Below are 72,089 nucleotides of genomic sequence, written 5' to 3' on the forward strand. Positions count from 1 at the left end.
AGGGACAGAGACAGAGACAGAGAGACAGAGACAGAGAGAGACACCTGGGCTAGTCATCTTCCCTAGCGCACATAAACTGCTAAGTCAGTGGATCTCTTCAAAATTAGCATTTTAAAGAAACTCAGTGTAGGTGATGGGGCTCTCTTTGGGTTTGGATTTATTTACTATGTATTTAATTTGAGATTTTTATGGTTCCCTACCACATCCTGCTCCCGATGCTTCATTCTAGTAAGAAGGAGACCTTGGGCTCTCCCCGAAGAGCCAGAAAGGTTTAAACACCAGCCCCCAAACCAAGTACAAATAAGTTCACATGAAGTTGGCCAAGAGGTCATGAATGTTCTTTGAGCAGAAATTGCAAGTCATGAACTTCACTGGAAAGGGAAAGGTGAAAAGAATACCATCTGTAGCAAGGTTTGGGGGCAGAAAAAGGGGAGGGAGCTGCTTCCTCCCTCCCCTTCCATGCCTTTGGGTCCTAGGAAGGCACTGGGTCCATCTGCCTTGAAAACTCTCTAGGTAACCCCTCCTCATCTCCTTCAGATCATCCTCTGAGTCCTGCCCTAAACATCCCCTAAAGGATTTTGGTTTTTTACCCCAGGGGTAAACTGCCCGGGTTCTGCATTCTGCTTCTGCCTCCAGAGCTACAGCAAGGAGATGGCTTTTTAAGTCGTCATTTGACATGTGCTCTGCTTTGCCTTCTGTCTCCCAGCCTTTGGGGGGAGGGGGAGGGATAGCGTCCCTTTCACTGACACCCACAGTACATTAGAGTACAGAATCCTGGATGTTTCTACTTCTGGGCTGTGTGATTCTGGGCAGGAAGCTTCATCTTTTGGTGCCTCAGTTTCCTCAACCATAAAATGGGCATACTACCGGCACCTGCCCCCCGGGGTCCCTTGGGAGACCCAAGGAGAGAATGCCTGTGAAAGGTGCTTACCACGGTGGCCGCCCCTGGCACACAGTACCAGTGCCTGCCACGGTAAACTCTGCAGAAATGCTTGGGAACTGAAGGAGTGCTTCAGGGAGCGATCAGCTTCCCAGGCCACCCCCCCCCCCAACACACACACACACACACACACACACACACACACACACACACACACACGGCGCTCCCATCCCCCCACGGGTCCGTTGGGTTTTTACCTCCACGGGCATGCCCCCACCCCAAACGCAGGAATCCCTGCCTTCTAGGGATCCCTCTCTTTGTCCCCAACTAACTGCACTTGAGCTTCACTGAAAGGCAAGGGGGGGGTGTTTTGAATTTTCTGTCCCTCAAGGCCCCCGGAACGTGCTTAATTCCCGGCCGACGCCCGAGAAATACTCGCCGAAAGAGCCTAACGACAATCGGGTCAAAATGGCCTTTTCGGCAAGCGGGGGTCCGAGTGGCCTTGAACGCTGCCACCAGGTGGAACTGAGGCAGTCCCGGCAAAATGTCATCCCTCCCTTGGCAGCGCTCGGCTCCGAGCCGCGGCTCGTGCTCCCTCCTCCCCGCGCTGTCTGTTGGCTGCCCTTTGGTCTCCTCGCCGAGGGAGGGGATGGGGAAAGGCCACCCGGATGCCCCCAGCACACTGGGAAGGCTGCCCGAGCCCAGAGGGGCCCGGGCAGCAGAGAAGAGGAGCCGCAGCCCGCGGCGCCGGGAAGGAGAACGGGGAACGGGAAAAAGTTCGAGTGGCCGCGCAACAGGTCACATCGTCAGCAACCTTCCCGGGCTGCATCCCTCCCTCCTGCCAGGTAGACGTTAATGAGGGCCCTGGCTCCGCATCCCGCCCAGCGCTTGACGCACACACAGTAGGCACCTCAGTGTCGCCAGGACAGCCAGCCTGCGGGGGGCGCGGCCTCCCTCCCCAGCGGGGAGGGCGGGAGCAGAGGCCAGGGCGCCCCCACCCGGACGCTCCTGGGGGAGGGGGCGCGGACGGGGAGGACTTAAAGCGGGGAGGGGGAAGGCGGAGGAGGAGAGCGCTCGAGGACCGCGAGTTGGAGTTGGAACAATCCGTAGCGGCCCAAGCATGAAGCGCAAGCGAGAGGAAGGTCCCGAGGTTCAGTGGCTGCCCGAGGGCTTCTGCGAGGGCGAAGACAACCGCCCCCGGGCCGCGGCCCCGACCCGGAGCAGGAGCCGGAGCCGAAGCCGCAGCCGCAGCCGCAGCTCCAGCCCCAACCCGGGCGCCGGCCCCAGCCCCTCGGGGCAATCCGAGCGGCCCCAGCTGCCCCCGAGCTCGCTCTTCAACCTGTCTCTCCTCAAGCTCCACTATGGCCTCCGGCAGGTCGAGCCCAACCTCCGACACATCGTGCTGGTAGTGAACACCCTGCGGCGTGTCCAGTCGTCCATGGATCTGCAAGCGGGCCCCCCGGAGCCCCCCGGCCCGGCCCCTCCTCAGCCAGCCGCCCCGGCCGCGCAGGCCACCCCGCCGGGCAGCCCGCGCTCCCGCCGCCGGGCCACCGGGAGTCGGTCCCCGGGCACCAGCGACCCCCGCAGGGCAGCTACGGAAAAGCGCCCCAATGCCTGAGGCTCCGGCCGGCCGGCCGGCCCTCCCACCGAGGCCTCCGAGAGCCGGCCTGTTTTCCGGACCTGGACGTCGCTCCCCAGCCAAGCGCCGCGTCCCGTCCGATTCCCGTACGGTCCTGTCTGATTCCCGTACGAGCCTGTCCGATTCCGGCCCGACCCGTCCGATCCCGGCCCGCCCGATTCCGGCTCAGCCCGTCAGATCCCGTCCGACCCCGGCCCGTTCCGTCCAGTCCCGGGCCGGGTCGGGCCGGTCCGTGCCGTCTCATCCCGGCCCGCCCCGCCCCACCCCGCCCCACCCCACCCCGGCTCGACCCGTCCAGCCCGGTCCCGCCAGCTCCGCATCCACACCGGTCCATCCACGAGCGGGACCGCGGACGAGGTCGAGCCCAGCTCCGAGGTCCCGGGGGGGAGGGGGGTCCCAGGGGCCAGACCAGATCAGACCCGGCTGACGTTTGGCTCCCGGGACCCGTCGGGGAGATCCGCTCCAGCCCGCCGCCCGAGAGCGGCGAGAAGGAGAGAAGGCCCATCGAGATGTCCCGCCTGCGGCGGCGGGCCCACACGCTGTTCCACGACACGGGACAGGCCCCGACGGGCACCTCGCGGGAAGGAGCCGGAGCGGAGGACACCCCAACCCAGAAGCAGCGAGAGAAGACGACGCGGCGAGATGTGTGAGCTGATCCGCGCCACCCCACCCGACCCCTCCCCCCCACCGCCTCGCCTGCACCCCACTGACCGGGACTCGGATGGTCCCCCCCACCCCCCACCCCTCACCCCCGGACGGCCTCCAGGCTTGGAGGCCACGGTCCTGACGGAGGAATCGAGGTTTGGGTGGCGACTTGCCACCTTCGTGCCCGCAGAGGGCTGGTCGCCCCATCCCCCCCACCCCAGTTTCAGTGTTCTGACAGACCCCAGCAACTGAGGTCCCCCAATGTTCTAGCCCGGGGGACCCGATTGCGATCTGCGTCGGTTAAAGGCTGTATTCGAGCCGACGATATCACAGATCTGGTTGTTTGTTTGTTTTCTGGTTGACTTAGACGTAGAAAAAAAAAAACAAAAAAAACCACAAATAGTTAGAAGTACCTTTAAGTGTATAAAGCTTGCAAAAATGTTTCAGGGATATAAATGGTTAAATGCTGCTGTAGATTTTTCGTCCAAATTTGCTATTTATTTTATAGGAACCGATAAGATTTTAAATTGTGTCTCTTTGCTACTCTTCTTTTAATAGATGTAATGATAAAAATATTGGTTTAAATGTGGTTTTTTTTTTGTTTTGTTTTGTTAAAGGCTTTATAATAGAAAAAGATATTTAGATGCTTTCACATTAAGAAAAAAAAATCTTGGGTTCAGGAAAAATTGAAACTTGTTTAAAAAAAAAAAAAAAAAGATTGTGTCCAAAAGGCTGAATTTGATATCTCCCTGGGTGTCTCTACTTAGTATCTACCTGGTTGCAGCCTAATGAGATAGCAACCGATTAGACATTGCTCACCCAAACTCTAATAATCGAGTATTCTTCTGCTCCCCCTTTTTCTTTTAAGAACAGCTGTAATAATTAGCATCCATGAGAAATGTGGCTCTCCAGATTATTTCTCCCCTATGCCAGCAGTGGGACCATACTTTGCGACGCCCACAATCCCTAAAGTCTGAGTAATTTTTGAAACCAGCAACAGATTAAAATCTGTTCACCATGTGCACCACCAATGTGGAATTCCCATACTCAAAATTATTCTCAGAATTGCAGCAGAAAGAAAATTTGTGCTTCTGGTTAAGATAGCTTGGAGATCAGCAACTGGGTTTGGGAAGGATAGTAGTAGCTCTCTGTATTTTTGTATTAGCAGCAGTAGGAAGTGTACACCTGTGAAAATGTGTCCCCCCCCACCCCCCATTATTTTTAAGAAAGGAGAAGTACCGATAGTTGTGCTAGTTCCAGTTGAAGAATTCTGACCATAAGCTCTAGATCTTTTCTTTTATTGTATAAATATCAAAGTGTTCACAGCATCTAAGCTAACTCCAAATTATATATTTTATAAATCCAATAAATAAATAAGTATTGTATTTGATTTTCTGCATCCCAGTTCAAAAGAAATACATTGTTATATGGCTTTGATTTTCCATTTGAGAGAATGTGCTTCTAAGTATTAAAGTTTAAAAAAAAATTTCAGCCTATTTGCATCTGTTCACCAGCTGAGCTCACATACATGCCCCATTGGCCTAACATCTCCAATTTGTCAAAATGTGGCTTAGTGGAAGGAGATCTGGGTTCCTGCCCCAGCTCTGCCCTGTACTCCGTGTGTGACCATGGGAAGGGGCTCTTCACCTCTCCAGCTCAATTTCTTTATCTGTCAAATCGTGGGGTTCAGACTAGATATTTTCTCTAAAGGCTCTTTGCTCTGCCATTCCGGGGGTGGAGGGGTGAGGGGGGTGAAGGGGGGTGGAGATGGAGAAAGAACACAAGCTTTGTCTGTCTTCTGCTGTCACTCTGTATGTGCTATAATCTGCTTGAGGAAATAAATAAGAATCAATTCGTCAAGCAACCAACACAGTCTCTGGAGGTAGAGTTGGAGAAGATTTCAAATAATGAAAAATATTATATAGCAGGATTACATCTCAGGAAGGGACCTCAGAGACTATTGAATCCTGCCCATCTCTGACTCAGAATTCCTTCTAAAGAAAGGGTCCGTTGCCCCTTTTTTGCATCCTAGACCCCTCAGCAGTCTGGCCAAAATTAGGGCCCCCCTTTCTCAGAATTATGTTTGTAAGTAACTGAAGGAGCTGTTTGGTCAGTTGGAAGTCAGGGAAATAAAGATATCATTTTTCCCTGTCCAATTTCACAGATACCCCAAAATCTATCCCAAGGACCCTTGAGGTTCAGTGGAGCCAAGATTAATAGCAAAGCCTCTTAAATCGTGGGGTGCAATCCTATATGGGATCACCCAACTGACTGTGGGGGGGGTCACAAAATTATGATTTATGATCAGTTAATGTTGGATTTGTAGACCTAGTTTATATACCTACATGCCAGGGGCTAAGTGTAAAAGTTTCTCAGGTGAAAAGGGGTTGTGGGTGAAAAAAAATTTTTAAGAAGCCCTGTTCCAGAGAGCACTACACCAGGGGACAACTTTGCCATTCCCACAGCGAGGGCAAACCCTAACCTCCCAAACTGATAGGCCATTCCACTTGGGGATAGTTTTGATCATTTGATTGTCTTTAAAAGGAGCCCAGATCTGCAGCTGAAACTCCCCCCTCCCCCCTCTCCCACAATTGCTCCTAGGTCTTCTCTTTAGGGACAACAATAAATCTAATCTCTGTTCCACATGAGATACTGCTAGCTCTACCAGCACCCCATCCCACTCCCTCCCCCCCCCATCAAGTGACCTCCACCAAGTTATACCTCTCCAGTTCCTTCAAGCCACCCTAATATGGCGTGGTCTCAAAGGTGAACACCAAGGACATTTGCCAAGACAGAATGTTGTAGGGATTTGGAAGTTTCTTTGCTATACAATTTCCCATTTTTCCACTTACCTACTGGTATAGCAAGCCCAATCTGACTATTTCAATCAAGTCATTCTTTGGCCTATGCTTTAAAACCCAATAAGCAGTTGTTATTTTTTTTTTCAGAAAATAATCTGTACCCACTTGTCTAAGTGTATGATTCATTGACAGACTCCAACATTATTGTTAGAAAATGCATCTAGTTACTCAGAATTTCCACAATCGTCGGCAATTCCTGTGACCAGAAAATGGCCCTCTTCCATCTCAAGCCACATAAGAGTTCTACATCCATTAGATTCTAAATGTATAGTCCAGATATATAGATATAGATATATAGAAAAATATCCACGCTGTCCCAAGGATGGAAAGACTCTCAATCAAGAAGGAAAAATGTCAACAAAGCAATCAGAGCTTTTTATAGAGAGAAGATAATAGATCATTACTGGGCTCTCCCTGCACAGATCTATGATAAATTAATACAAATTACATGAAATTTCACTTTAACTACTGTCATCATATAATCCAAGGAATTGTGACCAGATTCATTTAAATGTAAACTCTGCTCTGAAAATGAAATCTCTCTGAGAGGAAAAAAAAAAAGATACATAGGAACAAATCGAAAAAAAATATACCATCACAGGCTATATTCAGGTTTTATACAAGCCAGATTTTTTGGCTGGGGAGGGGGAGGGAGAAGGGGAGGCTGAAGGGGAGGCTCTAGCTTTTTTTAGGACAAAATTGAGCCCTGAAAACAGCACACTGCATTGGAAAGAATGTGACATTTTCAATCAGAGGATGGGATGTGGGTTTCAATATTGGCTCTGCTATTTATTATTACCTGTATGACTTTCGGCAAATCACCTCTGAAAAGGTTCTTTCAAGCTTTAAATCCATGATCTTTTTTATTCTTTGTAGCACGCAGGATGTACGTGCTCTCATTTCTATCTTTAAAATCTCTGAAAACTGTTTAAAACTTCTGTATCAAGCTGTTCTGCTTGCAAAATGATATTACAAATAAAAACATGCAGTTCTAACTTTGCTAGATGACAAAGTTTGTTGCCGACGGTCCAAGGAAAGCAATAAGTAGATATTATGAGCCTATTTTCCAAAACAAAAATCAGGAGATACGATCTGACAAAGGATATTACATTTCTAAAACCTTATTAAGAGTATACTTTACTTTCCTGAAATGGGGACCATCTCAGAAAATTCAGGACTGATGGTAGCTGAATATATATGCTGTTTCTGCATAAAGCTTTCTCACTAAACATTTGCTTTAGCAAATAAACATTTGATTTCTTTCACTGGTAGTGTTTGCCAAATGTAACAGGTTTGGGTTTTTTTTTTTTTTTAGCTGTTGCAGCCAAAACAAACGTTTATTTTTTATAGCACCAAAAATATCTATAAAAATTTCCCAAACATTACTTCCAATGAAAAAGTTCTGTTTGGCGGAAATGTTTGCAAAAAATATTTTGGTTATTAGGATGTTGCAAACACTTTCATTATGCAAAAATGACACATTCTCACTAAACCTTTGGGAAAACATTAGGTCTTTCCAAACAACACTTATTTATCTACTATAGACATGGTCCAAATATGCTATATAGCAATAGCTCCATTAAGAAATATATTGGGAACAGAGCTCCTTCTAAAAATCAAGACCTGGGCAGTTGGAGATGAGGAGTGCAAAAAGATATGTACATGTTTTATAAATAGAAAGGACCAAATACACAGACATGAAGCACATAGATAGGTTTGTAGGTATGTGTGTGTGTATATATATTTCTACATAATGTGTATATGTATATATAACAAATACATACATATGCAAATGGCTTGTAGCGTCAAAGAATCCATCACCTAGCAACCAAACTCAGGGTTATGAGCCTTTCTGCTCTCAGCTAGGGTGGTCCTTGGGCAGCAGATAAAATCTGTTCCTGTGACCACACTCAAAGCCGATCTCAATCAGGCAACCTTTCCAGAGTTTGCATTTGGGGGGGGGGGGCACAGCCTTATAGAAGCCTAAGATAAACCATATAACACGATGGGGCATCAGAGTGTCTGCTTCTGACACAAACCCCAGCTTTTCCACACCAGGAAGCACCTGAGGAGCTGGAATCCAGGCTGTTTGTAACACACAATGTGTGTACATGAGCTCCAGCAGCATATTAAGGCAATCGCATGGCCGGGTGGGATTGTACTCTGCTCTGCAGGGGAGGAGGAACAGCCTCAGCACTGATCTCAGAAAAGCAGCCGAGTATTGAAGAAGTCCCATTCCACTGGCTTTTTGGTACAATACCTAGTTAAACGGTCACTTTACCTCCCTGCATTGTTTATTGTTTTTTTTATTGTTTATTACTTGTTTATTACTCATTTGTTGGCCATCTGAGGCTCTGAGTTATCATTGCCTCTCTTATAGCCCTCTAAATCTTTAAGGCAGCTGGATGGTCAGATCAAACCTCAGATACTGAGTGGTCCCTGGGAGCCCGAACCATTCCTGCCTCAATTTCCCCATTTATCAAATGGGGACGAGAACACCTACCTCCCAGAGCTGTTGTTGTTCTTAAAATGGAGACAGGGTACTTGGGGGGATCAAAGGAGATATTTGGGAAACACTTTGCAAACCTCAAATCCCTATATAAATGCTATCTGATATTATTACTCATTGGTCCTCTCCACTGATAGGTTTTTTCAAATAATGTGCCTGGGATATCTAGCTTAGAGGCTAGAGATGTGGGAATTTTGCCTCTGGATTCCCCTCCTCCGGTTTCAATTTAAATCCTCCCTGATTGTATTCATGCAAGCTTTTGTTAAAAACAGCCACCACACCAAGGGTAGGATGGGATAGTGGCTAGAGATCTCCTCTCCAAGCCAGGGAACCCCAAGTTCCCATCTTGCCTGCTTGTACTACTGCTTGTGTGAATCTGGATAAGTGTTCCCAGGGAACTAAGACAACCTAGTTCAGAGAAGGTGCCATCATTTGCTGGGAAGGGAACTTTGCTTATCTGAAGTTCCTTCAGATAAATGAAATAGGAGGCACATTCATCAACCCAGGCAAATATATGTTAAATGGACTCCATCCCTTTTCCTATCATTCCTATATTCCAACCTCTGGTTCTCAAATCAGAATTGAGTTCTCAGACACCATCATCTTAAGCAGATTTGAGAAGAATTCTCCCTTGAATACAGCAGGAACAAGAGGTTTGTTTTTTTTTTTAATTTGGTCATTCATTTACAGCCATTTACTTTGCTGCTAGCTTGGGTAGCTTATATTGTCGAATAACATATTCTTTTGTGTTCCCGGGGTTTTTTTTAGTATATAACTCAGCATAGTCAATTCTGAGCATTCTTTTCATTTCTTGATTTTTTTGGTTGTGATTTTACTTGGTTCATAGGCAATTTTGCCAATTAGATTTTCTGCCCCCTCCCCTCCTTTTTTTACTCAGGTTGCCTATAACTTTGTCTATTTTTTTCAATGAACCAGCTTTTTTATATTTGTTTTATTTTTCATAGTATCATTTTTCTATTTTTTCCAGTTTATCAATTTCAACTTTCATTTTCACTATCTCCACTTCTGGGCTTTTTTAGGGTTATTTTTGATTTTCCAACTATTCATGGTCAATTCATCAATTCTCTCTTTTTCTAGTTTGTTCATAGCTTTAGGGATATAATTTTCCTGTGAGGATTTCTTTAGCTATATCCCAGAAATTTTGGTATGTTTTTAAATTATGTCTATGATTTATTCTTTGACCCACTGATTATTTAGCATTTCATTCTATTTTGTTATGTCTGTTGGGTTTCTGATACCTAAAGCAATTCATATTTTATTGTATTATGATCATTCAAAAGTCTTTTTTTTTTTTTACAATTTCTGTTTTCTAAAATTTATTTTCAATATCTCAGTGCTCTACTGTATGGTCAATTTTTTGAAAAGATTCCATGGATTGCTGAGAAATATGACAGTCTTTAGTGGTCCTATTCTGATGAGATCATAAATCTTATCCCCTGTCACAATTTCCTTTTTTAGATTTTTTTTTGCCTCCTAGAGAGACGCATTAAAATCTCCTACTATTACCTTTTTTATTCATTATATATATCTTTTGCAATTTAATTCATCTTTCCTTTAGGAATTTAGGTATTATGCCACTGGATCATATATGTTTAATGTCTATTTGCTTTCTGTGGTTCCTTTCAACATAATGTAATTCTCTTCTTTATCTTTGCTTATGTTATGATTTTTTTTTTGCTCTCTCTGATAACATGACTGCAACCACTTCCTAATTGGATTTACCTGATGCATCGTGAACTTTGCCCCACCATTTCATTTTTGTTGAATGGATGGCTTTGGTTTGTAGATGTATTTCTTGTGAACAGCCAACTGTGGGATTTGGGTTTTTTATTCAATTGATCACTGCTGTTTTGTTTTATTAGACTATTCCATTCCCATTTGAAATTCTGAGATTAGGCCTATATGTAGTTTAAATGGCAAGAAGACAGAGATAATCCTACTTTTCTGACTTGTTTTTTTCCCTTCCTCTTCTTCTTTTAAAAGAGTGAGGTGTTTTTTTTCCTTCACTTAATTTATTTTAAAGTAATCCTATTTGCCCAGGATCCCCTTCCCCATTTATGAACTTTTCCCCTAGTGTTAAGTTTTACTTAACTTATTATCTTTTCTTTAGATAACTAATTCTCTCCCTCTTTTTTCTTTTAGTTAAGTGATTAATTCCAAAATACCTGCTCCTCTTCCATATCTTTTATTTGTTAGTTTTTTTTAAATTTGATTGTTTCCTGTGCCTTTTTCTGAAAATATCTTTGCCTTATTCTTGTCATCAATTCCCTTTCCTATCGATTATCAATTTTATTCTTTCATTTGTGATCTTTACACTTATTTATTCCCCCTTTCCTGAGCAATTGCTATGTTATTATCTTAGAAATCATGTGGTCTTTCCTTTTTTTTTTTTTTTTTCTCTTGTGCCTCACTCTTAGAAGTCTCAGTTCCTAAAGGGAGATAAAATAGAGGAATTGCTTCACGGTTGAAATTTCCCTGTGTCCCAAATGATTCGGTCGAATTCAACTCCTTTCCCTACCCATGATCATTCCCCTCCCAGTTAACATGTCCTTTCCTCTCGAGTAGAATACAGCTAACTTCGGGAGCATCTCCTCTTCTGAGGACAGCTGTTACAATACTCTCACAGTATCAGAAGGGGTCTCCCTGTGTACCAGAGCTGCAGATTCAATCCATTGGAAGGTCTCCATCTCTTTCCCCAGGGGCTGTTCAGTAGAACCCTGGCCCCCTTTCAGCTCTCCCTTTCCCCCCTGTTAAAATGTCTCCTTTTGCCATCTCAGTCATTGTGCTGTAGCCCTTCTAGCTAGGAGCCTACGAGAGTTAGTTTTCCTTCACAATTGGCCCTGTACTTAATTAGAATACATCACCTCCCCCTCCTTATCCTCCCCCTCTCCGTCCATTCTCATTTTATGCACCCTGCTATTGTTCAATCTGGTCTCACAGATGCTACAGTGACACACCTGCAGGGGGCGCTGCAGGGTTTAGTCTATGATATTTCAGGCCTGCCTGCTCTTCCATCATCACTTCTATTTTTAAAATTCTGCTTTCATCTTTATCCTTGTACCTACTTTAGGGGAATAAAACCTTTTAATAAGCCCTTTTAAAAATACTTATTATGTTTTTTTAAATGCCCATAAGTGGCTTTCTCCTTTGATTTCTCCTTTAGTAGTCTCTAGAGAAGGGCCACTAAGTGGCGCTGCAGGAGCCAGAATGCCAGACCCGGAGTCCGGAAGACCTGAGTTCAAATTTGAATTCATCCCTGAACTAATCACTTCGCCCTGTTTGCCTCAGTTTCCACATCTATAAAATGAGCCGGAGAAAGAAATGGCAAACCACTTCAGTATCTCTGCCAAGAAAACCCCAAACGGGGGCACCGGTAGTCAGAAAGGGCTGAACAAAAAATCATCCAATCCTGTCATTTTGGGGGACTGCTAGGTGTCTTCCTGAATACAACTTTTGCCTCAGGCACTTACCAGCTGTGTGACCCTGGGCAAGTCACTTCACTCTGCCTCAGTTTCCTCATCTGTGAAATGAGCCGCAGAAAGAAATAGAAAAACACTCTAATTTCTCTGCCAAGAAAACCCCACAGTGGGTCACAAAGAATCAGACACAACTGTTTTCCTTGGTAGCATATTTATTTCCCTTTCTTGAATTTCTATTGTTCACATCTGCCCGTTTGTGGTTGTTTTCTGGATCGTTTTCAGTCCCTCTCTTATATTGAATGTTCATCTTTTGGGGCTTACGGGGAATGTCATTTTGAGTTGCAGCTTAAACTCCTTTGCTTTTTGAAAACGAATCACTCCATTCTCTTCTGTGATTTCTAGCCAACAGCACTAGATGGCACAGTGTAAAGAGGGCTGAACCTGGAGTTAGGACAGTTCAGACCCAGCCTTTGGACAATTAACTGTGTGACCATGGACAAAGCACTTGACTGCTATCTGCCTCAGTTTCCTCATCTGTAAAATAAAGATAAAACATCACCTACCTATCAGCATTGTTGTGAAGATAATATCAGATAATATTTGTCAAGGACTCTGCGACCCTTAAAGTACTATATAAACACTAGCTATAGCTAGCTATTTCTTGTTGTTATTCAGTGACCTCATTTGGGGTTCGCTCGGCTAAGACACTGGAGGGGTTCGCCATTTCCCTCTCCAGATCATTTTGTAGATAAGGAAACTGAGACAAACAGGGTGAAGTGAATTGTCCAGTGTCTGAGGCCAGATTTGAACCCGGCCTTTTCTGACTCTGGGTCCAGAGCGTCAGCCACTGTGCCACTGGTGTTTACCCAATCTTGTTCGCACCTGCCAGTTTATCGTTGTTGTTTTCTGGAATGTTTTCGGTCCCTCTGTTATATGGAATGTTCGGCTTGTTTTCTCTTCTTCTTTTACATTTGAATGTCTTTCTCCTGGTCCCTCGTAGTCTTGGAGTTGGAAGATTTCAGAATTCTTCTGGAAGCCACCTTTCCATCGGTGCTTTGTTTTCTGCATTTAGAAGTTTTGGACGATCTTCTTGTACTATCTCTTGTTGTTTGGCATTGGACTCGTGAAGTTTAACTATTCTGTTCCTTGGAGTTTGAAAAACTGGTGGGGGGGGGGAGTTTCTGGAACAATCTGTATTCTTCCCATTAGTGCTTTGTTTTCTGAGTTCAGAAGATCTGAGAAGTTTCCCTGTGTTATTTCTTGCATTACGAGGCTTAGACTTTTTGACTTGTAATGTTCTTCTGGGCGGTGTACGGTTTGGAAGTTGTCTCTATGCATCCTTTTTTGGAGCTCAATCAACGTGCTTTGATGACAAAGAGATCACATACTCTTTAATATCATTGCTTTTTGCTTCTCTTCCACATTGTCCTCTGCTTCAGTATATCCGGATTCACAATCTGTTCTCCCAGTTTTTTGGAAAAACGTGCTATTATGGATCTTTTCTTTCCCATCCTAATCATTATTTCTCTGTGCAAGCCATAAGTGCTGCTGTTTCTTCTTACTCACAGCCTGACTTCCTCCCTCCACCCCCTCCCACCTTCCCCTTCTGTTTATCCCTGGGACTAGCCTTCAAAGCTGTCTCGGCCTTCTCTCGTGTTGGGGGATTCACTTTTCACTGACCTCAGTGTCAGTCCCCAGGAAATTCTGGGGGGACAGGAGTGGCCTTTGCTGGATGCCAGTCTCCTTTCCTTCAGGCCCGTTGCAGCCCCACATGCCAACTCCCTGCCCCACTTGCCTCCATTCTTTCGTTCCTTAGCCGGGCTGAGTCAGTACCTGTCACTATTTGTAGGTTTGGAGGGGAGGAGAGGGGACGGTCTGGACAGTCACCACTACCTTGGGGTTCCTAGTGGCTATTCTAGGCAGAGTGGGGCCTCACCCTCTGCAGAGAGCGATCCACTTCTCCTATACCTTTTCCCTCCTTCCAGTATGCCTGGAAAGAGTTGAGATCAACTACTTGTTGCAACAGAAGCTGGGTAAGAGCAGGGGTGGCAAGTGCCAACAGAGACTGAAGCTGAGTGATTCCCAGAGCACAAGCTTGTGGGGAGGCTCCCGTGCCATCCCGAGTGACCGGGTGAATGGAGCAGGGATTAGCCTTCTCTGTTGTTAATTCATAAAGCTGTGAGAGGTCTAATTGCTGTACCTCAGGCACATAACTCTTCTTCTGGGGGCTTCTTGAGAGTTAGCGGGACCTGGAGAAAATATCTCATCCTCCATCTTGTTCCAGATTTGGGAAGAGAACATCTGGTTTTCACTTCTGAAGCCTCTACCTTTAATTAACAGCAGTAATGAAAACACCAGCTGTGCCCCTAAGGTTTCTGGTTTCTTGCCCTGGACTGACTTACAATACAGTATATTAAAGATTATCCAGGAATGAAGAGTGGGAGGGGGAGGGAAGGAACTTTTTCCATAACTCAAAAATTTGTCATCAGTGATAGAAATAGAAATGATTTGTGGTGAAAGCCCAGACTATGTTGTTACTATGGAACCCTGGCCTAAAGAAAGATGACTATATTTTCAAGTAGCGAGACTTTGATGACCATACATCCCCCCCTATCTTAGAGGTCAGGCAGACTGGTCTTGATCCCAGCCACACTGCAACTGGTCAATATTAGATTTAGAAAATATATCAAGAAGAGTTCATTTATATACATATACATAAGCACACACACACACACACACACACACACACACACACACACACAATGGAAGTGAAGTGAAGCCTTTGAAAGTTCCAGAGAGATGTAGCGGTCCAGAAGAACAGAAGCATCGACACACAGTCAGGTCTGTGTTGCATCCAACCCTGGATTTTGTCAGAAAGTACTGTCAGGGGTGGGACGGGATCGGATTTGTTATTCAGACATTCCTGAGTGCCTCGCCAGATTGAGCAGTCATCCCCAACTTTAACTAAATCTTTCTTTACCATTCAGACTTAAAAAAAAAAAATCTGTAAGCCTCCTCCTCACTACAGAAAGCTGCCATTTCCCCTGGTTTGTCCAGCATCCTCCAAGGTGAACGCCCCCTGCCCTAGAAGGCTGGGATTTGTTGAATATGTACGTGTCCACCCTCTCTTCACCCTTCATATATAATCAGGCCAGTAGGTATTCCTATTAGGTAAATGCACTATGGTATAGATGCTGAAAGCTATATCACAGCCGGTAGATTATAATTTGCATGGGAAGAAAAAGGATGCACAGATCAAAAGTGGAAATGAAAAATCTTTACTTCAATTTTCGAGTCAGATGGAAGAGGAAGATACAAAATACATTTTTGGTCTCAAGCAGGCAGCCCAATTAACAGCATCGTAGCCACAGCAGTAGGTTCAAGGCCGAGACTTCCCTTTTCTTCATAAAGTAATCTCTGCTGAAAAGGCTTCAATTATGTGGGTGGGATCACACATGTGGCTGAAGATGATTTACTGCTGTTTGCACTACTCAACCAACTTTAAATCACCACATTGTCAGCCAACTAGGATCTCGGAACATACAGACTGATCAGGACCAGACACGATCCCGACATTAAAAAAAAATTCCCAGAATGTAAAGAGTTGTCTTAAGAGTTGCCCCCTGCTCGATAGGGGGACCGACTTGGGCTCTTATTCACGAGGAGATATCCAACTAAGGGAATTGCCTCCTCTGACCCTGAACCCTCCTCTTCTCCATCAACTAACACTAGATGTGTAAAGTGCTTGGCACAATGCCCGGGACACAGTAGATGCTTGACATCTTTTCTTTTTTCCTTCCCTCTTTCTTTCTTTCCTCCTTCCCTCTTTTCCTTCTTTTCCTTGTTTCCTTTCCTTCCTTCCTTTCTTCTTTTGTCCTTCTCTTCTCTTCCTTCCTTCCTCCCTCCCTTCCCTATCTCTCTTCCTTCCTTCTTTTCCTTCCTTCTTCCTTATTTTACTTCATTTCATTTCCTTCCCTTTCCCTTGCTTCCTTCCTTCTTTTCCTTGCTTTCTTCCACCCTTCCTCCTTTCTCTTTTCCTTTCTTTCCTTTTTTCTTCCCTCCCTCCCTCCCTCCCTTCCTTCCCTTCTTCCTGTGCAAGAACACTTCAAAGATGGTCTCTTTGCCCCCGTCGACAGGGGAGCAAGTTCTTGTGTCAGTAAACTCACACAGAACAAAGATGAAGACAAATAGGACTTCTGAATAGCTGGACTTATAAATGATGTAATAATATCAAAGTCATTACATGATCTCATAGCACTTTCTACTTCTCATCATCAAGTTTCTATTACATTCAGCTGTGTGAAATCTTATTACTACCCCCAAACCTATAGGTTCCTTGAGGGCAGGAAGCATTTTTTTTTAATTTTCACAGAGAAGAGAGCCTTCCATACAATCGGAACTCAATTATACATTTATCAGATGACTAAATTATATGTCTCTGTTTACACAGATAAACCTATAAGCAATATAGAATCATCCCCAAGTTTCCCCATATCAAATCCATAATCTCAGTCTGGTTTTCCCTTTGCTGCCCCAGTGTAACTCTCAGAGCTCAGAGCCCAGAAATAAGCTTAATATCTAAGCACTGAAGACATAGGAAGGTATATCTGCTGGTGCAAAAAATGGAAGTGGGATGTTAGAATGCACTCTGAAGCCGAAATAGAAACCTGCTGTATTGGGTGAGCTACTTTTTCCATATTGTTAACGTGGAGAATCCAGAAGTGATAATCTGTGTGGTTAAAAGAGTTCTTTACTAGGATTAGCATATTGAGAAGATGTAAAATAACACAACCTTGAAACTCTGATTGAAAAAGGCATCCTGAACTACAAATGGGTATATGCATAGACCAAATCTGTATCTGCCATAAAGTCCTCTGAGTGTGAAACTTACCTTTATTTTGCTAGAAGCCCCAAATGGAATTCTTTACGAACAACAGGGGGGAGGGAATCGATTACCTTTCAAAATTTCCCAATTAACAATATTTCATGATACCGAACATCATTTCTAAAAATAGTCTAAGATTATACTAATTTATATCGAGTTCTGGCACGAATTTGAATCTGGAGAAACAATTCTTTCAGGATGAATTCCAACTATATCCCTGCATTCCAGACCCCTTTTCACATGAGTGGAATCGGAATTTATCCAGTTATTCGGTTTCTTCATCCCAGTAGCCTGATGAATACAAAGAAGACCCCCTCGTCTTTTGTTTTAAACAGAACAAACCAATTTTTTACATCCTACAAATGGATGTTTTCTATTGATTCCTTGGAATCCAAAAGATGTCTTCAATTAAACCGCCAGCTGATGTCCCATTACAATTGGAAGGGACGTACTTCAGGGAAAAAATCTGTTCTGATGTCAGACGTTCAACAAGATAAGCAGGGAGTCATCTGGGCCTTCCTAGCAATGGGCAGTATGTGGATCCAAATGAGCTACTTTGCAACCTTTTGCTTTACCTCTCTGAGAAATAGCCCTGTTGCCACAGCAAACCTATTTTAAATGATTTCAGTAAGTGCTCATTCTTACTCTGATGAGACTTTCAAGTCCACAAAGAGTTTTCCTAACAACAACTTGGTGAGTCAGGGAAATGCTGATTAACCCCCTTTCCCCAACAGGAATGACAGTAAGAGGAGTTGTTGTTTACAAAGCACTTGAAGATTTACAAAGCACTTCAGTTTGGGCTTCATAATTGCCCTGGGAAATTGGCAGGTATATACCCGCTCTTACGTCCATTTGGCAGAGGATGAATCTGTAACTCAAAAGTTCATATAGCTGACTGGTTTCAGAGGTGGGATTCGAACCCAGGGCCCCTGATTCCCAATCCAAAGTTCTCTCCAAAGTTGCAAGGGAGATGGGTTGATGGCTCAGATCTGTTGTTCCATAGGAAGAGATGTGAAAGCAAAATACAATGATCTGCCTTCCAATGAAGTCAGACTAGACACCTGTAAGGACAGATTTGCATTAAATCCGGGTGAGAAGAAACCCCATGGGGGCCTTCAGCTTTTGCGCCAGGGTTCATATCTTCTTTGGGGGCCCTGGACACCTGAGGCTGTCATCCCGGGGAAGCTTAGGGACCCTTCTCAGAATCGGGCTTTTAGATGCCTAAAATACATGGGATTATAAAGTAAACCAATTATATGGAAATAGTTGTCAAATGTTTAAAAAAAAAAAGTTCACGAAACCCGGGTTAAGAATCTGTTATATACCTCTGCATGATAGTTGCTTTGCTATTTTATGCCAACAGATGCCCCAGATCAACAACCCTGCTTTCCAGAGTGCTTCCTGTGAGAAGGTACCAATATATCAGCAGCCTCCAAAGAAATCTGCTGAACCTTCCCATCTGTAGCACAGTCATGTTCCCCACAGATTCCAAAGGAGAAATTGGCCCAAATCTCTGTTTCGGACGCGTCCGTCGCCTCCGCACCCCGCCTGTAATCTAATCTAGAACCCTCCTCGCTGATGCTGGTAGGAAATTTCATCAGTAAGCAACTTTGGCATATTATTCAGGCAAACACACGGCCTTTGGAGGAACAAGCTGAACATAGCGACCCCAAAGCCAAATCTCCATGTTCTAGGTCAAAGGTTTGGGGGAAGTTCCCATGTCTGAGGTTACCACGTCTGTTCTCTAGCTATTCACTTTTGGCAACCAGGCCCAACACAGCAACAGAGAAGCCTGCCATTATGGTCCCCTTGATGTCCCTTCTTTAAGTAACATGTCATCTCATTTGGCTATTGGTGAAGAAATGGAACGATCCCAACACAGAATTCCATTTCTAATGTTTACAAAGATCCAGTTCAACTCGACAAATGTTTATTAAGTATCTACTATTTATAAGGCAGAAAGGGGGCAGAGGGTACAGAGAATGAGAGTTTTAGGACAATCTATAAATGCTAACCACATACTGCTGGAGAACCAAATTGTGGCAATTCTTTTTTTTTCCTGAGGCAATTGGGGTTAAGTGACTTGCCCAGGGTCACACAGCTAGGACGTGTTAAGTATCTGAGGCCAGATTTGAACTCAGGTCCGCCTGACTTCAGTGCTGGTGCTCTATCCACTGTGCCACCCAGCTGCCCCTTGGCATTCCTATAAATGAAACCAGAAAATGAGAGCAAGTTGTAGGTAAAAGGAAGACTGGTTCATAGGTTTTTTTGGAGAGACAAATATTAGAGGTACAGAACTTGTGTTATTGTATGTCCAAAGGCAAAAATAACCATCCTTTTTTATTTTGAGTCTAGAGGTCACATTCTTTTATTATTAGTATTATTATAGTTTTTTTATTTACAAAACCTATGCATGGGTAATTTGTCAACATTGACCCTTGCAAAAACTTCTGTCCCAACTTTTCCCCTCCTTTCTCTCACCCCCTCCCCAGCTGACAGGTAGTCCCATCCATATTAAGTGGGTTAAAGTATATGAAAATAATGATCCTTTCACGGGACCCTTAGTCATCTCTTCTTACAGGACTCATAACAAGGCCCTTGCAGAAGATAAGCAGGAAGAAAAAGTATATCAAGAGCTCACTCAGAATATCCAAATTAAGTCAATGTATACTTGGTGATGTCAGTGCAAAGGGGAACATTAATGAAGGATGGTAAAAATAGGGTAGAAAGTATGACCCAGACCTAAAATACAGGAGGACAAAGCATTGTAGGCTCTGCAGGTGCCTCCCATCTCTATTTCATATGGACATTCTTTAAGGCAGTTGGGAGCTGCTTGGGGATAGTGAATACCAAACGATGTCACCAAAGATGAAGCTGTATCTTAGACTAAAAAGGACAGATGAGCGACATGTGGTGGTGTTGTCCAGTTATCTTTCACTTGTATCAAACTTCACAACCCCCTATGGGGTTTTCTTGGCAAAGACACAGCACTAGATTGCTGTTTTCTTCTCCGGCTCATTTGACAGAGGAGGAAACGGAGGCAAACAGGGTGAAGTGACTTGTCCAGGGTCACACAATTAGTAAATGTCTGAGGCTGGATCTGAACTAAGGAAAATGAGCCTTTCTGACTCCAGGCCCAGTGCTCTATCCACGTCATCACCTAGCTGAGAGTCATTTCCAAATCACCTGACTGCAGTCATATTGCCAAGCAAAGATCCAAATCAATAGCAAATCAGAAGAAAAACTAGAGGAAAAGAAATGGTGTGATTTGTCTCAATTGTGGGGAGGGGAGACAGTTTTTATCAGTCAAATAAATGGAAATTATTAGAGATGAGACTGATGAGTTTGAGCACAGAAAGATCTAAGGATGTGCAGAACAAAAAGGTAATATCTTTCAAATGCTGCCTTAAAATCTGTCCTGCCATAGGGTGTCTCTCACACAAGTCCGCATTAGAAATTCTTTGAAAGCTGAAAGGGGAAGGATGACTGTTTAATGACATGCAGTGGCAAAGGTGATACTAAAGAGGAAGGTGACAGCTCATCAGAGTTGCCCGCCGCCATCATGGATGATGTCCAGTTAATGATCCACAAAGAATAGGGAATCCCTACAGGTGAGCTCTCATACAGATCCTTGTGTTTTGCAGATGAGATCATGCTGATTTCAACAAGTCCCGAGACTTTGTAGGACCTACTAAATGAGCTCCAACAATGTTCAGCATAGTTTAGTCTAAGAGTACTCAAAGGAACCCCCACAGTCACGAAAGATACCTTATTTCCAAACTGATATAAGATGGGATGTATAGTCTCTAGAGCTGCTCCATCCATCCATCTTTTCTGGATGGGTACCAGAGTTAGAAAATGACTGAATAGGAGCAAGATAAAAGTCTGGATTGTGTCTGAAAGGTTATATGATGCTTTGAAATACCCCAAGCTCAGAAGTGAAGCAAAGGCCCAGTTTTGAACCCTGATAATCAGTTGCTTATGTAATATAGTTGCCAATCATGGAAAATCAGAGTCTCTGAAGAATCAAAGGGGCAGATCACCCTAAGGTTACTGGAGAGACACGTGGTGGATGTGGAGAGGCTGAAATAAATGATCCCTGAGGAACCGCACACAAGAGTAGCCCCCAAAAACCCACCAAAAACAGTAAGTAGCCCAACGGAGGAGGTCAGCCAGTCATGTAGTGAGAGTGAAAAAGAACTCACGAGAGCAAGGTTCTCCTGAGACTCCTCTGACACACATGCAATGACCAGAGGTTTAAAGAAAGACCTCCCACATATTGGGTGGAAGCCAGGTGGGAGACTGGATGACACGGTTAAGAGTCATACAGGATGGGAAGGCATAAATGTGCTGCCACCTGTGCCCTTTCAGGGAATATTCACGTGGAAGAGATCACGGTCTCTTGGAAGTAGCAGGACAATCAAATAACCAACTTTTATTAAGCGCCTCTTGCCTATCACATACTGTGCTAGGCTCTGAAGATAGAAAGACAACAGCAGTGAGGCAACAAATGCAGTTAAGCACTTACAGTGCCTGTGCCAGGCACTCAAGTATACTGTGCTGTGGATAAAATGAAGGCAAAAATAGCTCTTGCCCTCAAGAAGCTGAGTTTGATGAGAGGATCTAATATTTAGCCCCCAAAGGGACTAGGACAAAGATGTGTCTCATTTACATGTTCAGCGTTTCAAATGTGATTTCATTCTATAACTATATCAACTGAGGTTGGGGAGAACCTCTTATCTCAAAATATACGAACAGATAAAAGAGAAACCCCAAGCAGCCTTAGTGAGGAAGCCCCAGGAGCCGGCGGATGGGAAAGGGAGGACCATTCAAGGCTGGGTTTCATAACTCTTTAGTGTCATGGACCCCCACTCCTTTGGCAGTCTGCTAGTGCCATTTTTAGAATCACATTTAAAAATTCATAAAAATAAAATACATAGGATTACAAAGGAAATCAATGATATTGAAACCTTTTTAAAACAAATTCACAGCTTCCAGGTTTAAGGGCCCCTGAGTTGAGTCCTCCTTTAGAAGATGACAAATGAGCTCTAACCTCAGGGAAGAAAACAAAGCTCCTCTGAGGCAGAGAAAAGTGAGTAGTGAAAGCCTATCAAGCATGAGGGACAGCCAGGGCAAAGGCGTGGAGGTACAGAATGAAGTGTCTTATGAGGAAAAATAACAACAAAAAAACCTACCCCAGTTTGGCTGGGGGTAAGAGGAGGGGAGTAAGTGTTGTTGGAGGGCAGTAAGTGATGTTGCTATCTGTTGGTTCTTGAAAAAGACAGGGGAGAGCAAGGCTTGTTGGAGGGCAGTAAGTGATGTTGCTATTTGTTTGTTGTTGGTTCTTGAAAAAGAGAGGAGAGCAAGGCTTGTTGGAGGGCAGTAAGTGGTGTTGCTATTTGTTTGTTTGTTGGCTCTTGAAAAAGACAGAGGAGAGCAAGGCTTGTTGGAGGGCAGTAAGTGATGTTGCTATTTGTTTGTTGTTGGTTCTTGAAAAAGAGAGGAGAGCAAGGCTTGTTGGAGGGCAGTAAGTGATGTTGCTATTTGTTTGTTGTTGGTTCTTGAAAAAGACAGGGGAGAGCAAGGCTTGTTGGAGGGCAGTAAGTGATGTTGCTATTTGTTGGTTCTTGAAAAAGACAGAGGAGAGCAAGGTTTGTTGGAGGGCAGTAAGTGATGTTGCTATTTGTTGGTTCTTGAAAAAGACAGAGGAGAGCAAGGTTTGTTGGAGGGCAGTAAGTGATGTTGCTATTTGTTGCTATTTCTTTGTTTGTTGTTGGTTCTTGAAAAAGACAGAGGAGAGCAAGGCTTATTGGAGGGCAGTAAGTGATGTTGCTGTTTGTTATTGGTTCTTGAAAAAGACAGAGGAGAGCAAGGCTTGTTGGAGGGCAGTAAGTGATGTTGCTATCTGTTGGTTCTTGAAAAAGACAGGGGAGAGCAAGGCTTGTTGGAGGGCAGTAAGTGATGTTGCTATTTGTTGCTATTTCTTTGTTTGTTGTTGGTTCTTGAAAAAGACAGGGGAGAGCAAGGCTTATTGGAGGGCAGTAAGTGATGTTGCTGTTTGTTATTGGTTCTTGAAAAAGACAGAGGAGAGCAAGGTTTGTTGGAGGGCAGTAAGTGATGTTGCTATCTGTTGGTTCTTGAAAAAGACAGGGGAGAGCAAGGCTTGTTGGAGGGCAGTAAGTGATGTTGCTATTTGTTTGTTGTTGGTTCTTGAAAAAGAGAGGAGAGCAAGGCTTGTTGGAGGGCAGTAAGTGGTGTTGCTATTTGTTTGTTTGTTGGCTCTTGAAAAAGACAGAGGAGAGCAAGGCTTGTTGGAGGGCAGTAAGTGATGTTGCTATTTGTTTGTTGTTGGTTCTTGAAAAAGAGAGAGAGCAAGGCTTGTTGGAGGCAGTAAGTGATGTTGCTATTTGTTTGTTGTTGGTTCTTGAAAAAGACAGGGGAGAGCAAGGCTTGTTGGAGGGCAGTAAGTGATGTTGCTATTTGTTGGTTCTTGAAAAAGACAGAGGAGAGCAAGGTTTGTTGGAGGGCAGTAAGTGATGTTGCTATTTGTTGGTTCTTGAAAAAGACAGAGGAGAGCAAGGTTTGTTGGAGGGCAGTAAGTGATGTTGCTATTTGTTGCTATTTCTTTGTTTGTTGTTGGTTCTTGAAAAAGACAGGGGAGAGCAAGGCTTGTTGGAGGGCAGTAAGTGATGTTGCTATTTGTTGGTTCTTGAAAAAGAGGAGAGCAAGGTTTGTTGGAGGGCAGTAAGTGATGTTGCTATTTGTTGGTTCTTGAAAAAGACAGAGGAGAGCAAGGTTTGTTGGAGGGCAGTAAGTGATGTTGCTATTTGTTGCTATTTCTTTGTTTGTTGTTGGTTCTTGAAAAAGACAGAGGAGAGCAAGGCTTATTGGAGGGCAGTAAGTGATGTTGCTGTTTGTTATTGGTTCTTGAAAAAGACAGAGGAGAGCAAGGCTTGTTGGAGGGCAGTAAGTGATGTTGCTATCTGTTGGTTCTTGAAAAAGACAGGGGAGAGCAAGGCTTGTTGGAGAGCAGTAAGTGATGTTGCTATCTGTTGGTTCTTGAAAAAGACAGGGGAGAGCAAGGCTTGTTGGAGGGCAGTAAGTGATGTTGCTATTTGTTTGTTTGTTGTTGGTTTTTGAATAAGACAGAGGAGAGCAAGGCTTGTTGGAGGGCAGTAAGTGATGTTGCTATTTGTTTGTTTGTTGTTGGTTTTTGAATAAGACAGAGGAGAGCAAGGCTTGTTGGAGGGCAGTAAGTGGTGTTGCTATTTGTTTGTTTGTTGGCTCTTGAAAAAGACAGAGGAGAGCAAGGCTTGTTGGAGGGCAGTAAGTGATGTTGCTATCTGTTGGTTCTTGAAAAAGACAGGGGAGAGCAAGGCTTGTTGGAGGGCAGTAAGTGATGTTGCTATTTGTTTGTTTGTTGTTGGTTTTTGAATAAGACAGAGGAGAGCAAGGCTTGTTGGAGGGCAGTAAGTGGTGTTGCTATTTGTTTGTTTGTTGGCTTTTGAAAAAGACAAAGGAGAGCAAGGCTTGTTGGAGGGCAGTAAGTGATGTTGCTATCTGTTGGTTCTTGAAAAAGACAGGGGAGAGCAAGGCTTGTTGGAGGGCAGTAAGTGATGTTGCTATTTGTTTGTTTGTTTTTGGTTCTTGAAAAAGACAGAGGAGAGTAAGGGTTGTTGGAGGGCAGTAAATGATGCTGCTGCTTGTTACTGAAGACATCAAAAGGATGATTTCTTGACTTGGTTATGAACTGGATTTAAGATAGGCAGAGCTGCACAATAGTGCGGTGAAACATCAGCTTCGCTCTGTCTTTCAGACAGTGGTAGGACAAAATTCCCCAAGATTGATGGTGACTCTGATGCAACAGAGGAAGGACCTTGGTGTCTTCCATCTGTGACTAAGCTCTAAGTACTTCACGGCACCTGCTTCCATGGTTGTCTTAATTGTTCTCATCCACCCATTCCATGAGGAAGTGTTCACATGTTTGGGGTAGACATCTCCTTACCTCCTCAATGGGTGTGAGACTGGTTGATTGCTCCCTAACCTGGTTTAGCCCATCTGCTGAGACAGATTTTTTTTGGGGGGGGATGATTATTGTGCATATTCCAGATTTTTGGAGCCACAGGTGAGAATTGGGTGAAAGTGGACACCAAAGGCGGATGACAGTCCTAAATAGGGCTCAGCAGCACTCACACCAGAGGTGCGAGTCCTCCCTGCACCTATACCCTCCAGGAGTAAGTGTGATGATTCTAGAAAAGCTGGATCAAGGCTGGTTGTAAAGAGCTTTACTTGAAAATAATGGAGTTGATATCTGATCCCAGATAGTAAGGAACCACTTGAGTTTACTGAATAAGTGAGTGACTTGCACCATATCGTTTTTGTTGAACAATATGTCCTTCCTTCTTGAAGAGGATCATGACAAGGAGGAGGTGATGCCATAACATGCAAGCAAATGGATTGAAGTGAGGGAGGGCTGTGGAAGGTCACCTGCCTCCTTTTTCCCTCCAGAGCCATCTGGGTCCAGTGGCCAGATACAGATCAGGATGACTGGAGATAGCCCTAGACAAAATGGGAGACCTTGGCCTTTTTAAGATAAGGTCTTCAACAATTAGTACTCAGTTTGACTGAGGCAGTGCCCAATTAGTAATTATGCTAGGTGGCAACTGAGGCAAAGAATCTCCTTTTCACCTAGTAAAAAAAAATCTAAGGACTGCAGTAGAGGGAGACTTGGGGCAGGGAGACCAGTCAGGAAGTTCTTGGCTATCTAGGTAAGAGATGTGGGAAGGCCTGAACCAGGAGAGTAGTTATGTGAGTAAAGGAAAGAAATGAATGGGAGACTGTGGCCATAGAAATGGCAAAATGGAATAGCTGACTAAATATGTGGGGCAAGCAAGAGTGAAGGGTCGAGGGCAGCTAGGTAGCATAGAGGATAGAGCACCAGCCCTGAAGTCAGGAGGACCTGAGTTCAAATCTGGCCTCAGACTTTTAACATTTCTTAGCTGTGTGATCCTGGGCAAGTCACTTAACCCCAATTGCCTCAGCAAAAATCAAATAAAATAAAAAAGTGAAAAGTCAAGAATGATATGAGGTTGTGAAATTGGGTTACTGGGAAGATGGTTAGGAAGTTAATAAGTGTCTGAGGCAGGATTGGAACTCAGTTCTTCCTGACTCCAGGTCTATCATTGTATCCCAAGAGCCAGCTTTTGAGGTAGCAAAGACTTAGTGTCTTTAACAGAAACAGGGAAGTCTGAAAGAGGGTAAGGGCTTCTTGTGCCAGGTACCAAGGATACAAAGACAAAATTTGTGTTGCGTGGGGATAGAGAAGTAAATAGAAGATTACTTGAGGATAGAGAAAATACTAACAACTCCAGGAGGGAACTGAGAAAGGCTTTTTGATCAATAAGCGTGTCTTAAAATACCTCCTCAAGGAACTTACATGCTAATGGGGGAGATCGACAATAGACAAATACGAAATGGATATCAAGTCATTTTCAGAGGGAAGCATTGGAGTGGAGAGGAACAGGAAATGTTTTGGGTAGAAGGTGGCTTTTGGGCTGAGCCCTGAAGAAAATGAAGGTTTCAAAGGGACAGAAGTGAAGAAGTACATACCAGGCTCAGGAGAGGTGCTGAGGGTGAGAGTGGAGCTGTGCTTCCTAGAGATTCTGTGCAGTGAAGGTACAAAGGGAAGTCAGTCTAGGTATGGGGAAAGTCTGTGCAAAGACTTGGAGGTGGGAGATGCAATGTCAAACCTGGCAAACAAGTTCAGTTGGAAGATTGGGGTTCAGGATAGAAATTAGGGCTAGATACATTGAGATTGCATAGAGATGATCGTTGATCCCATTGGAACTGATGGGTTCAGCAAGCCAGAGAACTCCCACAAGAGAGCCCTGGGGGAAACCCATACCAAAGGAGGACCAAATAGTCAACAGTGTCAAATGCTGCATCCGGGTCAAGAAAGATGAGGAATGAGGAAAGACCATTTGATCTAGCAGTTAAGAGTTAAATGGAATCTTGGAGAGAGACATTTCAATCAAATAGAGGGTTCTAAAGTCACAGTGAAAGAGGTTGAGCAGCGAGTGGCTCATCAAAATCACGGGCAACCATGATTTCAGAGGACTGATGATGAACCATACTCCACAAATGTCATGGCTCCAGGGCACAGAGCGAGACAGACCCTATTAGACCCAGCAATGTGGACGTTTATTTTGCTTGACGAAGTACATTTATTACATGGATTTTTTTTCTTTTCTTTTAAATTGGAAGCAGTGGGTTGGGAAGAAAAAACGAATGCATGCTAATTAAAATATAAAATGAACTGATAGATAAAGAAGAAGTAAGTGGGAAGTGAGGAAGTGAAGGCAATGTGATTAGACATGAAGGAGATAGGATTAGACAACTTTTTTTTTAGTTTATCCCTGAGAAACAGGAGAGATGAAACAAAGCTTCTTAGACCATAAGGTCATGTAACTGAATGTAGGGGTCGTGAAAAGATTTCTGAGCCAAATGACCAGAAAGAAACTCAAAAGCAAATGTGTAACGAATCCGAGGTATTTCTGGCGGCACTTGCTAGTGTTGTATCACGTGACTTCACTGCAACCTTGGTTCTGAACATACAATATGCACACTTTGCAGCTCACGGGCACAGATGCTGTCAGAAACACCTTGGCCCAGATTTAAGACGGGGCCACAGAAAAGTTTCTGAGGCAAAAAGTGGTCATGAGTGGCAAAAGTTTAAGAAGCCCTAGATTATAGGAAGATAACCTGTTCAGATGGTGGGTTTTCTAAGAAGAGGGAAGACCCGCGTATGTTTGAAGGTAGGAGGGAAGGAGCTGATGAGAGAGAAAGAATGAGCAAAGGCAGAAACCCCCAGAGGAGAAAAGAGGTTCTGTTTTGTTGAGCACTTCCCGAGTAGTGATAGTTATTTGTTATTATTAGCAGTTATAATAACAGTAATCATTGCTAGCATTTCTAGTATTTTAAGGTTTGCAAAGCACTTAACATATATCATCTCACCTGATCCTCCCAATAACCCTGTGAAAGTAGGTGTTATTATCCCAGTTTTACAGATTAGGAAACCAAGGTTGGGAAGAGTTCAACTGAATTTTGTCTGAGAAAGGATTTAAACTCAGTTCTTCCTGCCTTCAATTCTATCCAATGAGCCACCTTCCATCTGGAAGCAGCAAAGATTTAGTCTTTGAGCTAGAACATCTGTTCATGATCTCCAGGTTGAGCTATAGGGACATAGGTATGGCCTGTAGTAGTAGTATGATCCCTAAGGGCCGCTCCCCATATCTGAGAGCCCCTTTCTCTGCCTCCTTTTCCATAGGTCTCTTCCTCTTTCCTTCATTTTTGGGTACAATCTGTGCAAGGCATTTAGGGAAAGCCAAGGGCATTACTTAGCTCCACTGGGAGGGCTGAGGACTGAGGCGGTTTGCAGATTCTGGGCCTAGAGGGAAAATCTTTACAGATACTCTCCTGAAATCTACCTCAAGGAATCAAACCGAGATCATCCAGACTTGAGGGGTCACCCATTTGGAAAACTGGGGGGTTAGCTTTATTGGCAAAGGTGATCTAAGAAATACAAATAGTGAGTCTTTCACTTAATTCTGATGTTCCATGTTATTTGAACAAGGCAACATCTGCTAGTCTCGTGGCTATGACTTTTAAACATGTATGTAGTTCATCAACTAAACAAATGGGTGATTAAAGAGAGGAGAATTTAAAGACCCCCTGTCCTTGCCATGTATGATGCAGGTATGTTTGCTCTGAAGCGAATGGTTCAAAAAGGCAGCCGGGAATGTTGTCTTGCAGAACCTTTCCAGAAATATCAGGCGATAGGCAGGCCACGTGTGGGCATTCCAGCTAACGGCCCACGAAGGTCTCTGTTTTCTACACCAATGATCGGCCGCCTCTAGGTTGGGCGCCTGGATACCTCATTGCCCAGTCTGTGCACAAGTGGAACTTTTCATGAGCCTTGCTAAGGCACCTCAAGATGCCCAGTATTCCCACAAAAGGGCGCTAAGGTTGAGAATAATAATAACAATGGCAACAACAGTAATACCTCACATTTGTGTAGTGCTTTAGGATTGACAAGGAAATCAAGCCAATTTCCAGGTCGGGAAGTCTGACATTAGAAGTAAAGCATAAACTTAGTTTCCCTAGAAAGCAGGCGATCTCCAATTGATCTCAAAATGCACTGATTTAATTGGAAATTTGAGTTCTTGGAAGAGAAAGAAATGAATTTTACTAGTGATGCTTATACATTGTCTCTTAAATAAAAGCTGCCTTCAAATGTGAGCTGCAATATTTTCAAGTACTCAGATCAATTAAAATTGATTGGGGAAACTTTGCAGAGACTCACCCAGCACAATCAGGGAATTCCAAGCTCTATGTCCTGGGAGCAGGCAGGTCTCCAATTCCGGGTTTCTTTCTTGAGTGTCCCTAGAATCCTGTAGGAAGAGAAGGAGGAAGTCAGAGCATCTGAGAACATACAATCTGACTCACTTCCATCAGTCCTGAGAAGTTCACGTTACCCCTGTCGTTGACTGATTTCCAATTCCTACTTCCAGGGGTGGGGGCGCCAGCTCTGGAAAAGGCTTTCCCTAAATGCCTTGGACAGATTGTACCCAAAAGGAGGTAAGAAGCTTTGAAAATGTCCTGCCTGGAGAGTCAGCCCATTCTAAGACTGAATCTTGTATTCTTCCCAGTTATTAAGTATAGAAGCACAGGGCTAGTTCTTCAGCACTTTATGCAATAACAATAACAGTGATGATAAGTGACATTTATATTTTGATGTTCAGTCATTTTTCAATTGTGTCCGATTCTTTGTGACCCCATTGGGGGTTTTCTTGGCAAAGATACTACAGTGACTTACCATTTACTTTTCCAGCTCATTTTACAGATGAGGAAACTGAGGTAAGCAGAGTGAAGCGATCTGGCCGAGGTCACGCTGTTAGTAAGTGTCTGACGTTGGATTTGAACATTTGACATTGATATAGTGCTTTACAAACATCATCATATGGGAGCTTCCCTAAATCCCTATGAGACTAATAGGATACTCGAGTTATTATTTACCTCTCCTTTTACAGATGAAGAAACGAAAGCTCAGAGAAATTTGCCAACCCACGCATGGTCACACAGCCAGTAAATGGAGAGGCAGGATTAGTCCATTTGAACCAAAGTCTTCGTAATTTTGACTTCAGCTCTTTACTCATTATGCCCTAATTACATTGGGGAGATTGATGGGGTCAGAGGATGGATCAGATGAGGATTTAGGGGAGAGCTGCTTCAACATTCCCACAGTGCCTTGACATTGGGCAGTGGGAATCGAGCACACCTTTTCTCAAGGAGTCTGTAGGTTAGAGTGTACCAATAGCTGAAGGGTAGGAAGTAGCTCCCCAAAGTCACCAGACAGATTTAGTGTCCAGAACTACTCTCTAGATGTCCATTTCTTTCTAGACGAATAAAGCTCAACTTTCTCCCTCTGGTTTGGGCAATCTCCCTTTCTTGTCATCTTTCCAGGGCAACGACAAGCATCAAGTCAGGTATATAACCCCACTCAACATAGAAACTTCAGGTGGAGTTTACATAATAATAAAAACAAATCAGCTCTCTATTTGTGTTGCTGCCTGTCTGTACAGGGCACTATGCTGAGCATGCTACAAAGTAGTTAAGCCAGATCCCACCCCGACCTCTTTCTAAAAGCAGAGCTCAAGTTGTGCTCTGTCCCCAAACATTTTGAACCCTCATATCTTTGTCATGAAAACATCACCGAATTCATCTCCTCTTCTTCCTTAGTGCTTAGTATTGTGACCATTGCTTTATAATGATTGGTCAGGAAATAGGAACTTACTCAAAGTAGAATTAGACTATTTTGCAAAGTGTTTTGAGAAATAATTGGGGGAGGGTGGTAAATAAAATGCCAGCAACACACAGATGCTTCCCGTGGACCATGATAATTACACAAAGTAGCCTGCCCAAAGTGGTTATTCAGATTTCTTGGAAGAGAAAGAAATGAATTTTAATAGTGATGCTCCTATATTGTATCTTAAATAAAAGCTGTCTCCAAATGTGATCTGTAATATTCTCAAGTACTCAAATCAATTAAATTTGCAATGCACATGCTTAGAAAATATCATATTTCAAATGCCTGAAATATTGCCATGAGATTTTCCAATATGATTCTATCTAGTTTGTTTACTTGATAAGCTGATAGTGAAGTAAGCTAATAATGAACTGAAGGTACAGCAAATCAGCTACCATATTATTAATTCCATGAATCCCCTTAAAAAGGTGAACATATTAGGCACTTTGGGGAATTGCTATGGAAGAAAATATGGTTTCCATGCTACCGAATCCAAATCCTGGTCTTATGTCACCCTGGGTGTCTCCAGTTATTGCTATTATTCTTGCTTCAATGGAGAGAGAAGTTAGAAAATTCTTCAAAAATTGAAGTCACATGAATTAAAATATATATAGCAAATTCTTTGTTATAAGGGATGACTCTCTGGGAGGGAAGAGATAGAGGAGGGGAAATATAAGTGACAGAAATATAAAACCTAGCAAGAGTATGCAGTACTCTGGTCTGTCTGTTTGGGTAATGGGCCAAAGGAAGAAGATAGAATGGTTGAGCAAGTGAAACAAAACCAAAAAGACTTGGAAAACACCAAGAGCCAAACCCACAACGAACTCATAAAGGAGAAGACGACAAAGGAAATAGATAACAAAAAGAATAATTTGAAAAGAGTGACTGTCACCAAAACCATTTGGTAGTGGCTAAGAAATAGATTAGTTGATCAGTGGACTGGTTAGGTTCACAAGACAAAATAATCAATAACTCTAGCAATCTAGTGTTCGACAAACCCAAAGATTCTAACTTTTGGGATAAGAATTCATTATTTGACAAAAACTGCTGGGAAAACTGGAAATTAGTATGGCAGAAATTAGGCATGGACCCACACTTAACACTGTATACCAAGATAAGATCAAAATGGATCCATGATTTAGGCATAAAGAACGAGATCATAAATAAATTAGAGGAACATAGGATAGTTTATCTCTCAGACTTGTGGAAAAGGAAGGAATTTGTGACCAAAGATGAACTAGAGACCATTACTGATCACAAAATAGACAGTTTTGATTATATCAAATTAAAAAGCCTTTGTACAAACAGAATGAATGCAAACAAGATTAGAAGAGAAGCAACAAACTGGGAAAAATATTTTTATAGTTAAAGGTTCTGATAAAGGCCTCATTTCTAAAATATAGAGAGAATTGACTCTAACCTATAAGAAATCAAGCCATTCTCCAATTGATAAATGATCAAAGGATATGAACAGACACTTTTCAGAGGATGAAATTGAAACTATTTCCACTCATATGAAAGAGTGTTCCAAATCACTACTGATCAGAGAAATGCAAATTAAGACAACTCTGAGATACCACTACACACCGTCAGATTGGCTAAGATGACAGGAAAAAATAATGATGAATGTTGGAGGGGATGTGGGAAAACTGAGACGCTGATGCATTGTTGCTGGAGTTGTGAACGAATCCAACCATTCTGCAGAGCAATCTGGAATTATGCCCCTAAAGTTATCAAACTGTGCATACCCTTTGATCCAGCAGTGTTTCTACTGGGCTTATACCCCAAAGAGATACTAAAGAAGGGAAAGGGACCCGTATGTGCCAAAATGTTTGTGGCAGCCCTCTTTGTAGTGGCTAGAAACTGGAAATTGAATGGATGCCCATCAATTGGAGAATGGCTGGGTAAATTATGGTATATGAATGTTATGAAATATTACTGTTCTGTAAGAAACGACCAGCAGGATGAATACAGAGAGGCCTGGAGAGAATGAGCAGGGCCAGGAGATCATTATATACCTCAACAATGATACTGTATGAGGATGTATTCTGATGGAAGTGGATCTCTTTGATAAAGAGAGCTAATTCAGTTTCAATTGATCAAGGATGGACAGAAGCAACTACACCCAAAGAAAGAACACTGGGAAATGAATGTAAACTGCTTGCATTTCTGTTTTTCTTCCTGGGTTATTTCTACCTTCTGTATCTAAGATATACTGTGACATATTTAACATGTATAGGACTGCTTGCCATCTGGGGGAGGGGGTGGAGGGAGGGAGAGAGGGAGAGGAAAAGTCGGAACAGAAGTGAGTGCAAGAGATAATGTTGTAAAAAATTACCCAGGCATGGGTTCTGTCAATAAAGTTATAATAAAAAAAAAAGAGAAAGAGCTGAACTAACAAAGAAAAGAAAAGAGTGACTGGAACCAAACAGAATTAGTCAGAAAAGGCTTGGGAGGAATGTGTTTTAAAGGTGTCAAAAGTGAATCCATAGCTGTCCATACCTTTAACAGATGGAAAATGAGGAGACTATAAGGTTCTGACAGGGAAGATAATGAATTTTGGTTTTGATGTGCTTAGTTTCAGTTGTCACTAAAATACTCCAGAACGGATGGCCCCTACTCCAATGAGGAATATAAGAATGAAGAGATGGTTAGAGGTCATGGCTGAACCCGCAGACATGAGAGGCATCTGCATACAGGTGGTAACTGAATTCACAGAAGCCAATAGACTCCCCAAAGAAGTGACAATAGAAAGAGAAGATAAAACCTTGGGGGAGGAAGGGGGATAAACACTCAATTAATAGATGTTGTGCATGTTAGAGCCAGCAAAGCCCAAACTAAAGGAGAGGTTAGAGAAATATAGGGAGAGCCAGAAGAAGAGGTTATCCTGAAGTCAGAGTTAAGCAAGAAAGTACTTTAAAAAATACCAATGGAAACAGTGAGCCAATGGGGTCAGAAGGCCCAGAGACGCAAGAAGAATTATGGAGAGAACCTGTTAGCTCTGGCCGGTTTTAAGTCATCCATGGCTCTAGCAAGGCAGGTCTGAATAAAGAAATAAGGAGAGCAAAGATGGACATTTCCTTTGACTAATTTCTGAGGGAGGGGTTGACTGAGCCCTCCTTGGCCAATCACCCCCTAAGATAGGCAATAAGTTTGGTACATTCCATCTAGAAGCACACACCCCAATGTGTCCCATTCGAGGGGCTATTTAATGTGATAGATTCTCAAAACCTGAAGAGTTTAAAGAGGATTTCTTTGTCAATGTTTCACTTTAGAAGAATGGATCTTACAAAGTCATTTGAGGAAGTTTCCATGACCACCCCCTCCCAAACTACCTTTACCTGGAAATTTTCCAGCACAGGATAGAAAGCTGTCTGCCTGGAATGGCTTAGCCCCTAAACAAGATGGCCTCTAGTCACTCCTTCCAAGCCTAGAGTCCTACAAAGAAGTGGAATTTGCATAAAGGTGGTCCACTTATCCCAGTCCCCATTTAAGGCAAGAAAGATTTTCAAAGCCCAGTCTCCATAATGCAAGGCTTCTGTCTGGTGTTATTCTTTATTCAACTGACAATCCAAGTCAAAAGAATGGCTAAATAGGCCCTGCTTAGTAAAGCAAAGGCAGCTGGGAGCAAATCAGACTGGCAGCTTAAAGAGCAAGAGGCCAGATAATTGCCAGCCTCCAGAACTGCCACCCAAAAGGTACCCATCCAGACCCTGAGTGGCAGGCTCCTTCCTGCCCCAGAGCTGGGCACTTTGCCATCACAGGGGCAACAGTAATGTCCCAAAGGACGGCCTGATTGAAATTTAGGGCTCAATGTTGACCTGAGAAATGTTATTTTCAGTTGTAATAAATCACTTTTTTCTTATTTAATAAGAGAGACCTCTAAGAAATTATGAAAAGAAAAAAAAAGCCAAACCAGAAGAACCGAGTCCACCCCCCACCAAGTATGTCCATATAAGAGGAAAAGTGAATAAGAATGAATGCACTGGAGATCTAGAGGGAGTAATGGGAAAGGTAAGCTGGTTTATGCATTGAAAGGAATTAATTTATGTGTAGAGGGTTATTTAAAAAACAGCTAATGAAAGGTAGTGTCCCATTATGGGACAGAGGTGCCTCAGAGTTAATAGGACTAGTTCCACTTCTTAATTTCTCAGGCTGTAAAGCAGTCCCCTAAGTCTGTAAGTAGCAGAGGAGTCCCTGAACTGCACTGCCAGGGGAAGTTCCTTCTTCCGAATATCCCTCCACCAATGAAATCATAGATCTGGTCCCCCATTTGCTCCTCTTTCCAAAGTACCAAGAAAGGCTAATAACTTATATTGATGTGAAATAGTACTACATTTATAATAAATCACTAAAATGGTTTATGACCCAAATATCAAGGTCACAGAAGCAGATTTTTTTTAAGAAATCATTTTAGCAAAAATTTTAAAAGAATTAGTCATGGTGTGACAGAATGAGAAAGAAGAGCCAAAGAAGAATTCTATTTCTTGGATCAAAGGGCTTGGACCTCGTGACTTAAAATGTTCTCCTTAATTTTTTCTGCCCATTCAGTGCAGAGCCAATGACAGAACTCTGTTATCCATTCTTTTACAGATATCTACTAATGATAATGATATTTCTGGATTAACTCAATCTCCAAATCCCCAAGTTCACACCTAAGAATCTCCTTCAAATAGCCCACATGTGTCACATTTCTCATGAAAGGTGTCAACTTTGTTCTCCAAGAACGTGTAAGAAATCCAAACCACTGAGCATTTCCAGATTCCCTCCCCACACTGAAGTTGTTGGCAAACTCGACTTCAGTGAGACAGGATGGGTAGAGAGAGGGTTTCTAGCTTGTTCCCATCAAAACTCTTGTGCCTCTTGCTTGAATGTGACTTCCTTTACAAGCTCTGCATGGCTGATGTCCTAATAGAGTGACCTAGGCTTCGAGATGATGAAGAAATCAGTTCATTCATAGACCAAGTAGAAAACAAACCAACTTTATCAGGTGTGAGTGTATATCTGGGAGGATTTTAAAAGTGGTGCTGATGGAATGAGAGGAGGGAGAGCTAAAACTCCATGATCAGAAATGGATTGAGGATTATCTTTACCAGCCTTCTACTTGGAAATAGCAGGAAAGGTTAAATAGAAAGCTGAAGAAGATGTCACTTGGCGATGGAGGTCTAACCGACAGGTCCATTTCCTAAAGTAACACTGTCTTCTGCTACGTTTTGCTCTTTGCTACCTTGTTCATTTTATTTCTTACCATTTATAGAAGCTGCTACCATGTCTTTGTACAGTAACTACACGAGGCTATATCATATGGAGTAAGTGCACAGTCTGTGGGGAGAAATAAAGCTTTGGTTTCAAATCAAATGATAGGCAAAGTACAGAGCAAGGAGACTGAACACAGAGCAGGCAGAAGGGCAGAGGTGTGTGTGTGTGTGTGTGTGTGTGTGTGTGTGTGTGTGTGTGTGTGTGATGTGTAGGAGGGGTTTGAGTGTTACATTAATGCCCCTTTCTTTTCTTTTCTTTCCCCTCCCCCAAAGGGAGAATATTCATTCTGAGAGAATTCTGAATAGAGCTGAAGCCAGGACATTATTGAGTAAATTAATAAATTACACTTTAGCTTGCACTTCAATTTCAAAAACCAAATGTTGGTTTAAGCAACATTTTCTACCATGATCACAGGTGTTCTGTATGAAAATGTCAGCTGCTCCTGACTCCTCCCTGTGAAATTCATGACTTAAAATCCAGACATCAGGTAAACTTATTAGTATGTGCTAATGACTGCTAATCAAAGCACAACCAATTAATTAGGCAAATGGTGTAGTTGGTTGAAATGTAAACAGCAAAAAAAAAAAAAAAAAAAACCCACCTAGGAATCAATTTGCTCGTTGTTTTTTTCCTAGTGGGACATGAACTATATTTCAGAAGTCAGAATCATACTACATAAGCCCATCTCAAATTACCAAGTACAATATTCCTCATAAACATCTTTGAGAGGACTGGAAAAGGCTGAGAGCCTTCAAAATGAAATTTCTGGTCAAAGAAAAGGAAAAAATCACAAAGTGTCAAAACAAGGATTTCTACACTATCAACTTTTGATCGGTGTGCCCGAGATCAGAGGCTCTGCTCACTAAACTTATTTATTACTGACATAGTTAATCCCTAAGAAACAGAGTTATTAAATTATTATCTTTAAAATTATTATTATTCACATGCCTATAATTTCTAAAAGACTTTAAGGCACTTAGGCGCATATATTCTTAAGTCCTTGAAAAAGCAGCCTATCATAGTGCTTAGAGTTCTGGAATTGGATTTGGGAAGATCTGAGTTCAAATCTCATCTATGCAGAGATGTTATCCTTCCAGATGTCCCTTCAGCAACTCTAAAATGATAAACTACAGATGAGTTGCAGATATGGATTGTTAGAGGAAGTCTCCATACCCTCACACCGATGAAAACAGCTACTCAAACACAGGAAAAGTCCAAAATGCTGCTCTTTGCTTTCCAAGCAAGAGGAGATTTTGAATCCCTAACAAAGCACGTCTTCCTATATTTCTTCAGTACTGTGGACACGATTAGAGAATCTTGGATCTGGAGCTGAAAGGGACTTTCAAAATGGTCTGGTCCAGCTTCTTTACAGATGCAGAAACCGAGGCTTGAAGAAGCAAGGGGATTTTGCCCATGGTTTCCCGGCAGGGGGGAAAGCAGGGCCAGGATTCCAATCCAGATTTTCTAACCTTCCAACCCAGTGTGCCTTTCACTGTACACCCCATTGAACGTGAAGCTTTTACTGGCAGAGAATTGGAACTCCTTTAGGGACGGGTACCTGGCCCTTACCCGAGGCAGGACCTTCGCCTCAGCCACTACAGCCAATGGATTAATTGGCCCACGAGTGGGGAAAAACTAAAGGAGGGCCATTCTCCCCAATAACACTAAATAAAGGAAGGTGTTAAACCCTTCTTTCTCCTCAATGTGACCCAAAGTTTCTGCGATCCAAGCAACTCCACTAACTTGCTACATTCCAACCTCGCCAAAGAGCGTTTAGAGATGTAGATGCTTGTAAAAGGTACTTAGGAACACACTGATTTAAGAGTCAATAAATGTTTCCAGGATATCCCATATCATGCCCATCCTATGGAGAGGATGCCCCCCTCCAAAGTTGTGAACGAAATGATCACATTTTGAGCCCGAAGGGATAAAGCTTGACTGACCCATCACTTTCCTTTTAAGGGGAAGTGCGCTGCCCCAAGTCACACCACCAGTTACCAGTACCCCACATACCATGTTCCTTCCTCCACTCTGAGCCCATTTTCTTCTAAAGATCTGAGATACTGCCTAATTCAATTCCACACATATTTAGGTGAGTAACTGTGCTGGGTTGAGCACTTTACTTCAATTATGGAAAGGACAAGTATTACCACTGCTAATGAGCAAAATGACTACCGTTAATGAGTTAAAAGCTCTGCATTTTACCTATTTATCAGGTTGGCTAAATAAAAAGCACCAAGATCTTTGATGTTCCTTGTTTGCCATTTTAGAGAGCGAATGTTATACACACACGCACACACACACACACACAGAATGTTTCAAAAGTTTTAGTACAGTTTTACATGTAGCTTAAAATCACATCAAGACACTTGGAAATATGTGTGTGTTGTGTGGTGTGTGTGTGTGTGTGTGTGTGTGTGTGTGTGTGTGTTGGAAGTCTACTCAGGAAGATGACCTTATATGGAGATTAGACAGCAAGGCCTCAGACATCTTTTCAATCCCATGATTCTGTGAGGGTGTGACCACCAGGCCCGGCGAGTTCACGAGGGACTCTCACCTTTTTTCCCCTCTTAGGCGGTTTGAAAACGCCCATCTTTCCCGACGGAGCCCAATAAAGAAGCCAAAGAAGCCAAAGCTGCCCTCGGCTTCACTTGCTCTAGTTCCGAGCCGAGCCATCCCTTACCTCCGGCTTCATGATGAGTGATAGACAAATTGAGGCGCGGGATCCCCGGGCCCCGCACTAACGGGCCCGATATTTCCTTGGCCTCCATTAATTGTCATTTTCCATCCCTGGCCGCTAAGTGCTGGAGCGGGGGGGAAGTCACTGGCCAAGCCTTTTTCCCTTTAAGCTCTTTGCTTCCAGCTGGGAGAAATTTACAAGCGAACTTGGTAATTTCACGTTTGGCGGGGACGGGGGAGAAAATTCCCTGAAAGGCCGGCCCGACAATAGCAGCCTTCCCCGCTTGGCTCCCAACGGGCGAGGCGCATTTAAGCCACATGCCGCCTCTTAATCACAGCATCGCCCTAGTGGCGCATCTCTGCCCAGCCCAGAAGTGGAGCCGCTCTCTCTTTGAAAAGTACTGCCCACAGCCCCGACCAACTGATGGCATTTAAGTAGCGTCTTGCCATGAGCCCGTAGGAGTGCCCCATCACAATAGTGGCGTGTGTTTTTCTGGGACTTTCACCTCCAGACCTCTAAGAGAAAGCCGCCGCTGCTGCGAAGCGGGGGCTTCTTGTATATAGAATACATTTACATAAAAGCATGTTGGAGGCTGTAAAGTGCTATGTAAATGGGAGTTCGCATTATTATTACGACCCAAGACCGCGAGGGGAGTCATTTAATAGCAATTCATTCAACGCCATTGGCTATGCAAACAGAATCAGCTGACCTCGTTAAATCCGCAAAGTTCTATTTCTTAAGCCCACAGACAAATCAAGCTGCCTCCCAGCCCAGAATATCTTCCACTCCTTATGTTGGCTGAGAAAGGCTGAATCTTAACGCTTCGGATTTTGATTATTCCCCGACATCCTCTCCCCCCTTTCCTCCCCCAACACACATTTACTTTATGTTTTTCAAATACAGAGATTCTCAGAAACTACGACTTTAAAAACATAAGCCCATTTGAACATCAGTCTGTCTTCCCATATACCACCCAGAGGGGCTTCTCCTAAATTGCTTTACCCTTTAAGACCCCCCCACCCCAGCCCCGCATAGACGCTGGGGGTTGCATCCGGAAGTTTAACCAGAATAGGTGTACCCAGGTGGTCCTGAACATCCTAAGAGTCACATGCCCTCCAGTTCGATGCACACTCCTATACCATCCCAATGTCAGCAACTCATCATCTCAATGACTTCTCAAAACTCAGCAGGGGAGTCTTTAAAGAGTCATTGCCGCCATACAGTTCCCAAAGGCCCAGTGTTTGGGGCTTCTCGGGACTTGGCCCAACGTCCCATCCATCACAGGGATGGCTTCCCTGACATTTCACCCCTACCCGTCACACCGGTCTCAGACCTGTGCTAGCTAATCCCCTTCGACTCTGCCAGTACCCGGGCCCCATCCTTCCATTGGGTCACTTGCAAACTTACAAGAAGGTAAACTCTGCCTTTGACAACGCCTTCAGCTTACTCCTTCAGCTTCGTCTCCTTTCTCAGGGGATTCAAGCTAAACAGATGACTAGATCGCAACAGTGTCTTGGCTTGTCAAATTTCCTGGAGAGATTCAAGTTGCAGCCCTGATTGGTCCCCCATGTTTCTTCTTTTTTTTCCTCCTCCTCCTCCTCCTCCTGCTGCTGCTGCTGCTGCTGCTGTGGTTACTTAGCTAAAGGTGCCAGTCAGTGCTCTGGAGAGGGCTACCTGCGCCCTTCCAACTTTTGTAGCCAGCCTTAGGGAGCTGCTACCAGAGTAGGAGCTGAGGGATGACTTAAGCTTGCCCAACAAGCCTTAGCTGAAGCAGGTCCTCAGAAGAAGGTGGAGTTTCTAGTAAAGCCCACACAATGGGCTTGAGTGGTCACAGAGGCACACTCAAGCTGCGTTTCAAAGAGCCTTTCATTACAAGAGGAAAGCGGCCAACAGCATCCCACCAGATCCCCAAGAGCCCTTTTTCCTTGAGACATTCTGGGGCTCTGGCCCCGAGGCAGGCAGAACCCTGGGGAAGCCCCCACGCCTGCGCCCCCTCCCCTCCCGGCAGCCCCCAGCCCCAAAGACGGGTTCCTTTTCAGTGCGTAGTTGCCCAACGTGAGCGGGGCTACTCACCCAGCGCGCTGCGGGCGGGCGGGCACCGGTAGCTCTTAGTCTCGTGCCAGGCTCCTGCCAGGGAGGGAGGGATTCTGAGACACCAGGCAGGGCTCCCCGTGTCTTAAGGGCACATGGCAAGAAGGGAAGGGGGGCGACTGGCCCCCACCTCTTCCCTCCCACCCCGGTTCCCCTCGCCCTGTCCTGCCTGCCTGCCCCACTGTCACAAAGCCCGGGCACCCCGGGGCCAAGACGAGAGGGCGCTCCCTTTTTAGAAAAATACTTAGAGAAAGAGAGGGAGAAAGGGGGGGGAGGCAAGAAATGGGCTCCCCGCTGTCCAAATGTTTTTACTTATGAAACTCCACATTTGCGACGTAATCTGCCCGGACCGGTTGTGTAACTAACTCCCGCCCATCCTCCCTCCCTCTCTCCCTCCCTCTCTCTCCCCGCTGCGCGCTCTCCGGCCCTCCTGCGCGTGTGCCCTCCCCCTCCACCCCCAAGCCCGCGGGGAGCCCGCGCCGGCGGCACCCCAGGGGGGCGGGGAGGCTGCGGGAGCACGAGGCCACCAGCAGCCTCGGAGGCCGCCCGGGGCGCTGCGCCTGCTGGGGCCTGGTGACGGTGCCGGGGGGCTGCAGCTCTCCGGGACCGGGGAGAGGGTGGGGAGGGGGACAGGAAGAGGTGTCGTAGCCCTCGGGCTGCCCTCCGCCGAGGCGCTGGACTCGGGCGGCAGACTTTCTTCCCCGGGGCCCGAGGGCAGGGGCTGGGACTCCAACCCAGAACGGGTCGGCTCTTGGCCAGACCCCCCGGGGTGGAGCGGGGTAACCGAGACCCCGCTAGGAAAGGAAGCCGGGCGGCCAATCGAGCGGTGCACCTGGCGCCCGCGCGGACAGAGCGGCGGCCTCGGCTCAGCTGCCCCGAGCGGGGTGCCGCCGAAAGTCGAGGTTGCCGTCAAGGGGAGCGGCCGGTCCCCGCCATTGAGGCCGGCCCCCGGCCGAGCCGCTCGCCCGCCCACGCTCAGGAGAGCCGAGAAGCGCCGGGAAAGCGGGGCCGGACTCCCAACTCCCAACTTGGGGTGCAGTGCGCGCATCGAGCCGCAGCCGCGAGGCAGCCCCGTCCAAACCTTAGCGGGCCCGCTCCCCGGAGCTGGGCGCTGACCGTAGTCCTTAGGCGGACTGGGGCGGGTGGGGGGTGGGTGGGGAGGGAGGAGGGGGCAGCCCGCGCTCCTAGCCCAAGCTCCCCACCGCCCCCCGCCCGCACTGCTCGGGTAGGGTGAAGCCTCCGAGGCTGCCCGCCGCCAAAGGCCGTGCCAGCTGGTCCTCCGTGCCAACTCCTGTCCCGCTCACCACCTAGACGCGACTTTCGCACACATTGCCATCTTCCAAACCAGCGGGTCTTGGAGGCAATTAGTCAGAGAAGAGCATGAGTCATCGATTTAACATTTTCTATTTCCTTCCCTTTGGCTCCCCTCTTCTCCCATAGGGATATCGGATTTCTTCTTCACCCACTTCTTTCCATTTTCAACAATGACTGGATTTAACCTCGGCCTCCATTTTTCCTTCATTTTCTCTCACTCTTAAATATTAATCAGAGAGGACCCGCCAGGGTCATAACCATGGAAGCCGGGCCAACCACAGATCTGCTCAACTTTGAGGAACTGTGGATAGGCCCCGAGCCACCATCCTTATCTGCTTTTCATGCTTGATTACCATACATTGTTTGTTTTGTTACTGGAAGTGCCATGTCTAAAAGGTGTTGGCAGAAGTGTCATTTTCTAGGGAAATTAGACATATGACCGCTGGAGGGGTTTATGACCCCTAGAGGAGTTTACGGGCCCTCAGTTGGTCCTTAGTAAGGTCCTTAGCCTTAGTTTAGAGGCTTAAATAGGCATGGGGCGGAGCCATAGAGAAGCACAGACCTAATTCTTGATGTGCCATCCTTCTCAAGAAATTATGATCCTGGATTGCAGACCCAATGAAGAGCCTCTTTGGGTTCCCTGTAAAGGAATAGGGGCGCCACAAATCACAGAATCTCAGAAAGTATCCCCAAAGTCAACAAAGATCCAAAATAGAGCTCATTCTCTTTCTCCCCAAACTCACACTTCCATTGTACTTCTCTGTTTCTGTCAAGCATCCTTCTTGATGATGACTTGATGACTTGAAGTCACTTAGGCTCAAAACCTTGGTATATCTTCAACTCCCTACTCTCCCTTTACATATATAATAATGCATTTCCAAGTCTCTTGAAACTCCCCCCTCCCCATAAAATCAGATCTCTTACTTGTGCTCCTTTTCTCTCTCTTCAGACAGGCGCTCCCTCAAACATTCGTCTCCTTGGACCTGGAATAGTGTCAAAATCTTCTCATTAGTCTCTGTGCATTTCTTCATACTCTAGATCATTGTCCACACAGCTTACCGAAGTGATTTTCCATAATGAAGTGAGCATGTCACTCCCCTACTCAATAAACACCATGGCTCTAGGATCAATCATAAACTTCTCTAGATGGCATTTTGAGCAAACTTGGTGGCATAGTGGAGAGAGTGCTGAGCCTGGAATCAGGAAGACATCTTCTTGAGTTCAAATCCAGCCTCAGACACTCACTAGCCATGTGATCCCGGGCAAGTCACTTCACCCTGTTTGTTTCAGTTTCTTCATCTGTCAAATGAACCAGAGAAGGAAATGACCAGCCACACTAGGATCTCTGCCAAGAAAACCCCGAAGGGGACCGTGGAGAGTCCGATGAACCAAAAAGAGTAAATAAAGGAAGCCAGGAGGTCAATAGTTGGAGAATTTGGCACTTAAGAACTTCATAATGTGGTGCACTTTTACTTTTCCAGTCTAATCGGATATGACTCTCCTTCCTGTACTGGTTGCCTTTCTTGCTGTTTCTCCCATAGTATACTGCATCTCCCATCTCCCTGTCTTTCTGTTTTCCATGCCCAAGATGTTCTCCCTCCTCACTCACACCTCTTCCAATCCTGTTTCAAAACACACCTTGTGACAAATCACCCCTGAATGAACCTTTCCTCTGTGTGCCTCTCCTCTCCGAATTACTCTTATGCATTTCCTATATATTCTTATATCTAAAAGTTTTCTCCCTCGAGAAAATCTAAGTTCCTTAAAGGCAGGCACTGCTTCATTTTTGTCTTTGTGTTCCCAGCACCTGGCATGGAATCTGACACATAGTAGGTGGTTAACAAATGTTTCTTGCTTGACTGATGAGTAGATGTCAAAAGACATCTAGTCTAACCTGTGACTGAACAAGATTTCTGTCTTGGTCACACTGGCTTGGTCATCTAGCTATTGCCCGGAGACCTCCAGTCTTCAAGAAGGGAAAGTCCTTACTTCCCCAGATGATCTGTCCCACTTTGAGATGACTCAAATCATTAGGCAGTTTTTCCTTCTGTCAAGCCTCTCTTTCCTTCTTTGCAACTTGTACCCATTGCTCTTAGCTCTGGTCTCCTCCCTCATCTTTGCTGTCTTAGTATTTAGCTGAGCTTTAGGATCCCTTTCGGCCATATTTTTCCATGCCCAGTGTTTAAGGATTCTTATTGTGAAGTAATGGTGAATCACCAACTATGATAGTGAGGAAATTGCCTCATTAAATTAGGAAGGAAAGAGTGCATCTGCAGCCACTCAGCACAGAGCTGGTGAGGGGACAGAGCTGGTTGGTAACTCACTTTTTTCCCCTTATTACTTTTTTTTATTTTTTATTATAACTTTTTATCGACAGAACCCATGCCAGGGTAATTTTTTTTTACAACATTATCCCTTGCACTCACTTCTGTTCTGACTTTTCCCCTCCCTCCCTCCACCCCCTCCCCTAGATGGCAGGCAGTCTTATACATGTTAAATATGGCACAGTATATTCTAGATACAATATATGTGTGTAGAACCGAACAGTTCTCTTGTTGCACAGGGAGAATTGGATTCAGAAGGTAAAAATAAACTTGGAAGAAAAACCACAATGCCAACAGTTTACACTCATTTCCCAGTGTTCCTTCTCTGGGTGTAGCTGCTTCTGTCCATCATTGATCAACTGGAACTGGGTAACTCACTTTTAATTGTGAATGCCCACATTCCTCAGAGAGCAACAGGGGGAAAGTTTTTCCTCTAAAGTATGGAACATATTAGAACACATTAGACATAATCAACATGGGTAGGAAATATGATTAGTGGGTCATGTGAAGAGATCTTCTTTGAGAAGATCAATAAGCTAAAGATAAACCATTGGTTTGGTTTGGTTTTGATTTGATTTTTACATTTATTGTTTACTTTTTACCAGTCTTTTTAAATTTTGAGTTTCAGATTCTCTCCTTCTCGCCTCCTCTTTTACCCACTGAGAAGACAAACAAGATGATATCACTTGTACATGTGAAATCATGCAAAATATATTTCCATCTTAGCCATTTTTTTAAAAGCAAGAAAACTAAAGTAAGGGAGAAAATTATACTTCAATATGCACTCCGAGTTCATCAGTTCTCTGGAGGTGGATGCCATTTTTTCATCCTGAGTCCTTTGGGAATGACTTTGATCATTGTAATGATCAAAGTAACCAAGTCTTTCACAGTTGATCAACGTTCCAACATTGCTGTTACTGTGCACGATGATCTCTCTGTTCTTCTCACTTTACCTTGCATCAGTTCACATAGGGCTTGCCATGTTTTTCTGAAACCACCCCACTCTGATTTTCACCAAGACAACAGTCTTTTATCATAATCTTATACCCTAACTTGTTCAGCCATTTAACAACTGGTGAGCATCCCCTTTCTTTCCAATTATTTGCCACAACCAAAAAAAATGGCTATAAATATGTTTGTACAGAGGTCCTTTTCCTTTTTCTTTGCTCTCTTTGGGATACAGACATAGTAATGGTATTGCTGAGTCAAAGGGTGTGGATATATATTGTATAGCCATATGAACCTAGTTCCAAATTGTTATCCAGAATGGTTGGACCAGTTCACTGCTCCAACAACAAACTACTTGTTTTTCCCTCATCCATTTCAGCATTTGTCATTTCTGATGGGTGGGAGGTGGCACTTCGGAGTTGTTTTCATTTGCATTTCTCTAATTGATAATGGTTTAGAGAATTTTTTCACATGACTATAGATAGCTTTGATTTCTTCTGAAAACTGCCTATTTACATTGATCCACACTTAACACTGTACACCAAGATAAGGACAAAATGGGTTCATGACCTAGGCATTAAGAATGAGATTATAAATAAATTGGAAGAGCATAGGATAGTTTACCTCGCAGACCTGTGGAAGAGGAAGGAATTTATGACCAAAGATAGAATTGACTCTAATTTATAAGAAATCAAGCCATTCTCCAATTGATAAACAGTCAAAGGATATGAACAGACAATTCTCAGATGAAGAAATTGAAACTATTTCTAGCCATATGAAAAGATGCTCCAAACCTTTATTAATCAGAGAATTGCAAATTAAGACAACCCTGAGATACCACTACATACCTGTCAGATTAGCTAAGATGATAGGGAAAGATAATGCGGAATGTTGGAGGGGATGTGGGAAAATAGGGACACTGATACATTGCTGGTGGAATTGTGAACACATCCAGCCATTCTGAAGAGCAATTTGAAACTCTGCTCAAAAAATTATCAAATTGTGCATACCCTTTGATCCAGCAGTGCTACTACTGGGCTTATACCCCAAAGAGATACTAAAGAAGAGAAAGGGACCCGTATGTGCCAAAATGTTTGTGGCAGCCCTCTTTGTAGTGGCTAGAAACTGGAAAATGAATGGATGCCCATCCATTGGAGAATGGTTGGGGAAATTGTGGTATATGAATGTTATGGAATATTATTGTTCTGTAAGAAATGAGCAGCAGGATGAAGACAGAGAGGCCTGGAGAGACCTACATGAACTGATGCTGAGTGAAATGAGCAGAACCAGGAGATCATTATATACCTCAACAACGATACTATATGAGGATGTATTCTGGTGGAAGTGGATCTCTTCAACTAAGAGAAGATCTAACTCAGTTTCAATTGATCAAGGATGGACAGAAGCAGCTACACCCAGAGAAAGAACACTGGGAAATGAAAGTAAACTGCATTTTGGTTTTTCTTCCTGGGTTATTTTTACCTTCTGAATCCAATTCTCCCTGTGCAACAAGAAAACTGTTCAGTTCTGCACACATATATTGTATCTAGAATATACTGTGACATATTTAACATGTATAGGACTGCTTGCCATCTGGGAGAGGGGGTGGAGGGAGGGAGGGGAAAAGTCAGAACAGAAGTGAGTGCAAGGGATACCCATGCCTGGGTATGGGTTCTGTCAATAGAAAGTTATAATTATGAAAAAAAAAAGAAAAGAACACTTTAAAAAAAAAAGAAAGAAAACTGCCTATTTGTAGCCTTTGATCATTTCTCATTTGGGAAGGGACTCTTATTTTTATAAATCTCAGTTCTATATCTATTTGAGAAATCAGGCTTCTGTCAGAGAAACTGACTGTAAAAATTTTTGATCTTACTTCATTGTCCTTTCATTGTACCTTTCAGCAAAATGTAATTTTCTCATTATATCTTTTAATTAGGTTTATTTTTGATTTTGCTTTGCGTTCACGACTGCTACCTTTGTCTTTTTTTTTTAAGTTTAGCTAAAGCATATTCAATTCTGCTCCAGCACTTTATTTTAGCTCTGGGTGCGTCTTTCTGTTTTGCGTGTCTCTCATAAGCAATGTATTGTTGAATTCTTGATCCAATCCATTCTGCTCTCTGCTTCCATTTTATGGGTGAGTTCATCCTATTCATACCCACAGTTACGATAACCATGTATTTCCCACCATCCCATTTTCTTCTGTGTCATGAAATTAAAACACTCTTGCTCCTTGGAAGGAAAGCTTTGGCAAATCTGAGAGCATACTAGAAAGCATAGACATCACACTGCTGACAAAGGGCTGTTTAGTTCAGTCTATGGCTTTTCCATGAGTATTATATGACTGAGAGTTGGACCTTATTAGCTGAGCACTGCAGGATTGATGGTTTTCAAATTATGGGGCTGAAGAAGACTTCTGAGAGTTCCTTGGATAACAAGGAGATCAAATTAGTGAAATTAATTCAGACCGTTCTTTGGAGGAAGCTAAAGCTTAAATGCCTTGATTGCAGGACTCGTTGGAAAATACTCTGATGCTGGGAAAGATTGAAAGCAAATGGAGAAAGGGATGAGAGAATGAGATGGAAGAAATGACCAAGAGTTTGGACAGACTGCAAGAGATAGTGGAGCATAGAAGGCCCCATTGGGCTATGGGGTCAAGAAGACTCAGACACAACTGAATAACATTTTCTTCTCTTCCTTCTTCTTTCTCTCTTTTTATTCTCTCCCTCCTCAAAAGTCTATTTTCCTCTAACCACTGCCTTTCAAATCTGTCCTTCCTTTTATCATATTCCCCTTTCTTTTATTCCATTCCCCTCCAATTTTTCTATTGAACAAGTGATATTTCCGTACACATGTGAGTATGTGTATATATATTCTCCCCTCTTTGTACCAATTCTGATGAGAGTGCACCTCAAGCATTGACCACCACCCTCATTTCCCCCTCCATTGTAAAAAGCTCTTGTGTGCCTCTTTTATGTGAGAAAATTCTCCCTATTCTACCTATCCCTTCCCTTTTCTCTCTCTTTACTCCTCTTTCTCACCTCTTCGTATTTTTGGAAATCATTCTAACATAACAGACTCACAACCATGACCCCCATCTATGTAAATTTCTTTTAACTGCCTTAATAATGATAACATTCATAGGAGTTATGTGGATCATCTTCTCATATAAGAAAGTCAACTGTTTAACTTTATTGAGACCCTTAGAATTACTCTTTCAGATTTATCTTTTTATGCTTCTCTTGAGGCTTGTGTTTGAACAGAAACTTTCTATTCAGCTCTCTTCTTTTCATCAGTCCTTGATGTCCTCTTGAAAGTCCTCTATTCCACTTGACTCTTCCAGTTATTCTTTTGAAGATTCACTCCAATGAACATTTCTCTTTGAGACTTTGTCTATGGTCGTTCTCATGTGGTTTTTGTCTTCTGAGTTTGTGTCTTGGTCTTTCTTGGCTCAGTTCTTGTTTTTTGGTTGTCCATCTTCCCAACTTATTTCTTGACTTTGAACTTTATGTTAAAGTTGGGTTCTGCTCACTTGAGGATGGGGAGACACTGTCCCAAGTTTTAGGATTTTTCATACTGCTGTTTTTAGGGCTAGTTCCAGGAATCTGCAAGTTTTCCATGATTCCAATGTATTGTATGATCGTGGGAGCAGTGTGATCCCCGCACTTTGGTCTTTACCAAGGAAGGCCCCTGGTCCCCTAAAGACACAAATGCTAGCATTCCTCTTTGCCTTGGAACTGTGACCAGGGCCCCTGTTCCCTTGCAGTCACCAGCACTCTTCTCCACCCTTGAACTGTGACCCAGAATTAGGTATGGGCAATAGAGTTGCCTACTCTACCCAGTTCCAGCAAAGCATCCCTTCTAATCTCTTTCTGACTAGTTGACTGGCCCCTTACCATCTCTGGGTGAAGAGCTCCTAAAGCTGCTGCTGTTGTTGCTACCACATGTGTGGGCTCCAGATAGACTTCCACCTAATGTCACAAACTTCTCCTGCCAACCTCTTTTTTTAGACTGGAAAAATGTCTCATGTTGACCTTGCGTTGCTTCGACCACTCCACAATTTGAGCTGAACCTTTATTTTAAAGTTTTTTGGAAGGGAATGCTGAGAGCATTCAACTGGTTTGCTTCTAGTCTGCCATCTTGGTTCCAAGACCTCTGATGACAAAGGAAAATTCGTGAACGGAATTGAGTATGGTTCGGTATCAGTGGAACTACAACCTATTAGGGAGTAACCAGAATAATTATCAGAGGAACAAAAATTTCATACAAAAACAATAAGCCCCCCAAAATCTAGGGGAGACGATCCAGGGGAGAAGTTATCTTATTACTTCGGACAAGGAATATTGTTTGAAATTCTTGAAATTTTTGGGAAACAAATAACCATATTTCTTAATAATTTGCACTATCTACTTATGCAATGTTGGAGGGAAAGCTCTTTGCAGATTTTGAGGTGCTTTAGAAACAGGAGTGTAGTAGAGATTATTCTTGGGAGAGACAAGTGTTATATTTTCAGTGTGAGCATTTACACTTCAGAAATCAGCAAGTGCCACAAATTGGGAGTCGCATTAATGGTTTGATGACTGTGTGGACTAAAGAAAGTGATAAAGAAATGCCAATAATGTAGAGTAAGCTTCAAAGTGTGTTGTGATTATATTTTTTCCAAGAGCCAGTTGTTAAACATTACTAACATATCATTGGTAAGAGAAATGCAAGCTAATATTATTAGTATTCTTTTTCCCAAATATATCAATATCTCAAGGGATCTCCTTGAGTTCCTACAGCAAACAGCTAACAAGTCCTCTCTGTTTTCTCATCCTGTAGGATGCTGGCCCATATCTTCCAATAAATCCTCCATCGGGGATCTAGATGATGTGCTGAACTCCTTGCTTTAACATTACAGGGCTACCAGGGTGACATTTAGGCCATCCTTATTTCTTGACTGGACATTTTAATTCATGACGATGTGAGGGGATACTGGCTCTCTGCTATGCAATGTCAGTCTTGGGAAATTTGCTTGTTGTTGGGGAAAAAACTCAAGCTTTATTTCATTTCCTAATGTCTGCACATGGGAAAAACAACTTGCCTCCTAGTATTTACATGCTATAACACATATATGTGTGTGTGTATGTTTGTATGTAAATATATCTGCCATATTTTGATATTATAACAAATCACATTTGTAGAGGTGTTTTTTACTTTATTAGATATGGTCTCATCTGGTATCTAATTTGATCCCCACAAAAGCCATGGGGCTTAAGTAGGCCAGGGATGTCACTCTCGTTTTACCAAATAGGGGGAAATTAGGGCACATAGAGATTAAGAGCCTTTCCAAAGCCTATACAAAAGGTCCAAGATAAGGATGGAACCAGAGCTCATGTGACTCGGTCTTGCTCCCAGGCCAGTCTTCTTTGTTTTCACTAAAACATACTGCAAAGGAGAAGAGAAGGGGAGGGCAGGCAAGGGGAGAGAAGGAAAGAGAAGGGAAGGGAAGAGGAGGGAAAAGAAGGGGATGGAAAGGAAGGGGAGGGGAGGAGAGAAAGGGAGGGGAGGGGAGGGATGGGAAGAGAAGGGAAGGGAAGAGAAGGAAAGGAAAAAAGGAAGGGAAGGGAGAGACGGGAAAGGAAAAAAGGAAGGGAAGAGAAGGAAAGAGAAGGGAAGGGAAGGGAAGGGAAAAGGAAGGGAAGAGAATGGAAAAGGAGGGAAGGGAAGAGAGGAGAAGGGAAGGGAAGAGAGGAGAAGGGAAGGGAAGAGGAAAAGGGAAGGGAAGGAAAAAGGGAAGAGAAGGGAAGGAAAAAGGAAAGAGAAGGGAAGGGAAGGGGAAGAGAAGGAAAGGGGAAGAAGGGAAGGGAAGGAAAAAAGAGAAGGAAAGGAAGGAAAGAGAAAGAGGGAAGGGAAAGGAAGGGAAGGGAAGGGAAGGGAAGAGAAAGGAAGGCAAGGGGGAAAGAGAAGGAAAGGGAAAGGAAGGGAAGGGAAGGGAAGAGAAAGGAAGGGAAAGGGAAAAGAGAAGGGATGGGAAGGGAAAGGAAGGAAAAAGGGAAGAGAAGGGAAAGGAAGGGAAAAAGAGAAAGGAAGGGAAGGGAAGGGAAGCAACTCATTCCTGCTCCCTCTTAAGATACTGCCACACTTTGGTTTCCATTAAGTTTTCTTAAGTTTCTTAGAATGCCCATAGAACCACAGGACAAAAAGAATCTACAAGGGGCCTTACGCTTCTTTGGCATGGATGTGATTATATTCAAAAGAGGATGAGCCAAGGAGCTATTAGAGTCCACGGTGAGCACCAGCTATAACAAGAGAAGAACAATGTCAAGGTCCCCCAGGCAGGAAGGAGCAGAGCCGGATGGCTAATTCTGAATCCCATAGGGCCACCATTGGACCACACTGCTTTTTACTACAGCACCCTGAGGCACTTCACCCAGAATTCCCAAGGGATGTGGTTCTACAACTTCTTGCAATCATTTGCTCCAGTTTTGAAGGGAATAATCTTAGCCGAGGAACAGTTTTCACTGGACACATCGCTTTCTGTACTTGGTCAAATTTGTGACAAGTTGCAAAGGCCCTCAGCAAGTCAAAAGCACGCTTGCATCCTGGGAAAGCACTAGCGTACTGGGCCATGGAGATGCAATTTCACATCCCCTGATCTTAACAGGCATCTACCACATTAGCCAGGACCCCTTCCTATGTCGACTACGCCGAACTGACAACGGAAAGGTGGCAGGGCTGGCAAATCTCTCGCCCTGCAACAGTGGGGCTTCCAGCCTGCTAGGACCTCTCCCTGGGATGGCGGCTTCCTCATCGTCCTGACCGTGTGGCCCGGAAGCTGGGCTAGGTCCATGCCCGACTCGGATCCAGAGGCCAGATGAGGCCCTGCAGTTGGAAGCTCTTCAGGGCCCAGCGAGGAATAAACAAGTCACTAGATTGCTTCAGTCAGAACCCAGGAGTTTGTTCTTTTACCAGTGGAACTCTGCCGTGGTGGTTTTCAATGGACCACACTGAGTGGTAAATATTGCAACCTTCAAGCACTTTCAACAGGCTCTTGTCGTTCAATTAAAACACTTCACCAGAGAGTGCCATCTGAAATCACCAGGAAATAATCATGTGAAATAAGTTGTTTAACAAGAATGGACATGCAAAGAAACTTCACAAAGCCTGCTCCTAAACACAGAAGCCCAAAGCCCTCGCCTCTCTGCCACTGACTCCTTTTCTTAGCTTTAAGCACTTTACTTGGCAGTTTGGGTGGCAGCCATGGGTGGGAAAAGGTGATGCTCTTGTGGATGAATGGAGTAGTTGTCACTTGTAGAGCAGATCACAAGCCATAAATTAGCTTTAATTATCAAGAATTATTAAGAATTTATTTGTGATTATATTATTATACAATATGCAACGATGTTATTCATATTAATTTATTATCACATTAGATCGATCATTTAATTATTAATAACTAAATTAGATTTATAATTTAATTATCAATAATTAGATTGATAATTGAATTATTAACAATTAAATCAGATTGATAATTTTATGATTTCACAATTTCAAGGGGAAAAAAAGAGAAAGAAATCCAACCCAAACTACACTGGAATCATCCAATGCATTAGTCCAAAAAACCCAAAGTATTGGGGCACCAGGCCCAATTATCCACTTGATTTTGCCAGTAGACACAACCCAGTCCCTTTCCAAGACCCTGGGGAGGTCAGTACTAAAAAACTTCATCTACCGCTTAAAGCTCCCAGTCCTTGAGCAGCCGCCCAGGGCTATGTTTCCCTAAGCTAATATGATAATACTGGGTCTCAAAGGAATGCAGCTTTTGCTCAAAGTGCTTTCTTGTGCTAAACAAATTAATCAATTCATTTAATCCTCTCCCCAGCACTGCTATTCAGGAGAGTTCTTGGAAACAGTTCCCAGGCTGCACTTAGCAGAATAGATGGAAGGTTGCCCTTGAATCTGTTGCTTACTTAATAGTGCTCATCCACTGGCCCAGAAGATGGCTTCCAAAGGGCAGGGCAGTGAGCCTTCCTCCCTCCGGGTCACATGTAGGCAATGGGGTTGGTGATCTCGGAGAGCATCACCCCTCCACCCCCCCTCCATACAGGGTTGATGGGAAAAACCTATCATCAGGAAAGGACTGGAGGGTCACAGACACTGAAAGATAGAAGGAACCCTAGAGCCATCCCCTTTGTTTCACTGGGGTGCAAAGTAAAAACAGAAGTGAGTTGCCCAAAGTCACACAGCTAGGGAGGTAAGTTAGAGCCAGGATACAAAGCTAGGTCCTTCTATTCCCAACTCAGCCCTTTTTTCTTGAAGTAGGCTGTTTACCAGTGCAGCTGCTCTTCTTTCTCTGATCTAGAAAGGGGGCAGTGTCCAGGAAGGGGAAAGAGATGAGTGGGGTGAATGATGACTAGCTCACCAAGAGAACAGGCAGGGGGAAGATCCCAAAGCCCGCTTTGGAAGCTCGAGGTAGCAGGCAAAGCTTTGTCAGTTGTTGTTGAGGTTACCACCTCTAGGAGAGAATTTGAAAAATTACCAGATGAGTTGTTTTCTTTCCCAGCATGTCCTCCTCTTTAGCTTGAAAAAGAAAATTGGGCTCATTAACTTGAAGTAACAACTCTCTTCTGCCTTGTTGTTTGGCATGGTATTCACTAGCGCAGGAGAGATAAGAGTCAGCTTGGTTGTTTTCCATGGAAAATTGGTACAGATGCCAATTGTTCAGATATTTAGGTTTTTACACTTGATAATGGTATATTGAGGATGGGCAGCATTATGTGAATAAGAGTAGCCCTCCTTTAAACTTAAATAAGACTGACATGGTAGTACATTAGTGGGTACCTAATCATGGCAAATTTCCATTCATATTTATCTGGGCAAGAAATAAAAGGCGCAGAATGGTCTGAGAGGTCTCACAAGTCTCTGAGCACTTGGAGTTACTGTCCTCCATCTTGTTTTTGAGTATCCAAAACAGACAGATGAATAGATCCATAGTTGGAGTGTGTGAATCTGAATCCTGGTTGTGCAGCTGACTGCTTCTATACCCTTCAGTCAATAGGCATTTATTAAGCTCCTATTATGTGCTAGCATAATGCTAATAATAATATTATTATTATTAGCATATTATGCTAAGCTCTAAGGATCGAAAGAGAAAAATGAAACAGTCCTTGCTCTAAAAGAGACTGACTTATCTTATCTGTAAGGGTCAGGCTTTGAACATTAGGCCAAAATCAACTTCAAAAGTACTAGATGAGGGAGCTCTGACTAACTACAGTCCATCAGCAAAGGATCCTGGGGCTTTTGTGAATGGCAAGTTTCAATAGGCACCTCCAAGAGGTAATGTAATCTGAGGATCGTCTCTCTGTCTTCTGCTTCTGTGAACCTCATGTGGAGTAATGTATTCAGTTCTGGACACTATATCTCAGGAAGGACATTAAGAAGCGGAGAGTTCCACAGGAGGGCAACCAGGATGAAGCAAAGGGATTCAAGGTCACGCACTATAAGGATCAATTGAAGGAAGTGGGCACGTTTAGCTTGCAGAATAGACTTGCATGATAGCTGTCTTCAAGCATCTGAAAGGTTGTCTAGTGGAAGAAGGAATAAATATATTCAGTTTGGCCCCAGAGGACAGAACTAGGAATCATGGGTAGCAGCCAGAGAGGCAGATTTAGAGGTGATGTGAAAAATAACCACCTAAAAGTGACAGCTATTCCAAAGAGAAATGGAATGCCTTGGAAGGTCATGGGCACCACCTCACAGGATGACCTCCAGTTGACTGTATTGTAGAGAGGGTTCTGTCCTAGAGGGACCCTTCCAACTCAGAAATTCAGTGGTTCTATGCCTAGATAACTTCTGAGCTCCCTTCCAAATATAACCCAATGCTCCTTTGAACAACACACGGAACCAAGAGCAACAGGTATGGCGGCAATTAAAAAAAACACCCTTGGGTTCCAAAGAGAAGGTGCTGAGAACAGCTTTTGCAAACAAAAAGCTGTCCTCTTAGGTCTTATCTACTGGACTTAGAATGCAATCCAGACTTCTTTTTTTTCTAGCTTCCCCTACAGAAGCAGGGCACGTCCAGTATATACAATGAACAGATTTAAGAGACAATTTCTTAAGACAGTTATTGGGTATAAGTAACTTCCCTATTTCCTTTTACAAAAGACTTAGATGACAAGCTAGGAGGTTGACTTATTCTGAGAATAGAGACAAGCAAGAGGAGTGACGCTTCTGGGAGGTCATTAACTTTAAAAGGTAAAACTCCACAGGGCTTGTGTTCTTCCTTCTGTTATTGGATTGTTGTAATCAGCTTAACATGTTAACAATCCTTCGGTTTTCAAACCTTGAACCCTAGCAGGCATCAGAACAAAGGGGACCTGACCAGCCTTCTCCTACAACCACATGCAGGTGAAGAAGCTGCCACCATTCTCTGGGCTCAGACATACTTCCTCAGAGACTTGGAGAATTGTGCAGCCAAAAGGGGTAGCCCAGAGAAAAAAAATTACTTATTCCCTCCCCCCCCCCCCCCCCCCGGTGAGTTTGTGAAGAAATGGGCCTGAATCCCGGCGGGGGTGTGCTGGAGGAAGCTCCAACATTGCTGATTGTTAAATTCTTATTGTTTTCCTTATTGCTGGACTTAAGAGGGCGCTGGAGAAAATATCCATAATGCAGATCAAACATAAAAGTATCTCCTCTGCATATATATACATACATATATACATAGACATGTGTGTATATACACACATATACATATATATGTATATGTGTGTATATACACACACACATACACAGAGAGAGCTGGTTGTTAAACAGTTATCAGCAGAGCTTTCACATCTTCTGACTCTTGCCCAACACTCTTTTCCATTATACAACACTATTTCTTTTCCACCCACACCTGGAAGGCTGCTTCAAACTCCTATCCTAGAGTGAACAGTCAAAACTTGATTATCTTTGACCAACTGGCCTGACCCATTTTTGCTTGAGATCCCTGTCCTGGGCTTCTGGTCTACAATTTATTTGCAAACTCAGAAAATCCACGAGAAGCTGTGAAATCCATTAACGGAGAACCGTATTTGACTTGAATAAAATTTGTTGACACTTAGCAGATGAGGCAGCTGGCCATGGGTTCAAAGCAAGAAGAAATCCTGGGAGGGGGAAGGAACAAGAGCCTTCTCCTTCCACATGGTTCCACAAGGCAACTAATATTGTGCCCTGCAAACCCCGAGGGGGTACACGACAGTTAAACAATCCATTTAATTGTTTTGTCAAAAATGTCAGCAACATCAGCACAAAGCACAGGCAACAATCTTGTTGGGGTTGCAAAATGGCATTTGAAACAACAGCCCTGATGAAACAAAATGACTACACTGCCTAATTATGGAAGTTTACTCCTGGGTAAATCACTTGCAGTAGCTCCCTCTTTCTCCATCCCTCGAAGGCAGGAAAATCCCATGAAAGTACATCGTGGAAAATTCTCCCACCAAATTGCATAAGTTGAGACGCTGGCCCAAAGGTCTGACTTGCATCAACAAGATGAATATATTGCAGGACCCAGTGATAGTTTTACAATGTTCCATTATTCCACAAAACAAATAATATTTTATAGGTTATATAGCACAGAGAAAAAATACTCATTAGGACAAGAGAAACATTCTTCATCTAACAATAACAAATATAAGCTGGAGGTATTTTCTCTTCCTTCTTCATTTCATTACTATCTAAAGGGAAGAGGCCAGGCCTTAATGGAATCAGCAGTACACAGCATACACCTCCATATCAGCAGGTCCTGGGGGGTTCCTCAGAGTCTCAGGTGGCTATAGAGAGGAGATGAATTGAAGAAAGGAACTATGGTTGTTTTTTTTTTTAATTTTTTATTTAATAATTACTTTATATTGACACTCGTTTCTGTTCCGATTTTTTTTCCCCCTCTCTCCCTCCACCCCCTCCCCTAGATGGCAAGCAGTCCTTTATATGTTGGATATGTTGCAGTATATCCTAGATACAATATATGTTTGCAGAACCGAACAGTTCTCTTGTTGCTTGGAACTATGGTTGTTGATGGAAAATTTGGGGCTCAGAATATTGGGTAAAAAAGGGCCTTTAGACCCAGCTCATTTATTTTCCAGAGGTGGGAATGTGGTTCCAGGAGAGGAAGCTAGGAGTGGAGCTGAGGTGTCTTGCCTTCTCTGTATGGTGCTACCTGTTCATGACATTTGCCCCAGGTTGCTCAGAGAGCCCCAATCTCTACCCCACCCCTCAAACACTGAGGCGTGATGTGATCCCGTGGTGTGAATGTGAGACCCTGTCTTTGTATGTTATCCGAGGATCATCTTCTCAAGTAGGCACCAGTGTCCAAGCCTGAGATTGGATGGATGGTGGCTCCTTGTCCTGAGGCCATGCCCGCTTAGGGCCCTGGTGAGGAGGCAAGCTTTGCTCATCTCAGTTAAGTAGGTCATCTTTAGCAATTGCTCATTTTAATGAATCTCCCTGAAACAGGAGTGCTTCTGAGAATCCAAAAAATATGAATGGCAAAGCCCTCTGCTTGGGAGAGGAAGGCGGGGTGCAGGGCAGGGTGCAGGTTCCAAAAAATGATGCAATGAAGAGGCTAAGTTTATCTTAATAGCAACTTGAAATTATAGTTCTTTCACCACATCCTAGTAAGTTGGCTCTTTGGTGCAATTTTCACTCAAGTAAAATGTGTTCAACGTATTTTATGTATTTCATCACTTCCAGGGAAGTTTTTTGGGAGATGGAAAAAAAATTCCATGTCACTGGCTCACAATTTGCAATTGGTTTGTGGTTGGATTATATGTAGAGGAGAAGAAATACAATTCTATACTTGTGGGCAGTTGATTTTCCTGCCTTAACTGAGCACGTGCTCAGAAAGTTCCAAGGAAATGAGAAAGAAAGGTATCATGGCAATCATCTGCCTCCAATGTTCAAGGGCAAGTCCCACTTTTTACACGTAACGTCTTCTCACCACTTCTTTTTGGTCCCTCATCTCCTCCTCTTTGAAAGCTCCTCTTTTTGGTTCTCCTTTATTCCATGAGAATAAGTCTCCCTTGTCTCCAAGCCTCAAAGTTCTTGTTACATTAGACCGCCATATCAATCCTATGAGGGATCATAAAGCTAGCACATGGAACTGGAAGGGATCCTGGAGGTCATTTAGTACAGATGGACACTGAGGCCCAGAGAAGGGAAGGAACTTGCCCACAGTCAAACCAGTAGCAAGTGAGAGAAGTAGAATTCAAACTCAAGTCTTTTGGTTTCAGTGGCCATTCTTTCCACCATAACACAATGTACAGTATATCCAAGATGATCCCTGAAAGGCCCGTGCTTAATATATGGCAGAAAGTTGGGCTTCGAGCCCAGACAGGCAAGGCTGGCCTTCTAGTCGAGAAAGGCCTGCGTCTGAATCTCTGCTCTGACATTCTCTGTGGCACCGTGACATCTCTGAACCTCTGTCACTGTACCTACAAAATGGGGCTAATAATGGCTGCAAGGACCTACCACCAAGATTGGTATGAGGAAAGAACTTTCTAAACCACAAAGGGTTTGAGAGATGGTAGGGCTCTCTCCACTACATCATGCCTGCAAACATTTCGCCTGGTCCCACTTGACTTGTAAAACGGTCACACGTAAAGCAGTAGGTCAAAGGCCCCTTGACCTTCAGGCCTGAGACCGGCCCAGTCTTCCTATGATACTTCCATCCCATGGCTATCTTTTCACAAGGAAGTAAGCTTATGTCCAAAAGAGCTTTGAGAGTCTTTGGCTCACTGTCTCTGTGTTTACAGCTCTTCAGCACCACGGACACTGGGCAAAATGGGAGATTTTTATCCTAGAAGGCCTAAACTCAAGATGTGCTGGGAGCTCCACAGCACTTGAGAATAGGAAAAGACATGGTGGGTTCCAGGATAAAACTTCTTGGTTAGTCAATATTGAGGCAGCTCTCAAGACATCCTGATTTCCTAGCTACATTCTACGGGGTCCACCTTATCATTTCAGTAAAGGCCCCATTATTACGCCATTATTATGACTCCATTTCATCGGTACTATTTATGTTACCACAACACCTGCTGAATGGATTCATAGATACGATCGCTCACAGCTAGCACGATTTGGTCTAACCTGCCGAGTATCTGGGCTCCCCATCTGGATTACAGAGAGTACATTTGGTAGAGGGGCTATACTTCAGGGAGTAAGATTGGGATATAAGATTTATGCTTCAGAAAGTATGCTTGCCATGTAATCTAAATTCAAAAGCAGCTGCATTATATGCCAGCCATCTTATGGAAGAGATCTCCATCTATGAATCTCAGTTCCTATGATCTGTGGTATACCAGTGATCTCAAATATCATGGTGAAGTTTATTACACTCATCTATTCTCCAAGCATTATACCTATGATGAGCCACATACCGAGGATACAAATACAAAAAGATCTCGAACTTTTAAGGAGCTTACATTCTGGTGAAGGGGGACGAAGTGGATGGATTTACAAAACACGCCACTTCTCATTCTTTAGTCGTTCGGTCCCGTCTGACTCTTTGTGACCCCAAGGACCATATTGGCCAGTTCATCTGCTCTCCCTGTCATCCGTTTCTCTGTCGAAAGCATCATTTACTCCTGTGTTTCTTGAAAGTTTTAAATTTTTCCAAGTATGCAATAGCCTGGCTCCCCCCCACCAGGAGCCTCTCCATTGCCCTCTGTAGGATGTTCATTTTCCTTTCTTTGAAGATTGTTATGTTCTATACCCCATGGCCATAAAACAACACTAGCAGAATATTGGTATTTAAAAGATGAGCTTCCTTCCCTCTTTATACTACTTCACCTGGTGATCTCATCAACTCCCATGGATTCAATTAACATCTCTATGCTGATGATTCTCAGCTCTACTTATCCAGTCCAAACCTGTCTCCTAACTTCCAAGCTCACATATTTAAAGGAGATAGGGAGGACATTGATGTCTGGGGCCACAAGGAAGAGACACGTTGAAAATGGCACTTCAACTGAACCTTAAAAGATACTGGGGCATGCAAGAAGCTGAAGTGAGAAAAGAGAGTGTTCCAGATATAGAAGGCAGTCTGCAAAAAACTTGAAGATAGGAGATAGAGCTCAGTTCAGAACTTGTTTCACACTTGCTTGCTCTATTTTGGGATGCCTTTGCACTATTTGGGGATTTCTCTGATCTTCCCACAATGCCCTAGGAAGCTCATTATCGGAAAAATCCTCACCATCATCAGCCTTGGGATTCCACCTCATCTCAACCCCCTATTCTTTTAACTGGAGGGTGGAGCCATAAACTCCACAATCTCCATTTAAGGATGGAACTCAGCTCAGAACATCTCATTTCTCACCTGACTGCACTCCTTTGGGAAGTCTTTGACCCAATTCTCCACCATGTCTTGGGTACCTCCCAGGATCCCTTTCCCCAGCTTTTCAGTTTCTCTTGGTCTATTACCTCCCTCATTAAATTGTAAGCTTCTTGAAGGTAGGACCTTTTTTGCATTTGTAGAAGAATACCTGGGATATAGTAAGATCTTAATAAATATTGGTTGGTTGATTAATTGAGTGTAACGTAGTTTATGGGGGACAGCAAGTACACCGATTTGAATGGAATCTCCAGCACGTGGGGGGAGCAAAGTAAAATCAGTGTGGAAGGGCAGGTCAGAACCAGACAATGAAGTGCTTTAAATGATTTTGAATTTTATTCAAGAGGCACTAGAGAACTGCTGAAATTTCTTGACCAAGAGAGTGAAATGGTGAGACTTTAGGAATATCAATGGGCAGCTGTATAGAGGACAGAGCAGAAAAGGGAAGCAGGAAACTTAATTGGGAAGTTACTGTTCTACTCCACGTAAAGGCACAAGAACCTGATGTACAATCCATGCTGTGTGAATGGAACAAAGGGGAAGGCTGCAAGAGATGCTGTGGAGGTAGGGAATGAAAGACTCCTCAAGTGATTTACTTTGGCTAATGAAAGAGAGGGGAGAGTCAAGGATGACATCGATGGTTTGAACTAGAGTGAGCAGAAGGATGTTTGGACCAGTGACAGAAAAAGAGGGACATTTGGATGAGGGATGGCTATGAGAAAATAGAATGAATTCTGGTTTGGATATGCTGGTTCTGGATGCCTATGGGACATCCAAGTAAATATTCCAGCAGCCATTTGGTAATGAGGGGCTGGAGCTCAAGAATTACAGCTGGATATACAGATTTGGGGGTTATCTGCATATACCAGTTAAATACCCATCTTTCAATAATACTTGAGCCCACACAAACGAATAGGCTCAGCAAGGGGGAGAATAGAGAGAGGGGAGGAGAAAAGGGGGCTCAGGGAGACTTAGTAAGTGGGAAGAGAAGGATGAAGCAGCAGAGGAAAGTGAGAAGGAGCAGTCTGGAGGAAAACCAAGAGATATCAGTGGCACTGAAGCTAAGGGGGAAAAAGGGTATCTGTGAAGAAAGGATGGGCAACACTGTCTAAGAGGGATAAACAGAATGAGGAGTGAGAAAAGCCTATTGGATTTAACAGTGTCATAGTCATCTTCAAGAGTGAAGGACAAAAAACCAACACTGGATTTAGCAGTTCAAAAGAGAGTAGCTTTCAAGCTGAAAGGAACCTTAGGAAAAGGAAACCATTTGTTACCCAGAGAAGTTCAACAGACTTTGTTAGGGTCACGTAGCTTTTAAGTTTTTTGATTTTGTTTTTGAATACAAAAAGGCTATTGGGGTCAAGTGATTTGCCCGGGGACACACAGCCAGTAAGTGTTAAGTGTCTGAGGTCCAATTTGAGTTCAGGTCCTCCTGACTCCAGGACTGGTGCTGTATCCACAGAAGCACCACCTAGGTGCCCCCGGTGATAAGTTTTTAAGGTAGGAGCTGAATCTAGGTCTTCCTGACTCTAAAGGTCCAATGCTTTCTCCATCAGATATTAAGACACCATTGGTAATCTTTGAGAGAGTAGTTTCAGTTGAGGGGTGAAGTCACCACTATAAGAGATGAAGAAGGGAAAGGGACGGGAGCCTAAGAAAATAAAGCAACAAATACAGGTAATGCTTTCTTGGAGTTTGACTGGAAAAGAGATGAGATGGAGGGTAACAGCTTGGAGAGGAAGCTTGACTGAGAGTTTAGCCATAAGGATAAGGAGAGCAGACATACCTATCGATGGATGGTGAGAGGAGCCCAGCCTTGATAAGGCGAGATTGAAATCCAAAGGCAGGGAATGATGAAAGGAGCAAACTCTCAGAAAATATGAGTATGTGTGTGGGGGATTACATGGAGATCACAGATTAGTTAGTATTATAGAGGAGGCTGGAATAAAGGAGGAGAGGATGTAGGATGATAAAGTCAGGTTTTGAGGTGTTGAATAAAGTAAATCCAGATGAATAATCAAAACAGAGCATGAAGATGAAGCTATCGCCACTAGCTAGATCTATTTCTCTTCACCAAGGCTTATTATTTCCATTAAACAGTTTTTTTGAACGAAGGGACTGAACATGGCAAAGCTAACTCTTCGAGGGTCAGGGAAAAGAGCCTGCAAGTAGCCCAATGCATCTAAGCCATAGCAATCACTAGAGGACACCACCGGTTGAATTTGGCGAAATTTGGAGATCAATACTATGGAGAGAACGAAGGATGGCTAAAGTCTTTGCAAAGTAGCACCTTCCCTGGAAATATCCACCCTCTGTATGGGTGATCTGAAATCCACTGCCAAGTTGAATTTTCCAATCGGTCAGAAAGTCTGCTTGAACATCTGCATCAGTGGGTGGCCAGATTTCATACCTAAAAAGGAGATGATGGATTCTTGGGCACTGCCAAGAATCGTCTAAATCATGGGATAATTGACATGAATCTCTTGGGTTTGTAAAGATTAGGCTTGTACTTGGAATATAGCTTTTGGGACTGGGCCTTCACCTCTCAAAATACCCCCAAGGAACATTGTCCCAATATCAAATGTGGAGTACTTCATAAAAGAGAATGGAGGATATCGTGTGTGAGGAACAGGAAGGCAGCTGTTCATAGAGCCACATCCTTAGGTGAGGGCTTTCTTTGCTATTTGCTGTGTAACACATTCTATCTTCTGGGCTTTTACAGCCTGACCCTATTTCTGGAATGTTCTCCCTTTGTACCTCAACGTCTTATTTAAATTAACTATCATAAAACTAAAGGTTAGTCTTGGAGGGTATGGGCAAGGGAGATCACAGATGAGAGAGAAATACCTCCTCCCCTCTCTATGTTTGTAAGCAGCCTGATAGGGATGCACTGGCACCAGTTCCAAGGTTCCTAAGGGCCAATTGTTAAATTTTCACCGTGAGTCTTTAAATCTCAAATATCAGCCAAAGTCACAAATCAGGACTCGACCATTTTGTTGCTTATCTAAGTGATAATGCAAAATTAAGCTTATAAGCAAGCTGGTACAGTTGGTTTTTTTTTTTAATTGGAGAGTCAGTTGTTAAACAGTAGTATACTATCTGTGGAGAGGGCTAACACTGAGAAACCTCAAAGCAAATCCAGAAGAGAATGTGAAGAGTGGAATATCTTCACTAATTTCCACGGCCCCCTCCCACTTCTCTCCACATTCCCATCCATTCTGGGCATCTTTTTCCATCATGGCCAAAGTTTTCAGCGTTACTTTGATCTGTGATAAGATACAATTGAAACTCCTCAACAGTATTCAAGCCTCTCCTTCATTTTGACGGCAACCTACCTTTCCAGCCTCATTTCCCCAAATAAACCCTTCACTGAATGGAACAGGCTGTCACCGGGATCGTTCTTTGGCTTTCTAAGGGCATCAAATGTGCTCTCTCTGCTTTTCTGCCTTATCAGAATGCTTTTCATTCTTCAAGGGTTGCTTTCAAATGATATTTTATCCATGAAAACTTCTCTGACTGCTCTAAGTCATATTAATAATTCCTTTCTCTGAATTCATAGAGATTATTCTCATCCATGTCCCATCTCTTATGTCTGGAGTGCACGGCTCTCTCCCCACTTCAGAGTCCCTTTCTTCAGGATGCAGCTTAAACATCACCTTCTGCATGAAACTTTTCCTGCTTCCCTGATTTCTAGTTCCCTCCCTTTCCAATTACCTTTGTATTTAGTCACTTTACATATATGTGTTGTATGTACATTGATTCTCATTCTATTTAGGATGTATATATTTTGAGTGTATAATTAGAATTCAAGCTTGGAGTGATTGCATTTGGCTCTCTTCATTGGTAGAGAAAGGGATGATTTGATGTTGTGTACCTGAATGAAGGCAGAGCTGGCATGAGAGATTGGAAGAAGAGACACTTACTTGATTTCTGCTTCAGGAGAGCACATGTGGTTCCAGATTTTTTGGAGGGAAAGCCAAAGAGAAGAGAAGCTCTACAGACATGTAGGAAAAAAACCAGCCTCCCAATGTGGCTCTGATTTCCAGCTGGACTCCTCAGTTACTTTAGGGAATGATCTCACCCTTGGGTTAGAACAGAAGAATCTCTCTCTCTCTCTCTGTCTCTCTCTGTCTCTCTCTGTCTCTCTCTCTCTCTCTCTCTCTCTCTCCCTCTCTCTCTCTCTCTCTGTTTCTCTCTCTGTTTAGATAAATAGGTCTACTTGCTGTTCACTATTTGTGATAGGTTTTGTGCAACTAGCATTTGGTGATCATGAAAGCAAACATTAGGATTTAGGCTAGGCTGTACTGCTCCTAGACTAGCAATATTCTGAGAGGCAGATCTATAGAATTTTAGTCTGAAACTGTCTCCCTGAGAAGAGCAGAGAAACCAGCTCCATAACCCCAATCTTCTACTTTCCTCCAGGAATGAATCAAAGGTTCCCTTGGAGAGTAGTGGGTGAAATTCCATAGATCTTTATTCATGCCGCCCCATGAGCCACATTTAGACAATCCATGTGGACATATGCAACACACACACAGTTTCCATGTGCTCTCCCATGGGAATAGCAAAAGTATCATTCGGCATATTTGCGTCCCCAGCATCTGGCTTAGTGTCAGGCATGTAACAGGGACTGAATAAAATACTTGTCAATAGATTGATCATGCTACGTAAACTGAATGTCCATAGTAAAATGGCTTGCCTTAGAGCTGAAAGAGCCTTTAGAGATGATCAGTTTAATTCCCTCACTTTCTTTTCTTCTTTAGTTTGATAAACGTTCTTTTTGTAATTCTTTTCTTTTTAGTTTCACAAAAGTTCCACTCTGTAAGTCATGCCATAGAGATAGGGACTGGACCTGTGTTTCCTCAGTATATGGAACTCTCAGGTGAGGAAGCTTCCCCTACCAATGCAGGATGGCATCTTCCTTGCAGAGTCCTGAGAGGTTAAGTGATTTGCCTTGTATCACACAGCTTTCATGTTATCAGAGAGAGGCTTTGATTCCACAGCTCTTCATGGTTTTAAGGCCAGCTTTCTATTACTCCTCACTTTCCAGGTGAGAGGTAAGAGAGTCAGAACCAGGATGCTTTCTGGCTGCAAATCTTGTGAGGTTTTTTTCCCACTGGACTGTACTACTGAGGATTTGGGAAAAAAATAAGTTTCTATGGGCATAAATCATGTTGTTTTCTTTATATCCCTTCTAGCAGCCAGTACAGTGCCTGCATATCATCGATGATAATGGAGATGTTAGGGAGGCTAATGATGGCCAGGGTGATAGGGGAGGATGCTACAGTGGGATGGAGGCATCGCTCCTTAAATGACTGCATTGTCTATTTTGTTTGGCACTCTTATTTTTGTATTGTCTGTATAATATATCAATGATAACATTTTATTTGAGTTTTTAAAAGAGACTTATGAAATCCAGTGAGCATTTTTGATCCATTTCAGATTTGGAAGTAGATTGATGTAAGTCACTTGGTTCTATGTAGCAGCCTGTAAGCATTGGGGAGTTAACTGAATTCTATGTGGAAATGGAAAAAGGGTGATTTTGCTCAAAATGAAGACATGGATAAATTTGTTACTGTACCAGCAATATTCAAAATTTTTTAAAGGAAAAAAAATGCCCAGGGCCTTCTATAAAACCTTCTTTTGTTGACAAAATGACAAAACCTCATCCCCTAAGGATAGTAAGGAAGTGGGCTTTTGTGTGCTGGCCATTTATCCAGCATTCATGTAATTATTCACCTTTTCAGTTGCTATGGGGAAACCACTACTTGCCATGACAACTGCAACATTTCACAGTGTGCTTCATGCCTAAGACCTCACTTCTCTCCATCATGCACAGGGCGTTCATTCACATGCCTTCTTTCCCCTCAAACAACCAGGCCCCCTCCCCCCACACCCTAGGCGACCGGAGGGATCACTGCCTGAGTTCTTTCCCAATGCTTGCCATAAAAAGATAGATGTTTTTTAAAAAAGAGATGGTCCCACGGGTAAAATCCAATGGCGCTCCAATGGAAGGGCCATGATTTTTTTTTGCTTTTCCCTCCATAGAAAAATCCTCTGATTTGATAATTAAGTTCCATCAGGGGGGAGATCCATTATAAACAGGAGAGTTACCAAACATGCTGCCGGCAGATCCCTGAGTACCCAGAACCAAATTGAAATGCAATTAGGAGACAGTTAACAAAAAAGAAATAAAAAATATAACAGAACATAGTTAATATGCAGGTGTGATCTTCAAAGTCGACATGCGGTCAAAGCTATAGCGGCCCTGTTTTCTACTTGCGTTGGACACCACTGGCATACAGGGTTTGACTGAACATAGCAGGTACATAATTATTATTGACTATTAATAGACAAAAAACACCTGTGAAAAAGTAAAGTCAGGCCAGGGGAACAGGTAGAAAAGGAGGACAAAAGGGAGGTCTGAAGGTTGAGAAAGGTACAAATTATTGTGAGCTGCAAAAAGTTATCCAACTGTGCATATCCTTTGATCCAGCAGTGTTACTACTGGGCTTATATCCCAAAGAGATTTTAAAGAAGGGAAAGGCACCCATATGTGCCAAAATGTTTGTGGCAGGTCTCTTTGTAGTGGCCAGAAACTGGAAACTGAGTAGATGCCCATCAATAGGGGAATGGCTGAGTAAATTGTGGTATATGAATGTTATGGAATATTATTGTTCTGTAAGAAATGACCAGTAGGAGGATTTCAGAAAGGCCTAGAGAGCCTTACATGAACTGATGCTGAGTGAAAGGAGCAGAACCAGGAGATCATTTATACACAGCAGCAACAAGACTATGCCATGATCAATTCTGATGGATGTGGCTGTCTTCAACAATGAGATGATTCAGGCCAGTTCCAATTGTTCAGTGATGAAGAGAGCCATCTACCCCCAGAAGAGAAGAGTGAGAACTGAGTATGGACCACAACATAGCATTTCCATTCTTTCTGTTGTTTGCTTGCATTTTGGTTTTCCTTCTCAGGTTTTTTTTTCTTTCTAGATCCGATTTTTCTTGTGCAGAAAAATAATTGTATGGCTATGTATACATATATTGGATTTAAAATATATTTTAACATATTTAACATATATTGGTCTACCTGCCAGCTAGAGGAGGAGTGGGGGGAAAGAGGGGAAAAGTTGAAACAGAAGGTTTTGCAAAGGCCAATGTTGAAAAATTACCCATGCATATGTTTTGTAAATAAAAAGACATAATTAAAAAAAATCATAGTAACACACACACACACACACACACACACACACACACACATACACACACACGGAATTCATTTCTGCTCATTTTCTTCCATGTCTCCTTCATGGTAAAAGGCCAAATGCCAAAAGCATACCTACTGCTCCTATTTTCAGCTTCACAAGAATTTTTTCAGATACAACAAAAGGATGCTACTGCTAAGTTTCTGAGCCACTGGGCCCATCCATAGAATAAGTGGGTTTTGTTCCTGGAAATTCTCAAACTGGTCATCTTCTTCAAAATAAACTATGAATTCCAACTGATTGCATTCATTACTAATATGAAAGAGTAATCATAATTTTTAGCCAGTTAGGTACAAAACCCATATGTCCATGTGACCAAGGCAGCAAGAACAGCGAGGAGGTGAATGTTCTTGACAAAGGACGATGTCACGCTCAACGAAGGCTCCTCAGAGGATGCAGCCTCCGCGCTGGCTCTTAAAAGGTGACTAGTACCTATGTATTCTTGTAAAATTGCACATAGAATTGAGTCTCTATTTGCAACTTCAATAAAAAGGAGCACTCTGGTTTCTTGGTTACCAGTGTATGCCTGCCAAACCAGGTTTGAATGCATATAGGCATATAGGTCCCAATTTGGGTATGTCGAAATAGGAATTTAAAAAGCTGCCCCATAGGGTTGATTCCTATTAAAGGCACAGGCATGAAAATCATTATCAACACACATTATAATTATCTGGAGTTTGTTTTCTTTTGCCATGCTACTGTTGCGAACCGTGTTTTAAAGAGCATTGTAAATGGCTTTTTGTTTCTTTTATTAAAGTTTAGCCAGCAGGTGAACTTCCATTCTCTAGAAGAAGTCCTATTTGCTTTGGCTCAAGGTCTGGCTGAGTAGCATTTTCTGAACATTTAATTTATGTCATTCTAGTAATTAAATGTAAATCTCCTGGATAACAGTGCACATCGTTAAGAGCATTTTCTCATTTTCCCCCAATGCTTTACAATCAAATTGCTCTCTGTCGGCCAAAGAAGACAACTCATCACTAACACGGAGCTCGTTAGTCATGTTGGCAGGACGGCCGTAGGAAGGCGTCATTTCACATGTCTCCTAGACGTGTGCCGACAGCACCTGCATTTTAAATATTGGTTGTTTTTTTTTTTTGGTTGTTGTTCCTAGCCTTATCAAATCTGCTAACCGGTAAGATTTATCTGAAATCTCTAGACCACACAATGGAAGGGCCTTTGCTGATCCTAAAATGTCAGAGCTAGGAGGGACCTTGGAGTTCATCTTGGCCAGCTCCCTCATTTTGCAGATGAAGAAATTCAGATCTGGAAATTCATCAACCATCAGCAAACATTGAGCCCTTATTAAGCACCTACTGTGCTTGGCATTGGAAGAGATACCAAGTTTATTTAAGCCATAATCTATCTTGAGGTCACATACTCAACTAGCCTTAGCTCCCATCATTTTTTCTTCCATGCATTCTCCTACAGGCAAAATGCTTAACTACATACCCACTATCCCATGTTGCCCCTAATACTCTTCCCTTTTTGACTACCCATAGCACTTTGTTTGGAAGTCTCCAATATACTTAAGTAGCTTTATTTTGCTCCTGTCTCAGTCACATATTGATTGTGTGACCGTGGGCAAATAATTTTCTCTCTCTCTTTCAGCACTCTAAGCAACTCTCCAAGACTCTAAATCACAGATTAAAAGCTCATCAGCACTGGGAGATGGAAGCAACTCTCCAAAAGTCTAGTCGCAGAATAAAAGCTCATCAGCATTGGTAGATGGAATTTCCTCACTGGGAAATTCTGAGCATCAATGAAATCACAGGTCTGGCCCCAAAATAGAAATCCGGTATGTTCTCATGTTTGTACATTATGTGTCTCCCCTGATGAAATAGATGTCCCGAAAATCTCTGTGCACTTGTAAGCTTTCATAACTTCAGAAGTACAAATACTACCAACTTACAAAAGCATGATTTAAAGGTTTAATTAAATCTCTTTTACCGTTATTTGGTTTTGTGAATTTTGAATGATAAATTTTTAATCTTAATTTAACGACAAAGTACTCTGTCAGTATGCATTGCACGTGTGGTAGTTTCTGGATGACACTTTCTCAAAACAGTTGCATTGGGAGAGGACATCTTCATGCCGGGGCATGATTTATCTCCAATAGACCTTTTCAGGTCTTCCTGTCAAAACTGTCATTTATACATCACAACCTCATTCTTTGGATGATTTTAAGGCTGAGCTTGCCAAAGCAACTGATGAAAGTTTTATACAAAGTTCAAAAACTGAATGGAGCAACATATATAGCATGAGAGTGGCTTGGATTTTTAGAAGAAACACAGTATCATTTTTTTAAAAGAGAAATAACCTTTGGATACTTGCTGTTTTTGTAAATTTATAGCATTTACATTTCTGAAGTTATTAAAGGTTACAAATGTATTGAGACTTTGGGCACATCATATAGAAGGATTATTTCATTTTTGTCTTTATATCCTCAGTGTCTATTATGGTATCTGGCATACAGTAGGCAATTAATGTATGCTGAAGGATTGAGCTAAACTCCGTATCTCCCCTAACTCGTAGCACAGTGCTTTGTACAGAGCAGGGACTGTTTAACTGTTTTGTTGTATCATTCTGCACTTCTTAGAGCAATGGGAAGGTCATTATTTGATAGCAACAAGGGAAGAGAGGATGGTGTAGGCTTGGCCGAGGGACAAATGGAATAAAATGATTTGGAAGTGGCAGCACGGATCCCAGGGACTCCTGGTGGCCTCATCAGGTTTAGGGAGTAGAAATGACTTCTAGAGAGAAGGATGCAAGGGCTCTGGTAGCCTGAGAGGAGATTTGGTCTCTGTTACAAGGAGGAAAGGTTATCACTTAGCAGGAATGTTGGCTGGAAAACTTAGGGGTGTGGAGGAGTTTTGAAAACAGAGCACAGGAGAATGAGCTACGAGATGTACCAGGCGATTTGGAGTATGAAGTGGGAGTAAATCTGCTTACAGTGGAGATGAGGGTTTGGGAGGGGATAGGCTGGGCATACAGCAGGCATCTAATGGGGACTAAACTAAATCTGGAGGACTTCACTTGGGGAACCAGTCAGAAAGGGGGTAGATTGATGTGGCAGGCTAGTAGGACAATTGAAAGAGTAGATAATTAGCCCTATGGATACATCTCAAAGTTTGCAATAAAACGACACTTAGTGGTTTGGGTGCTTGAAGTCTCACTCCACCTAGATCAGCTTCTAACTCCTTGAAAGCATTGTGGTTCACATAACTTATAAGCAACAGATTCAGAATTGGAATCTAGGTCCCCTGACCTCAGATCTGGTATCCTTTCCATTATACTTTCCTAGTGGGCTCCTGAAGGGAGCTATCTTGTTGAATAGGGCTGCCCATTCCTTATAGATCTCTTCAGCCTGGCCTCCATGCTGCTAAAATGATCTTTGAAAATATGTGCCTTTCCCTGGGAGTTTAGATAATCCCACATCATCATACATAGGTAGCTTGAAGATCTTGCTTTCACTGATTCTTTGCACATGTCCAGTCCAGCTGAGCTAGATTATGATGGCCATCAGTCTAATGGAGGCAAATGACACAAAGCAAACTAATGGCTGCCATTAAATTAAAAAAAAAATGATGTTCGCATCTAAAGGGCAATTATGGAAAATACTTTTAGTCAATGCTTTTGCAGAGAAATTGGAGTCTTGCCTTGGTTTCAAAGTTCCAGGAAGGATGGAGTAGATGATATGTAGGAATTTTTTTAAGGCCACATTTTTAGCTTTTCCCTTTTCTTCCCAGAATTCCCACTGACCTATGGCCTTGCCTTTGGAGCAACAATTTAACAAGAGTTTTGATTTTGTTTCTCGGCTTGCCAAAATGTACCTTACGTGGACAGGTGTTGAATGATCCAGTCTGTGAAACCTTGCAACTAGATGAAAGGTACCCCATGAAAACAAAATCATGGCATGATTATAGCATTTGGAAAACTAATGTAATATATCTTGTTTAGCTTTATAAAAGGGTTGATCATTCTGGCACTATTACATTCCCTCTTGCTATGTTTATGAAATTCAGAAAACATCAAGTATGTTTATCAGATAATAATTCAAGAATATGAGCTTGATTCAGGTTTTTGAAAATCATAAAGTCTCTGACCTGGAAAGGAGAGCTCGTCTTGTGTGA

General features: G+C 43.3%; 1 protein-coding gene and 1 long non-coding RNA gene across 2 annotated transcripts; one reads left to right on the forward strand and one right to left on the reverse strand.

The window, feature by feature from the left end:
- The first annotated feature begins 1,602 nt into the window (after nt 1–1,602).
- LOC127542699 (SERTA domain-containing protein 1-like) lies at nt 1,603–4,554 on the forward strand. The gene has a single exon (XM_051968461.1). The coding sequence runs from the start codon at nt 2,001–2,003 to the stop codon at nt 2,496–2,498; it is 498 nt and encodes a 165-aa protein (XP_051824421.1). The 5' UTR covers nt 1,603–2,000; the 3' UTR covers nt 2,499–4,554.
- Nucleotides 4,555–18,778: 14,224 nt separating this feature from the next.
- Nucleotides 18,779–41,064, reverse strand: LOC127542536 (uncharacterized). The gene is made up of 3 exons (XR_007948713.1): nt 40,736–41,064; nt 29,221–29,308; nt 18,779–19,062 (listed from the first exon to the last, which is right to left on the reverse strand). It is a non-coding gene; the product is annotated as an uncharacterized LOC127542536 (long non-coding RNA).
- Nucleotides 41,065–72,089: the final 31,025 nt, after the last annotated feature.

The sequence above is a fragment of the Antechinus flavipes genome, chromosome X (genome assembly GCF_016432865.1).
Source record: "Antechinus flavipes isolate AdamAnt ecotype Samford, QLD, Australia chromosome X, AdamAnt_v2, whole genome shotgun sequence".
Taxonomy (NCBI): Eukaryota; Metazoa; Chordata; class Mammalia; order Dasyuromorphia; family Dasyuridae; genus Antechinus; species Antechinus flavipes.

Excerpts from the sequence above, each read along its gene's own strand:
- LOC127542699 (XM_051968461.1), top strand. The coding sequence starts at position 2,001 with ATGAAGCGCAAGCGAGAGGAAGGTCCCGAGGTTCAGTGGCTGCCCGAG.